We start from the raw sequence: 72,089 nt of genomic DNA, 5'->3' as shown, positions 1-72,089 counted from the left end.
TTATGACATTTTTTTCATTTTTAGTAATTTTCGATATCGAAAAAGTGGGCGTGTCATAGTCTGATTTCGGCCATTTTTTACACCAATATAAAGTGAGTTCAGATAAGTACGTGAACTGAGTTTAGTAAAGATATATCGATTTTTGCTCAAGTTATCGTGTTAACGGCCGAGCGGAAGGCCAGACGGTCGACTGTGTATAAAAACTGGGCGTGGCTTCAACCGATTTCGCCCTTTTTCACAGAAAACAGTTATCGTCCTAAAATCTAAGCCTCTACCAAATTTCACAAGGATTGGTAATGTTTTGTTCGACATATGGCATTAAAAGTATCCTAGACAAATTGAATGAAAACGGGCGGAGCCACGCCCATTTTGAAAATTTCTTTTATTTTTGTATTTTGTTGCACCATATCATTACTGGGGTTAAATCTTGACATAATTTACTTATATATTGTAAAGATATTACATTTTTTGTTAAAATTTGACTTGAAAATAAAAAAAAAAAATTTTAAAGTGGGCGTGGTCGTGGTCGTTCTTTGATTTTGCTAATTTTTATTAAGCATATATATAGTAATAAGAGTAACGTTCCTGTCAAATTTCATCATGTTATCTCCAACGACTGCGAAATTACAGCTTGCAAAACTTTTAAATTACCTTCTTTTAAAAGTGATCGGTGCCACGCCCATTGTCCAAAATTTTACTAATTTTCTATTCTGCATTACAACTTCAACTCACCTGCCAAGTTTCATAGCTTTATCCGTCTTTGGTAATGAATTATCGCGCTTTTTCGGTTTTTCGAAATTTTCGATATCGAAAAAGTGGGCGTGGTTATAGTCTGATATCGTCTATTTTAAATAGCAATCTGAGATGAGTGCTCAGGAACCTACATACCAAATTTCAACAAGATACCTCAAAATTTACTCAAGTTATCGTGTTAAGGGACGGACGGACATGGCTCAATCAAATTTTTGTCGATCCTGATGTTTTTGATATATGGAAGTCTATATCTATCTCGATTCCTTTATACCAGTACAACCAACCGTTATCCAATCAAAGTTAATATACTCTGTGAGCTCTGCTCAACTGAGTATAAAAATTGCAGTTCAAATTCAGTATACCCAATTTATGTTCAGAAATTCCAATTTAAATTCAGAGAATTAATTACAATTGTAGTTCTAAATTTTCTGATTTATGATCAGAAAACTCTAACTCAAGTTCAGAAAATGAAAATGCTTTTTATAACTTGCAAAACTTCAGTTGTAATTTTTCGGAAATAAATTCTAATTATTTCTACTTGGATTTTAATTTTCTGAATTTAAGTTGAAATTTCTGTACTGAAATTGGAAGGTTTGAACTTGAATTTCATATTTCTGAATATGAATTTTAAAGTTCTGATCTTAAACTAGAACGATCGAGTCAGAGGTATTAAAGAGCGTACAGTATTATTGAAGCTCTGAACACACAGTTATGAAGTGAACGACTTTCCAGCTTTAAAGTATTTAAGGGTTTCTGTTTCTAAATTTTTTTAATTTATTTGGTTCTTTTCTAAAACAGTTTTTTTTTTTTTCAGATCAGTTTAAAATTTTAGATTTTAAAATTTAGATTTTTTGGTTTAGCCAAATAAAAAAAAAAAACACAGTAGTATATTGAGAAGTTTCCAATTCGGGGAATGCTCGACAAACTTAGTCAATATTGCTATAATTTGTATTAATCAGTGGTGCAGTTCACAAAATTTTAATGATGTAATTTTTTGAGATTTATACTAACGATTTTTTGTTTACTACATCGATTGGGCTATTAGCTAGCTCAGTTTTAATATGGTAAATGAGGTGGACATTAATTTTAACCCTGGTGACTTTCGTCCCATATGTATTTTACCCAAACGGTCTAACGTTTTTGACATGCTGATGTCAAAGCAAACTTATTCGCATATTGGGCGAAACACAGCTGCCATGATTAAAACTCCAGACGATATACGGACCCATTTTGATAATTTCCATTCAACATTGTTTTGTCTATTAGAATTTTCAAAGGCTTTTGATTCAATCAATCATGTACTTCTTTGCTCGAAACAAAAAACCATTTTGGCTTTGGTGATTTTTCTGTAAGGCTTATGAACAGTTATCTGACTGGCTGGTGTAACGAGTTAATGTTGAGTGTGAGTCATCTGGACATAAACCTCTGCTTGCTGGCCCACCACAAGGTTCGATATTTGGGCCGTTGCTTTTCAGTATTTTCATAATTGATATATTTATCTCTTGTGGGTCTGCTATAATACAAGTCTATGGTTTTTTTTCTTGTTTTTTATTTTGTTTTTTATTTCATTGATACCTATCTTTGACATTTCTGTTATACGCCTATGGTGGTGACATACAACTCTATATGTTTAGCCCACTTGAGGGTGTTTATGAGTTGCGTTCTGGCATGAATCTTCTCTTAGAGTTGCAAAATGGTATATTTCTGAACTGTGATGAGTCCTTTGTTCTGCCTAGTCTCATAGGAAATCAGTTAATACAAAAGCTCTTCAATGGAGCTGGTATTCTGTGTATGAATATATTCAAATATTTGAAAGCTAGAAACTGTTTATTGGTTTTTCGCATCTTGCTCAACAATGTGCTAAGCTATGTATCTATACGTGCAGATTATTTTTCCAAGATCAGCTAGGGTGACGGATTTAATTGTTCCCAGGTATAATTACTTTAGCTTGACGCGGCTCTTTTTCGTAAATGCTGTTCGCTTGTGGAATTCGATTCCTAAACTTATACGCTGTAGTTTAAACAGAAGAAACTTTAAGAGGATTTTGTACTCTTACTTCCAGTCAAACGATGTTCGTTTAAGTGTTGGGTTCCGCTGTATGTGCTTAAATTAAGTTATGTAGGCGCCTGGGTTAAAGGCCCGGGAAAAGCAACATCATCTTAAGAAAAAAAGTTTTCTCAATAAGAACAAATTGTTCTCGGGGTCGTCCCTTTGGGAGTGGTTTGGTAAGAGGTATATCGCACTTTGTATTTATTTTTTGTTTTATAAATGGGCTATCCTTTTTTGTTGATTTGTTATAGACGCGCCAAAGGCCTATTTCGTTTGCTATCTGTTTGGTTTACAAGAGTTATCAGCTTCTTATTCTTTTTTTTATCTGCTTGTAACCGGTTCTAGATCGACTTGATATTTGTATTTTATCGATGCGTTATCTGCTCGGTATTTGTTTGACGTTGCCAGAATAGTTCTTTGTTATCATCATGCTATCGATTTGTTGTCAGCTTGTCTGTTAACGACGATTAATCGGCTAGTTATAGATTACCAACAAGCTATAGATATGCCAAAAGTTAACGCACTGACTTCTCTTTCAATTTGCGTCGTGCTCTTTTTCCTGTAAATGTGAAATACATGTTTTTTGTCGACAACAAACGGCATCAATAAAGCAGATGAATTTTCACTGAGAAATTTTTCATGGCAGAAATATATTTCATATCTTTACTAAGTCAAATGGTACAACCTTACTGACTAGATTACAGGTTAACTTAGTACATACTAGTTTAACAGTTTTAAAATGAGGTTTACTGAGACAAGTAATAAGACTCAATGCGTGCCTTAAACAGAAGCCTTGGCATGGCAAAGTCCAGATCAAGGCTCCTGGATAGGCGATTAAATTCTACAATATCTGTTAGAAGAGATGCGAAACTGAAGTAATAGGGTCGCAGCTTTTCTACGTGGAATGTACTGTGGAACCGGAGAGCTCTGTTAAGGACATTGAAAGTCAACTGCCCAAATAGTTCTGAATAGTCAATGACACCGGATATATTGTCAAAAATAAACGTTAGGTTTTGAACAAAATGCCTAGTTTCAAGTGGCAAGATATTGGTAAGCATGTATCTAGTATTGTAGGATGACAGCGGATTATCAAAGTGTAGAGGTTGAAGAGCAAATCGTATGAACTTGCGCTGAATTATTTCAATATTTAAAGAGTGTGAAGAGTATATCAGATGCAAGATGACTGAAGCATACTCTAGCTTTGAACGTACTAAAGCATTGTATAGAATTTTCCTGGTATATGGGTCCTTGAAATCCTTAGCAAATCGTCGCAGGAAAGCCAAGTTCGTATAAGCCTTTGGTATGAGAAAGTTTACATGATTACTTACTTACTTAATTGGCGCTTAACCGTCTAAACGGTTATGGCCGTCCAACAACGCGCCAGTCGCTCCTTCGCTCCGCCAACCGGCGCCAATTGGTCACACCAAGGGAGTTTAAATCGTTTTTCACCTGGTCCTTCCAACGGAGTGGGGGCCGCCCTCTTATTCTGCTTCCATAGGCGGGTTCCGATAGAAACACTTTCTTGGCCGAAGCATCATCTTTCATTTGCATAACATGGCCAAGCCAGCGCAGCCGCTGCGTTTTAATTCGCTGGACTATGTTGATGTCTGCGTATAGCTCGTACAGCTCATCATTAAATCTTCTTCGGTACTCGCCATCGCCAACGCGTAGAGGTCCATAAATCTTTCGAAGAACTTTTCTCTCGAACACTCCCAAAGCCGCTTCATCTGCTGTTGTCATGGTCTATGCTTCTGCCCCATATAGCAGGACGGGTACATTGTATAAGTGACTTGTAGAGTATGATTTTCGTTCGCCGAGAAAGGACTTTACTTTTCAATTGCCTACCTAGTCCAAAGTAGCAGTTATTGGCAAGATTGATTCTTCGCTGGATTTCAGTGCTGATGTTGTTGCTAGTGTTGATGCTGGTTCCCAAATAAACGAAGTCTTTTACTATTTCGAAATTATGGCTGCCAACAGTAGCGTGGCTGCCAAGGCGCATATGCGCTGACTCTTTGCTCGATGACAGCAGATACTTCGTTTTGTCCTCATTCACCATCAAACCCCCCTCACTAGGGTAGGCACCTTGTCGTTGGTGTGAGGGCTTAGCCGAACTCCATAGCGCCCGACTATGAGGCGGAGCTGTTTAGGACTGACATCTACGCCGTTTCGCCTCATACGAGGGCGGCGGGATGTCGGTGACCAAGAACTGCCTACCCCCTAATCCAGGGTGTTATGCGGACCGTGCCTATTGGACGATTTGCAGTCAGGGGATAAATTCGGCTGTATTCGAACGGAGCCTTCCCGATACCGGGCCACCTCGGGAAGTATTAATGGCCTTACCACAGTAAGGGGCGCTGCTGTGGCGGACGGTTCTTTCCCCGTATATAATACTGGACCGCTGAGCCCGCCTTGTCGGGCAGGTGGTCGTACGACCAAGATGAACGACTCATTACCTGACTGTAATAAGGACGATGTAAAGAGGAGGACTGAGTCGCAATCCAAGGACGACAAATACGAATTAAGCGATGCGTCGGACTCGGGGAGCGAGAGTAGTGCTGATTCAATGAACTCCGTGTTGGAGAAGCACACAAATGAAAACGGAGTAGAAGAGTGGAGAAGGGTACGGAGCAGAGGAAGTAAAAGAGCTCTCTCGCAGTACCGTGCAGCACTAAGAATTGTACAACGCTTGGGAGCAGTGGTCGACCCAACAGAAGTGGAGATCGAGCGCTTGGAATGGGCCCATGAAGCGGTAGAAGTAGGTCGAAAGCAGTTCAAAAGGTGTGCTGCGAGAAACCCTCGGTTCTGCAACCGGTACGAGGAGGAAGAAGCGTCGAATGGCAGAAAGAAGAGACAAAGTTCGGCGGAAGGCGACAAGCCTGCTTTCAAGAGGCAGAAAGGACCCAGTCCTAGAGATGCGAGGCAGGACAGTCGCATAGACAAGACAAGTAGGCCCAAAGCTTTAAGACAGATGGGCTCCAATATCGAGGTGGCAACTACTTCGAAAGCTGCGAGTCAGAGGGAAGTTCCAATTAAGGAAGTAGGAGATAAGCCAAAGGGAGATAACGCTAAGACTCCGGCTTTCTCGGAGGTGCCAAAGGGAGATAACACTAAGACTCCTGCTTTTCCCGAGAAGATGAGTGATGTGGCAAAGCAGTCACTGACTGTGGCGCTGGTTGATCGTAGTAGTCCTTTCGGACAAATGACTACTGAAAGGTGGAGATCTGTAGAAAGGGAGCTGATTAGCTTAATGCTTAAGATGATGCGGGAACAACCAAGTAAGCCCCTTCCAACCTTTGATTCGGGGGGATGGTATAATGGTGTGAAGATGATAGCGTGCGACAACATCGCGAGCTTGCGGTGGCTGGAGGAAGTGGTTCCAAACCTCCAAAGGCAAGGCACGAACGCGCGCTTTGAGGTGGTGGATAAAGCGCAAATCCCCACGGTACCCAAGGTTAAGGTATGGATACCATGCGTGATGAAGTCGGAGGATACACTGCGACTTCTGCAGAATCAGAATCCGAACATACCGACACAGGATTGGAAGGTACTTACTGTATCTCGGCCTACCGAGGATGGTCAGTTCTACATCTTCCAAATAAACAAGCAGGCGGAGGATATTTTGTACTCGCAGCTTGGTAAAATGTCCTTTGGCACTGGCAGAATTTACATGCGACTCAGGAAAAGAAGTCCCGAGGATAAAAACCCTAACACGCTAGAGGTGGGCGAAGTCGAAAAGGACCTCAAAAGCCTAAGGGAAAAAAGACAGGTGGAGGTCCCCGACGTCACCACGAACGTGCTAGAAGAGGACCAACCGCTAAATGGTGCTGTGACTCGCACAGATGAACACCCTGCACAACAGTCACGAGAGGCTGAAGGGGACTCGAATACTCTAAACCAAAAGGGCAAGGGGAGGACGACGAAGGTGCTGGAGGGAGACAAACAGCCCAATGGTGCTGCGAGTCCTACAGATAAATCTCCAACACAGTAAAGTGGCGTCGAGCGAACTCCTCCTAACCCTTGAGGAGGGTTCGTTTGACGTGGCGCTGATCCAGGAGCCGTGGCTCTCATCGGGAGGAAAGGTTTCTGGACTTAGCGCGCGCGGGTTTGGCGTTTACTACGCGCAAACGGAAGGACGGGTGCGAGCTGAAATAATGGTAAGGAAACACCTGCATTCATATATGCTGCCTAATTACACCACTGAGGATCTCGTAGCGGTGGCCGTTGAGCAAAAGAATAAGCAGGCATTTATCCTGGCGTCCTGCTACATGGCCCATGCTGCGGAGGTCCCACCGATGGAGTGCAAAAGGCTAGTACAGGAGGAAGGGCGCAAAGGGCGGCTGGTCATAGGCGCAGATGCAAATGCGCACCACAATGCGTGGGGAAGAGCAGATACGAACGAGAGGGGCGAATCTCTGTTTTGTTACATCCTGCAAACCAATTTGCAGATAGCCAACAGGGGAAATGTCCCTACATACATTGGTCCAACATCCAGCAATGTTCTGGATATTACATTGAGCTCCGAGCGTGATATATCAAGGTATGATTGGATGGTTCTTGATAGACCATCCTTCTCCGACCATGCGTATATCAGCTTCAACATCCCCCTAAAGAGGGTAGAGAAGGGAAGAACCTTTAGAAACCCTAGGTCAACGAACTGAACTAAATTCCAGAAACATGTGGAAACAAAACTGGGACAACCCAAAGAGGTTGCTAATGTAGAGGAACTGGAGGAGTCGAACGAATTCCTAACAAGGACGCTTATGACTGCGTATAACAAAGCTTGCCCTCTAAGAAGATTCAGAAGAAAAGCAAAGCCGCCATGGTGGAGCAATGAGCTGAGTCTTCTAAGAAGACATTTAAAAGAAATGTTTAAGCTCGCAAAGACCGCGGAAAGCGAAGCATGTCGGGACGAGTACAGGGATCTACTGAGGATCTACAAGCGTGAAATTACCAGGGCGAAGAGAAACTTATGGAAAACTTTCTGTACGGACATAGAGTGCTCCAGCGAAACAGCACGGTTGAAAAAAGTCCTAGCAAAGGGAAACATAGTATAGGGACTAATAAAGAAAGTGAACGGGAATGGTCACGTAATAGTGAGGAATCCCTTGAGGTGCTTCTCGACACACATTTCCCATCGGGAGACGGTTTAGAAGAGCCAGCAGACATCACTCACACTTCGATCACGGAGCTAGGAGTGCCGGGCTTGGTGACCGATATCAAGATCGAGTGGGCAGTGAAGACGTTTTCTAAGTTTAAATCGCCGGTCCCAGATGGTGTATTCCCGGCCATGCTACAAGTCTCAAGTAGGGCGGTCGTGTAATGGCCTAAAATAATATTCTATGGGTGCATAGGACTGAATCATGTACCGTGCTCTTGGAGAACAGCTCATGTAGCTTTTCTACCAAGGGCGGAGAAGATCGGTCACGTGTATCCCAAAGACTATAGACCCATTAGCTTAACATCATTTCTGCTCAAAACCTTTGAGAGGCTGATAGATGTGTACATAAAGTCCAACGTGGATGAAAAGCTGCTCTCCACAACACAGCATGCGTACACCAAAGGCAAGTCGGTAGACACCGCATTGCATAGGGTGGTAATAAGCATAGAGAAATCCCTGGAATATAAGGAGTATGCTCTAGGAGTCTTCTTGGACATTGCCGGGGCTTTCAATAATGTTGCAAAATGGGCGATTATGGACGGTCTTAATTACATTAGAGTACATCCTGCCTTAATCAGATGGATCGGCTGCATGTTAAATTGCAGAAAGATTACATCACAATGGGGATTGTACGAGGCCACGAAATCAGTGGACGGGGGCACGCCGCAGGGAGGGGTGATATCACCTCTGCTGTGGACGCTGGTCATCAACCAACTGCTCAGGCAATTCGATGAGGGACCCGTAAAACTTACGGCTTACGCAGATGACGTTGCAAATGTCATAAGTGGAAAGTGCCTTCCAACGATTAGTTCTTTGATGGATCGGGCGCTTCGCAATATTCATACCTGGGCATCTAATTTCGGATTGAAAGTCAATGCGGAGAAGACGGATATGGTCTTGTTTACAAAGAGGTACAAGGTCCCACATTGGATCAGGCCTAAGTTAGGAGGGGTGACCTTACAGGAGAAACCTTGCACAAAATATTTAGGAATCATCCTAGGCAGTAAGCTGTCATGGAAGCTCAACGTGGAGGAGAGGGTCAAGAAGGCCTCAACGGCACTCTATGCATGTAAAGGAATGCTGGGGTGTACGTGGGGCCTATCGCCCTCTCTTTCTCATTGGGTTTTTACAGCGATTGTAAGCCCTATTCTATACTATGGAGTTCATGTTTGGTGGAAAGCCACACAAAAAAACAACATACCTCAAAAAATTAGAGGGGGTATGCAGACTATCGATGCTTAGCATTACGGGAGCCCTGAAAACAACCCCGACGGCTGCACTGTATGCCGTTTTGCACATCCCACCTGTAGACCTGGTAGCAAAGAACAAAGCGTTAACGACCGCAACCAGGCTCGGTGCTTCGGGGCAGCTTGAGCGCCGACCATATGGCCATAGTAGTATAGCGTCATCAATCACAAGACGAACCGACTACATGATTCCCTATCTGCGCTTCGAGGGAGATCTTAAGGCCACAATAGAGGTGGACGGTTGGCGCAAGGGTACGCAAATGGCGGACGAGGCGATACATGTGTACACCGATGGTTCCAAAGTAGTGGAAGGAGTAGGGTCTGCGCTATACTGCACTGATCCGGAAATAAGCAGATCCTACAGGCTGCCGGATTACTGTAGTGTTTTCCAAGCGGAAATATTAGCCGTGACCAAAGCAGTAGAAACCCTGGAAGAGAATAGCTTAAGCTGCAACCGTGTTAACTTTTATATTGACAGTCAAGCAGCAATTAAGGCAATAATCTCGCATAGCACAGCATCTAAATGCGTGTTAGAGTGTAAGCAGTCTCTGGAGAGAATCGGGACCGGAAGAAGCATACATCTATATTGGGTCCCAGGGCATATGGGAATAGATGGGAATGAAAAAGCGGACGAAATAGCTAAAAAGGGCGCATCCCTTGAAGCTTGCTCCGTAGATGTCCCAATTAGATTGGGCGAGATTAAGCGAAGTCGAGAGGTGCACATGATCGACCAAGCGGGAAAGGCGTGGGTTCAAGCGCGGGGCTGTAAAGTGTCGAAGATTATGTGTAGGTCTTACAACCTTAGACTAACACAGTTGCTCCTATCATTAAAAAGAGAGGACTGCAGACTCATGACGGGTATTCTAACTGGACACTGCCTGCTGGCGTCACATGCCTTTAAATTAGGCTTGGTCAGTGATAGCAGATGTAGGAAGTGCGGGTTGGAGGAGGAAACGATCGAGCACGTTCTGTGCTCGTGCCCTGCACTTGCCAGGCTAAGACTCCAGCTATTAGGAGTGATACAGATATCAGATCTAGAAGCAGCAAGTGGCTTAAGTCCTAGGAAGCTTCTAGTATTTGCCAAGAGGACGGAGTTATTTTATAACTTATGTCCTGGTTTTTGATAGGGTTTTTCAGTTTGGTCGTTAAAACAAACTTCTGGTAACACTACGGACTCAATCAGTCTATGTGAGGTCCTCATGGACCGGCCAGTTCAACCTACCTACCTACCATCAAACCCATCGTTACCGCTTCTTTTTCCTGTTTGGAGTAAGCAGAGCTAACAGCGCGGGTTTATAGGCCGATGATATCAATGTCATCAGCATATGCCAGTAATTGCACGCTTTTGTAGTATATTGTTCCAGTGCGGTTAAGTTCTGCAGCTAGTATAATTTTCTCCAACATCAAATTAAAGAAATCGCACGATAGGGGGTCACCCTGTCTGAAACCTCGTTTAGTTTCGAATGGCTCGTAGAGGTCCTTCCCAATTCTGACTGAGCTGATGGTGTTGCTCAACGTCATTTTGCACAGCCGTATAAATTTTGCGGGGAAACCAAATTCAGACATAGCGGCATATAGGCAGCTCCTTTTCGTGCTGTTGAGGGCGGCTTTAAAGTGGAAGAAGAGGTGATGTGTGTCGATTCTTTTTTCACGGGTTTTTCCAATATTTGGCGCATTGTGAAAATCTGGTCGATGGTAGATTTACCAGGTCTGAAGCCGCACTGATAAGGTCCAATCAGCCGGTTCACGGTGGGCTTCAATCTTTCGCACAATACACTTGAAAGGACCTTATATGCGATATTGAGAAGGCTGATTCCACGATAGTTGGTGCATTTAGCAGTATCCCCCTTCTTGTGGACTGGGTAAAGAACACTTAGATTCCAACCGTCGGGCATGCACTCTTCCGCCCATATTTTGCTAAGAAGCTGCTGCATGCGCCGTACCAACTCCTCGCCGCCGCACTTGAATAGCTCCGTAGGCAATCCATCAGCGCCCACGGCCTAGTTGTTTTTCAATCTGGTTATTGCTATTCTTACTTCGTCGTAATCGGGCGTGGGGACATATGTTCCATCATCATCGATTGCGAGATCGGGTTCTTCATCTCTGCGCGCTGTATTGCTGCCTCCATTTAGGAGAACAGAGAAGTGTTCCCTCCATAATCTAAGCACTCTCTGGACATCAGTTACAAGGTCGCCGTTTTCGTTCCTACAGGAGTTTGCCCCGGTGTTAAAACCTTCCTTCTGTCGCCGTATTTTTTGGAAAAATTTTTTTACATGATTACAAAAAGTAAAAGTTGAGTCAAAAATTACGCCAAGATCGCGAAACTCATTAACTGACGCAAGAGTTATATTTGAAATCGAATACACGAAAGAAAACACATTCATAGACTTAGTATACGTTATGTTACAGCATTTACTAATATTGATTCTTAGATTATTTTGAATGGCACAATTGTTAATAGCATTTAGATATTCTTGCAACACGCAATGCATCAGAGGTACAGGAGATAATAAATAATTCGAATTGTTTATGCATGAGCCAACATCATTAATAAACATAGATACACTCAAAGTGATTGCAGGATCACTACCGTGGAATGGAAACAACTTTTTTTAAATTTTTTTATGTTGCTTTGCCCGGGACTTGCTGCCAGGACCTTCGGTGTGGTAGGCGGAGGACGCTACCATCACACACGGCTTTCTATTTCCTTAGATATAGGTGTTAATATGGAGGCAGGTGTAAGAGCTTGTCCACACGATACATAATTGGGATTAGATATAGGGGAATAGTTCCTTTTTCACCTCTTCACAAGTCACATCTTAATTCATACGTAATTCGTTTGGCAGCAGGAAATCATAACATGCTTCTTTCAGAGCTGCACTAGTTTTGCTAACAAAACTTCAGTTTCTTTGTACCTTTCTTTGCTTTACTTTTTTGTGAATCGAGAAGATGATCTTTGGTCCAAGAAATTATTGTGTTTTCGAAAAGTCAGGAACATTCAGAATCTGTCTGCAATATTTTTACTAAAAGTCGTCACTCACAGTAGTACAAAATATTTGCGACTAATGCTGACTGTTAGGGATCGGAACTAAATATTTAGCAACATGTTGCAGCAACACATAGCGATTTGATGATGCTTTCGTCAATGTGCACAATAATCAAAAGAAATTGAAAGATGATGGATAAAAAATTAATTAAGGTAACTTAAAGCTTAGTTTGCATCTGGCTCACCAGTCATTAGCTTCTTATTGGTTTCTCAGCCGCTTTTTGTCGACGTTTCACGAATATATCATCGACTTTTTATTGATGTTTTATCGGTTTTTGTTGTAAAATCTTTCAGAAGCATTGGCTGTTAAATATAGAAAGGACGAAGAAAACACCAAGTCTCCTATCATAGGAGCAGTTGCGTTAGCAAGTCCAGTGCGACTGGGAAGGATCAAAAGCAGCATTCCCACACCCCCAAATACGCTACCTAGGAGATACACTCCTGAAGAGTCTTTGGCGCTGTTTATAGATCTCGGGTTATCGAAGGATAAATATAATATATTGCGTGAGTTATTATTGCAACATAATACCGATCTTTTCCCTGAATACAAACAAACCGCTCAAGCTAAGAAAGAAGCAGTTCCTCCAAGAGCTATAATAACCGAAGTATCAGCTGAACTTGAGCTCCAAATCTTAATGCATCATACGTCTGTGCGACTCTTGAAACGTTTTTCTGAAGAAAAGTTGAAATCACTGCCAAAAAGGCTTACATTGATAAATAAATGGGGCTGTGATGGAACATCAAGACAAAGCGCATATAAACAAAGAATAAATGTAGACTATGGATATTATTTAAATATGAGAAGGAGTCTTCGGAACTCATAAAAGCTACGGTGAGTGATATAAAAAATCAAATCGCAAAATTAGAACCAACAATAATTGAAATCGAAGACGGGAATGTTATTACCACAAAGCATGATTTTCTTCTAATAATGGTCGATGGAAAAGTTTTAAACTCACAAACAAACACATCATCTACATTGAAATGTCCAATCTGTAAGAAGAGTCAAAAAGACTTTGAAAATCTGGATGATTCAATTATTGACGAACTAAATTATGAGTATAGAATATCTCCTTTGCATGCGAGGATAAGGTGCATGGAATTCGTTTTGAAACTGGCTTATACACTACCACAACAAGGAGAAGTTTTCGACGGCAATGCAACATCTAAGGAAAAACCAAACATTAGAAAAAAAAATAATTCTAGATGCATTCTATAAAGAGCTTGGCCTGAGGGTTGACTGCCCAAAGTATGGATACAGTAACACAAATGATGGAAACTCCTCAAGGAGATTTTATGAACACAATGAAATGACTGCTCGCCTTACTGGAGTCGATAGAGATATTGTCAAACGATTGAGAGTAATTATAAATATTTGAAATTGGACCAAAATTTGGAGAAAATACATCGAAGACTGCAGAGCTACTGCCTAAAAAGTATCCTGAGAGCTCACACCAACAACGGTACATAAAATTTTGGCCCATGGAAAAGATTTAATAGAATACCAGTGTTTAACATTAGGAGAATTGTCTGAAGAAGCTCAAGAATCTAAAAAAAGGGCTACAAAATATATAGAAGTACTAACGCTTGCAAAATCTCACGAGTTAGACAAAACGAGGACCTTTTCAACATGTTGGCCATCTCTTCTGATCCAGGCATATCATCCATGAGGCATGTAAGATCACAAAAAGATCTTACAGACACATGTAGCTCAAAAATGGTTTCCTTGTTAGATATATTTTCAAGTGACGAAGACTACGTTAAGATTAAATAAATGATGCACCTTTTTCTATCACAACAAAAAATTATTTAGTACTTAGTTTTGTTATTTTATTAAAAAAAAAAAAAAGAAATCAATAAATTGAGATTCAGAAGATTAATAAATTTTTACAAAAATCAATAAAATTAGTAAAGCGATTATTAAGATAAAACTGTTTATCATAAGTGGGCAGTTCTTAAAAATTTATTAGTTTTTCATCTTTGGCTCAAATACAATAATATTCAACAACTTTTAATAATTTTTCTTAGTTAAGTATTAATAAAATATTTGGTTTTTGAATTTTTCAAAAATATGTAAGTAAATTTATACCAGGAATTTTCACTCAATGTTTATATACTTATCACCTAGCGTACATATTTCACTTTTATAAGAGTATAACATCTTAAATGAAGTAACGCGTCAAACAAGTTTGGTGGAGATTGATGACCTTGCTACTAAGACAAAACTTTTAATCATAAGTGGGTAGAGCCACACTCCTTCATACAAATCGTAAGTTTATCTGATTTCATGTTCAAATACATCCTCATAAAAAAATTTCAAAGCTTGTCCTTCATTTTTAACAAAACTTTTTTTTTTTGCATTTTTCTACAATTTTTCAATTTGGACGAATGATTGTGCAGCACCCTTTTACTCTGCCACCCTGTATTTTAAATTGTCCAAATTTTAAATAGTTAGCTTTCAGGTACAGTATAAATCTTTAAGATATCCTCAAAAGTTATGATTTTTACAAAGAAAAAAACTCAAAAGGCGCCATAGTGCGATGGTCGGACTAGTAGGAGATCTATACACGGCAAAGGACTATCAACATCGATATCGGGGAGTGTCGTTATCGTTAATACAATAACAACAACAATTTTATAACACGCTGTCCGGTTTCGGCTTTAACTTACTTCTAATCTTTCCCTTCTCTTCATTATTTTTCTTTCTTTCTTTATTTTCTTTTATTATCCTTTTTCTTTATTTTTTGCTCCTTTTCTTTTCTTTTGAAAAAAAAAAAAACTTAAAAATTAGCCATTGTTTTAAATTAAAAGCATTTAATTAGAAATAAAAATTAATCAAAAAACTAAATTTAATCATTTTAAATTAATTACTTGATTATTTAAATTAATCAGAAATAATCATTTATTTGTAATAATTTTATATTCGAAATAATCAGAATTAATTGCCATTAATGAAATAAAACAAGAATACGCGGTTTTGGATCTAGGCAACTAAAAGTGGTTTTTAAGACAATTTATGACGATGAATCCGATTCGTCATTCCGTTTTTTAAGATTGATTCTAGTTTTTAATACAGTCAATAAATTCATTTTTAAAGATCTTTGTCAAATAATATTTTTTTGTTAACTTAAACGTAACAAATCAGAAATGAAGATTGGTGGAACTTTGTCTTTTGTATTGTTTAGTATCTGTTTCGGGTATTAGAGTCCAACAGTAGTTGCTCATCATGCCTTCATCCCAAAATCCTTGGTATCGTCTTTCAAAGTTGCCTATTGCGCTCTCCTTGTTCGTCGCTCGTATCAACCAAGTTTTCGGGAAAAAAAATCGAGATGGGAATGCAGAAAATGCATCTTTAGAAACATTCTAGCTCCAATCTTTCGATATGTTTCCAACATATCGCCAATAATTTCCTTAAAATTAGGGGAGGATTTGTGATTACCAAGAAAATGGTGAACGATATTTTTAAAAGATGCCCATGCGGCTGCTTCATCGGGCGTTAAACATTTTGTAAATTTTTTATCAGCCATTAATTTTCTAATATAAAGTCCGACAAATATTCCTTCTTTTATTTTTGCATATGACAATTTAGGAAACAACTTGACTAAGTACTGAAGAGCCGGTCATTCACGGTTTAATGCTTTGACGAAGTTCTTTATAAGGCCAAGTTTAATGTGAAGAGGTGACAGGAAAATATCTTGTGGATTCACAAGTTGTTCAGCGGAGGCGTTTTGCTGTCCAGGCTCATATTGAGTACTACTTTTCCATTCTTTTCTCACATAATGATGTTCAGTTTCGCGGCTATACCACAAGCATAAAAAACAACAAAATTTGTTGCGTCCAGATTGCATCGCAGTTAAGATACCAATTACCTATTGAAATAGTACAGATACGCATCTTTGAGCGCATTTGTTATTATTTTGACACTTTTTTTAATCATATAACAACCACAAACGTAACAAAAACACTTTGAGTCAACTTTGCGACACTGCCTCTGCATTTTTATTTGCTCTAATCACTTATATTATTTTACAGTTACAGCTGAAATGACTTATAAAGCAGTGCCACCATTTAAAAGCTTCTATAACAGCACAATGGTGCTATCATGCGAGAACTCGGAAACTATAATCAATAAAATAATTTAAAAAAATTCTTTAAGTTAAACGGTTTTATTGAAAACAATACTTACATTAAGTAGTAATAATACTAAAAGATAGAAAATAATTAGGTAGGTCCTAGGTACAAGTCATCACACTCCTCATCAATCTAGAGCGTTGATCAGACAATTAAATAAAAGCGTTGGACGCGTCAAATTTCTATTGATAGTCATATATAAGACCAACTAAACCTTAATCAGGTTATGCTACGCCTCACATTTTCAGAAATTTCACGCGCCCAACGCTTTTATTTAATTGTCTGATTAACGCTCTAGATTGATGAGGAGTGTGATGACCAGTACCTAGGACCTACCTAATTATTTTCTATCTTTTAGTATTATTACTACTTAATGTAAGTATTGTTTTCAATAAAACCGTTTAACTTAAAATTTTTTTTATTTATTTTATTATACTGAAATTTCACTATAAAAATTTGAATTTATGTGCTCCAAAGTATTCTGACGTCACCTCTACCGGGAAATGAATTTTTGTAATGAAATTTCATTAACAAAATTTGAACTTATGTGCTCCAAAGTTTTTTGACGTCTCTTCTAACGGGACTAGATTTTTTATACTGAAATTTCACTAGCAAAATTTGAACTTATGTGCTCCAAAATATTTTGTCGTCACTTCAACCGGGAAATGAATTTTTTACAGAAATTTCACTAACAAAATTTGAACTTATGTGCTCCAAAGTATTTTGATGTAACTTCTACCGGACTGTATATAATATTTGTTCAAAGAGCCAAATCAGACAGACAAGTATGAGTTTTTTTGAATATCTCAATTTTTGCGACACCTAGCGGGTTTTTTTTTTACTAAAGCGGTTTCTATTTGTCTATGTCAAATATGATTTCCAAATATGAGCCAAATCGGACCACAAATACGATTTTTTGAATATATCGATACTTGCGCCACCTAGCGGCGATTTTTTTCTTATTATTGCATTGTCATCGGGTTCTGAACTATATTCCAAGTTTCAAGTTTGTAGCTTATCGGAAAGTTACTTAAATTTTAATTACAAAATTCGCCCTGGCCGGCCGGCCGTGCAGCCTGTCAAGTCAACCTAAGTAAAACCGTTTAAAAAACTGAATGCAGATTCGAATTCAGCATATCAAATATAGTTAAGAATCATATGTATTTAATTAGCAAGCTTTGCTCATATTGCTTTATACAATGTTTTTTGTAATTGATATTAGAGAAAAATTGTAAGTTTACAAACCGCGATGGTTACTAGAACATGTTTCTGAATTTCACTTCTTCATCAGCTAGCTTTTCGGGAGCTGAGCGTTGAACTCGAATCTCCAACATTCATATCAGTGCAAGCCTTTTAGCTGCTAAGCCATATGAATGTCCCGTTGTTCGCTGTACAATTGGTCTCTAAGAGTTGCCTTTTTGTTTATATTCCTTTTGATCACCATGTAGGCACATACACTCTGTATGTAGTTTATTCCTAATGGTGTGGATATGATTTTTAAGCGCGCTTTTGAAAGCTTAGTAACATTTGTTCGGATTTTTACAGTATTTGTTTTTAATACTTTCGCTGTTACTATTATATCAATATGATCATATGTATTTAATTAGCGAGCTTTGCTCATAGTTAAGAATCGTTCTTATCTGCTCAGATCCAAAAGTTGACCTGAATTTGTAAACTTGTGTAATTATGTTATTTGGAAATTAAAAACAAGTAAGGAAGGCTAAGTTCGGGTGTAACCGAACATTACATACTCAGTTGAGAGCTATGGAGACAAAACAAGGGAAAATCACCATGTAGGAAAATGAACCTCGGGTAACCCTGGAATGTGTTTGTATGACATGCGTGTCAAATGCCAGGTATTAAAGAGTATTTTAAGAAGGAGTGGGCCATAGTTCTATAGGTGGACACCTTTTCGAGATATCGCCATAAAGGTGGATCAGGGCTGACTCTAGAATTTGTTTGTACGATATGGGTATCAAATGAAAGGTGTTAATGAGTATTTTAAAACGGAGTGGGCCTTAGTTCTATAGGTGGACGCCTTTTCGGTATATCGTTATAAAGGTGGACCAGGGGTGACTCTAGAATACGTTTGTACAATAAGGGTATCAAACGAAAGGTGTTAATGAGTGTTTTAAAAGGGAGTGGGCCTTAGTTCTATGGGTTGGCGCCTTTTCGAGATATTGCCATAAAGGTGGACCAGGGGTGACTCTAGAATTTGTTTGTACGATATGGGTATCAAATGAAAGGTGTTAAAGAGTATTTTAAAAGGGAGTAGGCCTTAGTTCTATAGGTGGACGCCTTTTCGGGATATCGTTATAAAGGTGGACCAGGGGTGACTCTAGAATGCGTTTGTACAATATGGGTATCAAACGAAAGGTGTTAATGAGCATTTTAAAAGGGAGTGGGCCTTAGTTCTATAGGTGGACGCCTTTTCGAGATATCGCCATAAAGGTGGACCAGGGGTGACTCTAGAATTAATTTGTACGATATGGGTATCAAATGAAAGTTGTTAATGAGTATTTTAAAAGTGGGTGGCCCTTAGTTTTATGGGTGGACGCCTTTTCGAGATATCGCCATAAAGGTGGACCAGGGATGACTCTAGAATTTGTTTGTACGATATGGGTATCAAATGAAAGGTGTTAATGAGTATTTTAAAAGGGAGTGGGCCTTAGTTCTATAGGTGGACGCCTTTTCGAGATATCGCCATAAAGGTGGACCAGGGGTGACTTTAGAATTTTTTACGATATGGGTATCAAATGAAAGGTGTTAACGATTATTTTAAAAGGAAGTGGGCCTTAATTCTATAAGTGGACGCCTCTTCGGGATATCGTTATAAAGGTGGACCAGGGATGACTCTAGAATTTGTTTGTACGATATGGGTATCAAACGAAAGGTGTTAATGAGTATTTTAAAATGGTGTGGGTCTTAGTTCTATAGGTGGACGCCTTTTCGAGATATCGCCATAAAGGTGGACCAAGGGTGACTTTAGAATTTTTTACGATATGGGTATCAAATGAAAGGTGTTAACAAGTATTTTAAAAGGGAGTGGGCCTTAGTTCTATAGGTGGACACCTTTTCGCCATAAAGGTGGACCAGGGATGACTCTAGAATGCGTTTGTACAATATGGGTATCAAACGAAAGGTGTTAATGAGTATTTTAAAAGGGTGTGGGCCTTAGTTCTATAGGTGGACGCCTTTTCGAGATATCGCCATAAAGGTGGACCAGGGATGACTCTAGAATGCGTTTGTACAATATGGATATCAAACGAAAGGTGTTAATGAGTATTTTAAAAGGGAGTGGGCCTTAGTTCTATAGGTGGACGCCTTTTCGAGATATCGCCATAAAGGTGGACCAGGGATGACTCTAGAATGCGTTTGTACAATATGGGTATCAAACGAAAGGTGTTAATGAGTATTTTAAAAGGGTGTGGGCCTTAATTCTATAGGTGGACGCCTTTTCGAGATATCGCCATAAAGGTGGACCAAGGGTGACTTTAGAATTTTTTACGATATGGGTATCAAATGAAAGGTGTTAACGAGTATTTTAAAAGGGAGTGGGCCTTAGTTCTATAGGTGGACACCTTTTCGCCATAAAGGTGGACCAGGGATGACTCTAGAATGCGTTTGTACAATATGGGTATCAAACGAAAGGTGTTAATGAGTATTTTAAAAGGGAGTGGGCCTTAGTTCTATGGGTGGACGCCTTTTCGAGATATCGCCATAAAGGTGGACCAGGGATGACTCTAGAATTTGTTTGTACGATATGGGTATCAAATGAAAGGTGTTAATGAGTATTTTAAAAGGGAGTGGGCCTTAGTTCTATAGGTGGACGCCTTTTCGAGATATCGCCATAAAGGTGGACCAGGGATGACTCTAGAATGCGTTTGTACAATATGGGTATCAAACGAAAGGTGTTAATGAGTATTTTAAAAGGGTGTGGGCCTTAATTCTATAGGTGGACGCCATTTCGAGATATCGCCATAAAGGTGGACCAGGGGTGACTCTAGAATTAATTTGTACGTTATGGGTATCAAATTAAAGGTGTTAATGAGTATTTTAAAATTGGGTGGGCCTTAGTTCTATGGGTGGACGCCTTTTCGAGATATCGCCATAAAGGTGGACCAGGGATGACTCTAGAATTTGTTTGTACGATATGGGTATCAAATGAAAGGTGTTAATGAGTATTTTAAAAGGAAGTGGGCCTTAATTCTATAGGTGGACGCCTTTTCGATATATCGCCATAAAGGTGGACCAGGGGTGACTCTATAATGTGTTTGTACAATATGGATGTCAAATTAAAGGTATTAATAAGAATTTTAAAAGGGAGTAATCCTTAGTTCCATAGGTGGACGCCGTTTCTAGATATCGCCATAAAGGTGGACCAGAGGTGACGCTAGAATTTGTTTGTACGATATGGGTATCAAATGAAAGGTGTTAATGAGTATTTTTAAAAGGGAGTGGGCCTTCGTTTTATAGGTGTTCTCCTTTTCGAGATATCGCCATAAAGTTGGACCAGGGATGACTCTAGAATTTGTTTGTACGATATGGGTATCAAATGAAAGGTGTTAATGAGTATTTTAAAAGGGAGTGGGCCTTAGTTCTATAGGTGGACGCCTTTTCGAGATATCGCCATAAAGGTGGACCAGGGATGATGACTCTAGAATGCGTTTGTACGATATGGGTATCAAATGAAAGGTGTTAATAAGTATTTTAAAAAGGAGTGGGCCTTCGTTTTATAGGTGTTCGCCTTTTCGAGATATCGCCATAAAGGTGGACCAGGGATGACTCTAGAATTTGTTTGTACGATATGGGTATCAAATGAAAGGTGTTGTTAATAAGTATTTTAAAAGGGAGTGGGCCTTAGTTCTATAGGTGGACGCCTTTTCGAGATATCGCCATAAAGGTGGACCAGGGATGACTCTAGAATTTGTTTGTACGATATGGGTATCAAATGAAAGGTGTTAATGAGTATTTTAAAAGGGTGTGGGCCTTAATTCTATAGGTGGACGCCTTTTCGAGATATCGCCATAAAGGTGGACCAGGGGTGACTCTAGAATTAATTTGTACGATATGGGTATCAAATTAAAGGTGTTAATGAGTATTTTAAAAGTGGGTGGGCCTTAGTTCTATGGGTGGACGCCTTTTCGAGATATCGCCATAAAGGTGGACCAGGGATGACTCTAGAATTTGTTTGTACGATATGGGTATCAAATGAAAGGTGTTAATGAGTATTTTAAAAGGAAGTGGGCCTTAATTCTATAGGTGGACGCCTTTTCGAGATATCGCCATAAAGGTGGACCAGGGATGACTCTAGAATTTGTTTGTACGATATGGGTATCAAATGAAAGGTGTTAATGAGTATTTTAAAAGGGAGTTGGCCTTAGTTCTATAGGTGGACGCCTTTTCGAGATATCGCCATAAAGGTGGACCAGGGATGACTCTAGAATGCGTTTGTACAATATGGGTATCAAACGAAAGGTGTTAATAAGTATTTTAAAAGGGTGTGGGCCTTAATTCTATAGGTGGACGCCTTTTCGAGATATCGCCATAAAGGTGGACCAGGGGTGAGTCTAGAATTAATTTGTACGATATGGGTATCAAATTAAAGGTGTTAATGAGTATTTTAAAAGTGGGTGGGCCTTAGTTCTATGGGTGGACGCCTTTTCGAGATATCGCCATAAAGGTGGACCAGGGATGACTCTAGAATTTGTTTGTACGATATGGGTATCAAATGAAAGGTGTTAATGAGTATTTTAAAAGGAAGTGGGCCTTAATTCTATAGGTGGACGACTTTTCGAGATATCGCCATAAAGGTGGACCAGGGATGACTCTAGAATTTGTTTGTACGATATGGGTATCAAATGAAAGGTGTTAATGAGCATTTTAAAAGGGAGTAATCCTTAGTTCCATAGGTGGACGCCGTTTCGAGATATCGCCATAAAGGTGGACCAGGGGTGACGCTAGAATTTGTTTGTGCAATATGGGTATCAAACGAAAGGAGTTAATGAGTATTTTAAGAGGGAGTGGGCCTAAGTTCTATAGATGGACGCCTTTTCGAGATATCGCCATAAAGATGGACCAGGGGTAACTCTAGAATGCGTTTGTACGATATGGGTATCAAATGAAAGGTGTTAATGAGCATTTTAAAAGGGAATAATCCTTAGTTCCATAGGTGGATGCCGTTTCAAGATATCGCCATAAAGGTGGACCAGGGGTGACTCTAGACTTTGTTTGTACGATATGGGTATCAAATGAAAGGTGTTAATGAGTATTTTTAAAAGGGAGTGGGCCTTCGTTTTATAGGTGTTCGCCTTTTCGAGATGTCGCCATAAACGTGCACCAGGGGTGACTTTAGAATTTGTTTGTATGATATGGGTATCAAATGAAAGGTGTTAATGATTATTTTAAAAGGGCGTGGGGCTTAGTTCTATAGGTGGACCCCTTTTCGAGATATCTCCATAAAGGTGGACCAGGGGTGGCTCTAGAATTCGTTTGTGCAATATGGGTATCAAACGAAAGGAGTTAATGAGTATTTTAAGAGGGAGTGGGCCTTAGTTCTATAGGTGGACGCCGTTTCGAGATATCGCCATAAAGGTGGGCCAGGGGTGACTCTAGAATTCGTTTGTGCAATATGGGTATCAAACGAAAGGAGTTAATGAGTATTTTAAGAGGGAGTGGGCCTTTCTGGACCAGGGGTGACTCTAGACTTTGTTTGTACGATATGGGTATCAAATGAAAGGTGTTAATGAGTATTTTTAAAAGGGAGTGGGCCTTCGTTCTATAGGTGTTCGCCTTTTCGAAATATCGCCATAAAGGTGGACCAGGGGTGACTCTAGAATGAGTTTGTACGATATGGGTATCAAATGAAAGGTGTTAATGAGTATTTTAAAAGGAAGTGGGCCTTAATTCTATAGGTGGACGACTTTTCGAGATATCGCCATAAAGGTGGACCAGGGATGACTCTAGAATTTGTTTGTACGATATGGGTATCAAATGAAAGGTGTTAATGAGCATTTTAAAAGGGAATAATCCTTAGTTCCATAGGTGGATGCCGTTTCAAGATATCGCCATAAAGGTGGACCAGGGGTGACTCTAGACTTTGTTTGTACGATATGGGTATCAAATGAAAGGTGTTAATGAGTATTTTTAAAAGGGAGTGGGCCTTCGTTCTATAGGTGTTCGCCTTTTCGAAATATCGCCATAAAGGTGGACCAGGGGTGACTCTAGAATGAGTTTGTACGATATGGGTATCAAATGAAAGGTGCTAATGAGTATTTTGAAAGGGAGTGGGCCTTAATTCTATAGGTGGACGACTTTTCGAGATATCGCCATAAAGGTGGACCAGGGATGACTCTAGAATTTGTTTGTACGATATGGGTATCAAATGAAAGGTGTTAATGAGTATTTTAAAAGGAAGTGGGCCTTAATTCTATAGGTGGACGACTTTTCGAGATATCGCCATAAAGGTGGACCAGGGATGACTCTAGAATTTGTTTGTACGATATGGGTATCAAATGAAAGGTGTTAATGAGCATTTTAAAAGGGAATAATCCTTAGTTCCATAGGTGGATGCCGTTTCAAGATATCGCCATAAAGGTGGACCAGGGGTGACTCTAGACTTTGTTTGTACGATATGGGTATCAAATGAAAGGTGTTAATGAGTATTTTTAAAAGGGAGTGGGCCTTCGTTTTATAGGTGTTCGCCTTTTCGAGATGTCGCCATAAACGTGCACCAGGGGTGACTTTAGAATTTGTTTGTATGATATGGGTATCAAATGAAAGGTGTTAATGATTATTTTAAAAGGGCGTGGGGCTTAGTTCTATAGGTGGACCCCTTTTCGAGATATCTCCATAAAGGTGGACCAGGGGTGGCTCTAGAATTCGTTTGTGCAATATGGGTATCAAACGAAAGGAGTTAATGAGTATTTTAAGAGGGAGTGGGCCTTAGTTCTATAGGTGGACGCCGTTTCGAGATATCGCCATAAAGGTGGGCCAGGGGTGACTCTAGAATTCGTTTGTGCAATATGGGTATCAAACGAAAGGAGTTAATGAGTATTTTAAGAGGGAGTGGGCCTTTCTGGACCAGGGGTGACTCTAGACTTTGTTTGTACGATATGGGTATCAAATGAAAGGTGTTAATGAGTATTTTTAAAAGGGAGTGGGCCTTCGTTCTATAGGTGTTCGCCTTTTCGAAATATCGCCATAAAGGTGGACCAGGGGTGACTCTAGAATGAGTTTGTACGATATGGGTATCAAATTAAAGGTATTAGTGAGAGTTTTAAAAGGGAGTGGTGGTAGTTTTATATGTGAAGGCGTTTTCCAGATATCGACCAAAATGTTGACCAGGGTGACCCAGAACATCATCTGTTGTATACCGCTAATTTATTTATATATGTAATACCTGCCAAGATTTTAAGGGTTTTTTATTTCGCCCTGCAGAACTTTTTCATTTTCTTCTACTTAATATGGTAGGTGTCACAACCATTTTATAAAGTTTTTTCTAAAGTTATATTTCGCGTCAATAAAACAATCCAATTACCTTACCATATTTCATCCCTTTTTTCGTATTTGGTATAGAATTATGGCATTTTTTTCATTTTTCGTAATTTTCGATATCGAAAAAGTGGGCGTGGTCATATTTCATCCCTTTTTTCGTATTTGGTATAGAATTATGGCATTTTTTTCATTTTTCGTAATTTTCGATATCGAAAAAGTGGGCGTGGTCATAGTCGGATTTCGTTCATTTTTCATACCAAGATAAAGTGAGTTCAGATAAGTACGTGAACTGAGTTTAGTAAAGATATATCGATTTTTGCTCAAGTTATCGTGTTAGCGGCCATGCGGAAGGGCAGACGGACGACCGTGTATAAAAACTGGGCGTGACATCAACCGGTTTCGCCCATTTCACAGAAAACAGTTAACGCCGTAAAATATATGCCCCTACCAAATTTCAAAAGGATTGGTTAATTTTTGTTTGATTTATGGCGTTAAAAGTATCCTAGACAAATTAAATGAAAAAGGGCGGAGCCACGCCCATTTTTAAATTTTCTTTTGTTTTTGTATTTTGTTGCACCATATCATTACTGGAGTTGAATCTTGACATAATTTACATATATACTGTAAAGATATTAAATTTTTTGTTAAAATTTTACTTTAAAAAAAATTTTTTTTTAAAAGTGGGCGTGGTCCTTCTCCGATTTTGCTAATTTTTATTAAGCGTATATATAGTAATAAGAGTAACGTTCGTGCCAAATTTCATCATGATATCTTCAACGACTGCGAAATTACAGCTTGCAAAAGTTTTAAATTACCTTCTTTTAAAAGTGGGCGCTGCCACGCCCGTTGTCCAAAATTTTACTAATTTTCTATTTTGCGTCATAAGTTCAACTCATCTACCAAGTTTCGTCGCTTTATCGGTCTTTTGTAATGAATTATCGCACTTTTTCGGTTTTTCGAAATTTTCGATATCGAAAAAGTGGGCGTGGTTATAGTCCGATATCGTTCATTTTAAATAGCGATCTGAGATGAGTGCTCAGGAACCTACATACCAAATTTCATCAAGATACCTCAAAATTTACTCAAGTTATCGTGTTAACGGACGGACGGACGGACGGACGGACGGACATGGCTCAATCAAATTTTTTTTCGATCCTGATTATTTTGATATATGGAAGTCTATATCTATCTCGACTCCTTTATATATGTACAACCAACCGTTATCCAATCAAACTTAATATACTCTGTGAGCTCTGCTCAACTGAGTATAAAAAGTACGGGAAACAAACTAATGCTTACAGTGTGAGCAAATGAAATATTTACTTTGAGAAAACAGATTGCGAAGAAGAGCGAAACATTTAAGGAAAGTTTTTGGAGAGTAAGGAGAGAAGACGAATGGTGCCTCTCCACAAATTTTATTATGTCATTTGGGTTAAACCATTTTTGAACAATGTAAATTAGAAAAAAGAAACAAAAAAAAAAAAAACACAAATGATCATAATATGCAAATCAGAACTGTTAGTGGAGCTTACTGAATGAATTGTTAAAACGGCTTTATATCTTTCTCCTCTATTGTATATCCGAAAACCGTGTAAATTGGAGTTAATTATTTGCCTTAAATTAACATTAAAAAATTTCATAATCCGGTAATGAATGGGAAATAAACTTACAAACTTACTTTAATGCCGGCGACTTCTTATACTCAGCGTGCTTTGCACAGAGAGCATATGAACTTTGGTAACATAACGGATGGTTGCACAGGTATAAAGGTATCGAGATAGATATAGACTTCCATATATCAAAATCATCAGTATCGAAAAAAATTTTATTGAACCATGTCCGTCCGTCCGCCCGTTAACACGATAACTTGAGTAAATATTGAGATATCTTCACTAAATTCGGTATACGGACTTATCTGGTCCCAGAATAGACTGGTATTGAAAATGTGTGAAATCGGACGACAACTCAGTTTTACGCCCACTTTTTATATAAATAACATTTTGGAAAACACAAATAACCTGATATTTAGTAAATAATACACTTATATTGTTAAAAGTTGATGTGTGTACTGATATTGAGACTCTTGATAAAAATTTTAAAAACTTTTTGAAAATGGGTGTGGCACCGCCCACTTGTGATAAAATCAATTTTACAAATATTATTAATCATAAATCTAAAACCGTTAAACCTTTTATAACGAAATTCAGCAGAGAGCTTGCCTTTGCTTCGAAGATCTAACAAAATCGGTTAAGGACCACGGCCACTTCTATATAAAAGATTTTTGTAGGGGTCGTGGACTAACGAGATAAGCTATACCTTTCCAAAAAGGAGCTTTATATCACCTATATTTATTTTCCCTAGTGGAATTAAAGCAGGAAATATGAAAAAAATTCAAATTTTCGAAAATGGGCGTGACACCCCTCCTTTTATGACTAAGCAATTTTCTATTTTTTGGGAGCCAAAAAATCAAATAAAAATTAACATATCTTAATAAAATTGGGTAAACGTATTTTCATTTTAGCAGGAAATATTTGTAGTAAAAATGGAAAGGATGGATTAAAGACCATGGCTACATTTTTATTAAAGAAATTTAAAAGGGTCGTAGACTAGAATTATAAGATATATCTTAGCGACAAAAAAAAAATTTGTATCAATGATTTTCCACTTACCAAAATTTATTGTAAGAGGAAATTGGGAGACACTTTATTTTTTAAATGGGCGGTGCCACGTGTTATATAGAAAATCCATTTATCTGAAATGAACTGTACAATTGAAGCTCACGCTGAGTATATAATGCAGGGTTATACCCGAATTCAGACATACTTACTTGTTTCTTTTTGTATTGTTACATTTATTAATTCCATTGCCAGACAACTTTATTTAGTTAGTTTAGTCAACGCATTCGAGTGCTTATATGGTTAGATAATCGACTACAAACTAAAACAAGCCAACTAAATAAAAATTAACAGGATGCATTGGAATATGACCTTAATGACACAGTTACGCGATTTACTTTTCACTGTTATGTGATATTAATGTTTTGGTTGTTATTCGGGCGTTAACTGTTTTTTTTTGAACTTATGCGCTAATAACGGTTTTGATGTAACAAAGTTACGATCTTTTCTTAATGCGAATGCAAATCAATTTGTCTATAAAAGCTTTAAAGAGTTCATGGTTAGATGTCAGTTAAACATTGGCGCCAGTCAAAGAAAGTGAAGACGGTTACAGCAAAGTGAATCTTTTTAAAATAGAAAAAAAAAACATGAAATCTCTTAGCAAAGCATTGGTGTGTAGTTAAAAATTTGTTTACAGGATCAGCAATAAAATATTTACTTATACTAATTTCTCTACTACAGCTCTTCACTTCCTTGCTGGTCGTAGCTAGCGCTCAAAGTGGCTACAGATATCAGCAACCACAATCAGGGCCCGCTTTACCACCCGCCAATCATTTGCATCAACATCATCATCACCATCAATTAGGTTCACCGCAAGCTGCTGTACCACAACCGAATTTACCTCTCTTCTCGCCTGTGCAATCGCCGCCATTGCCATCGTTCAATCCACCACAAGGGCATGCAGCTCCGCCATCATTGCCACCCATACAAGAGTTGCCATTGGCACCACCACCAGTGCCACAAGATAATTATTTAGCGCCACCTCCACCACAACAACAGCAACAACAATTTGGGCAACAGCAATCAAATTTCGGTAGCGCACCACAAAATTTCCATTCGCAAGCTCAATTTGGCGGTGCCAATTTGGGCTTACCATCCGGTAGTGGTGGTTTCCAACAAAATGTACAATCTTTCCAATCACGTCCACAAACTGCTATTATAACCAAAGATATATACATTCATTCTGCTCCTGAAGATCAAGAGGAAACTTTATTGGGCAATCAATTGGAGAGTGGTCCCATACGCAAAAATTATCGTATTGTTTTTATTAAAGCACCTTCGCATAATATAAAATTAGCTCCTTCTGCTTTGAGATCTGCTCAAAATTCGAATGAAGATAAGACTGTGATCTATGTGTTATCGAAGAAACCCGATTTGACTGAGGTTCAACAGCAGTTGCAACAAGCTCAAAGTCAACAGAAATCACACAAACCCGAGGTGTATTTCATTAAATACAAGACACAAGAAGAAGCTCAACGTGCTCAGCAGGAAATTCAAGCTCAATATGATGCGTTGGGTGGCTCTACGCATATTTCGGATGAGGGTGTTGCCCCTATTACTTCAGTTTCAAGTGGCGGTGCTTTTAATTTGAGTGGCAGTATTGGCCAGCAGCATTCTCAGCAGAGCTTTCAATCCTTGGGTGGTAGTCACAAAGCGCCTTCTAATCAATACTTGCCTATTAAGAAGAAATAGATAAGTTTGTTTTGAGCTTTAATTAATTTAAATTTTTAGGTAGTGCTTAATACGTTTACATATTCTTTGATTCATTCAGCCAATAACTTTCGAAGCTATTTATGATATTTATGTACAAATTTCTTTCTTTTCTGAATCATCCTAAAGCCATAATCAATACCAGATACATTCATGCATCAATGTTAATTATATAGTTTATATTAATTTATTAAATATAATAAGAAAATATAATACGATAACAAAGCTGAAAAAAAATTTCTTAAAGTATAAGATATATCTTTTCCTGGGACTTAAACCCAGGACCTTCAGTGTGGTGGGTGAGCATGCTGTCACCACATCCTGGCGGATGCCCGTAGTCTGCTGGAGTTTAAATAAGAAATTAGTTTAGGGGACTTTAATCCACATCTCGTAAGTTGCCAATGATGGGATGAGATATTTTATTTTATTAAACAACAAGTAAAGGTGTCTAAGTTCGGGTGTAACCGAACATTACATACTCAGCGTGAGCATCAATTGTACATTTCATTTCAGATATATCACTTTTCTACATAACACGTGGCACCGCCCGTTTAAAAAAAATGTTTCCCCATTTCCTCTTACAATAAAACTTGATAAGTGAAATATCATTGATTCAAAACTGTTATTTTTTAAGTTATAGCTTATTATTCTAATCTACGACCCTTTTGAACTTGTTTTATATCTAAGTTACCGTGGTCTTTAACCGATGCCGTTCATTTTTACTAGAAATATTTTCTGCTATAAGGAAAATATGTGTATCAAATTTTATTACGATCCGTTAATTATTCTTCGAGTAATGGCTCCCGAAACATAGAAATTGCTTAGTCATAAAAGGGGCGGCGTCACGCCCATTTTTTTAAATTTAAAGTTTTTCCTATTTATTGTTATAAATACACTTGAGAAATGAAATACCATTGATATAAAGCTCTTTTTTGCAAAGATGTAGCTTATTTTATTCTTCCACGAACCTTTTAAAAATCTTTTATATAAACCGATCCGTTAATTTTTCTTCAGAGAATTCCTTATAGTAAAGGCAACCGCTCTGCCGTATTTTGTTACGATAGGTTTAACGATTTTTGATTTATGATTAATAATATTTGTAAAATTGATTTTATCACAAGTGGGCGGTGCCACGCCCATTTTAAAAAAAATTTCCAAATTTGTGTCAAGAGTCTCAATATCAGTCTAGATGTCAAATTTCAACATTCTATAGGTATTATTTACTAAATACTCAGGTTTTTTGTGTTTTCCCAAATGTTATACACATAAAAAGTGGGCGTGGTTATCATCCGATTTCGCTCATTTTCAATACCAATCAATTCTGGGTCCAGATAAGCTCGTGTACAAAATTTGGTGAAGATATCTCAATATTTACTCAAGTTATCGTGTTAACTACTCAGCTGAGAGCTATGAAGACAAAATAAGGGAAATCACCATATAGGAAAATGAATCTAGGGTAAAACTGGAATGTGTTTGTATGACATGTATATCAAGTGGAAGGTATTAAAGAGTATTTTAAGAGGGAGTGGGCCATAGTTCTATAGGGGGACGCCTTTTCGAGATATCGCCATAAAGGTGGACCAGGGGAGACTCTATAATGTGTTTGTACGATATGAGTATCAAATTAAAGGTATTAATGGGGGTTTTAAAAGGGAGTGGTGGTAGTTGTATATATGGTGGCGTTTTCGAGATATCGACCAAAATGTAGACCATGGAGACCCAGAACATCATCTGTCGGGTACCGCTAATTTAGTTATGTATGTAATACCACGAACAGTATTCCGGCAAAGATTTTGATTTCGCCCTGCAGAACTTTTTCATTTTCTTCTACTTAATATGGTAGGTGTCACACCCATTTTACAAAGTTTTTTTCTATAGTTATATTTTGTGTCAATAAACCAATCCACTTACCATGTTTCATCCCTTTTTTCGTATTTGGTATAGAATTATGGCATTTTTTTTTCATTTTTCGTATTTTCGATATAGTAGAAGTCGGCGTGGTCATAGTCAGATTTCGGCCAATTTTTATACCAATACAAAGTGAGTTCAGATAAGTACGTGAACTCAGTTTAGTAAAGTTATATCTATTTTTGCTCAATTTATCGTGTTAACGGCCGAGCAGAAGGACAGACGGTCGACTGTGTATAAAAACTGGGCGTGGCTTCAGCCGATTTCGCCTTTTTCACAGAAAAGAGTTATCGTCCTAGAGTCTAAGCCCATACCAAATTTCACAAGCTTTGGTAAATTTTTGTTCGGCTTATGGTATTAAAAGTATCCTAGACAAATTAAATGAAAAAGGGCGGAGCCACGCCCATTTTGAAATTTTCTTTTATTTTTGTATTTTGCTGCACCATATCATTACTGGAGTTGAATGTTGACATAATTTACTTGTATACTGTAAAGATATTAAGTTTTTTGTTAAAATTTACTTTAAATAATTTTTTTTAAGTAGGCGTGGTCGTTCTCCGATTTTGCTAATTTTTATTAAGCATACATATAGTAATAGGAGTAACGTTCCTGCCGAATTTCATCATGATATCTTCAACAACTGCCAAATTACAGCTTGCAGAACTTTTAAATTACTTTCTTTTAAAAGTGGGCGGTGCCACGTCCATTGTTCAAAATTTTACTAATTTTCTATTCTGCGTCATAAGTTCAACTCACCTACCAAGTTTCATCGCTTTATCCGTCTTTGATAAAGAATTATCGCACTTTTTCGTTTTTTCGAAATTTTCGATATCGAAAAAGTGAGCGTGGTTATAGTCCGATATCGTTGATTTTAAATAGCGATCTGAAATGAGTGCCCAGGGACCCACATACCAAATTTCATCAAGATACCTCAAAATTTACTCAAGTTATCGTATTAAAGGACGGACGGACGGACGGACATGGCTCAATGAAATATTTTTTCGATACTGATGATTTTGATATATGGAAGTCTATATCTATCTCGATTCCTTTATACCTGTACATCCAACCGTTATCCAATCAAAGTTAATATACTCTGTGAGCTCTGCTCAACTGAGTATAAAAAACTACTACATATGAAGTAGTGGTCCTATTAAAAGTTATGAGGAATTTACAAAATACTAGAGTACCCGACAGTGTTTGATCTGTGCGAAATTTGGTTTCCTGCATTTTAAAAGCGAGCCTTGACTTCCCTCTTCACTCTCTATCCCATTCACTTATACTTTGTAGTCAATTTTTTTCTTCATATTCTTGTCTATCCCTTATTCAATTTACTTTCCCCCCAGTCCCGAGCTCACTTCCACTCTCACGCTCCCTCCCACTACCACTCCTACGCGCTCCTTCTTCCACAGCCACTCCTAATTTCATTTCCGTTTAATTCCTACTTCCGCTTACAGTCCCACTTTCACTCTAAGTCCCATTCCCACTCTTTCTTCCACTCCATATATCTCTCTGACTACAATTTCCTTATATATGGAATCTGTATACCGAATATGGAAAACTGCATTACCTGACAGCCCCTTTCAATATATTAATTTCTGTAAGATACTCCGAAACTATAGAACATTAACACAGGCACAATATTTCAAATCTCATTCGTCTTTGAGACAAGATATACATAAATAATTAGTAATCCCCAGCCCGTTAGTATTCCTCTTCGTAGTGTTGCTACTTTCTCAGTAAACAGAGGAATTTGTCATACTTTCGATTCCTATTTTTTTAATTCCTGCCTTTTTCTTCCTCCTCTCTCTCTTTAATCCTTCTTTAATCTTCCCTTTTCGCTTTCTCGATTTATCTTTCTTTAACCCATTAACGCCCAATTTTTGTTTTGCCCTTTTATCATCTTTTTCTGTTAGTATGATCAAAAATATAGAGACTAATGCACAAAAAAACATTTTAATACTTCATATATATATTTTATTGCATCTGAAATATTTGTTCCCAAATGGGAACATTGGGTACATAAGACTTAAATCATGTTGTGATAGTCTTCAAAACAATGAACATGTATACCTCGGTCGCATTCAGTACATATTTTACGTGAATTTTTTTTACACAGCCCACATCGTTGTTGTTTTCCATTTGGGATAGCGGCTAAAACATGTTTTGTTATGTCTCGGTTCTGCTTGAGTGTACGAACTGGGCGACCAAGCGTTTTCGGATCTGAGAGGCTAGAATTTATGTGCAAATAGCTTGGCGCTACCATGCGAAAGAAGTCAAGATATGGAATTTTGTCATGACTTAAATTATATATAACGAATGCATTATACATACAAATATCCAGACAGTTTGTGAAAAGCCTAAAGTACCATTTTTTTCCTTTAATTTTTATGGGATAATTGTTGATATGCCAGTCTAACTTATCCACACCTCCCATGTATTTGTTATATTGTGATATTACATGAGGCTGAAGAACTTCAACATATTTTCTATCCTTTTTACTGTGCACAGGCTGCATGGGATTTACACTTTGATGGTTGGTAATAATTTTTACACATCTGTTATCATTCCACGAAACAACTAATATTTCGTTATTTTTATGAAATTTAAAATCAGTAGCGCCGCGAGGCTCTTTTTTCATGGCTTCATCTGTTTTTATCGGACACTTATTTAGACGGTTGAATCTAGCTGTACCAGTAGCACGCAAATTTTTTTATTAAGAATTGAAATTAGGCTGAAGCTTAAAAAAAAATTGTCAAAATAAAGCTCGTGGTCTTCAGGATACTCCAGAAGTTGAACCATTGAAGTAATAACCTTTTCGCCAACACCAGTCAAATCTTTCTCAACCGGGTCCCTTTTCGCCTGATAAAGCTCAATATTGTAACAAAATCCAGTTTCTCCAAGGCCATGATCCACTGCTTAAAGCCAAACCCTATTGGCTTTCCTCTGATAAATTGCTTTAGGAAGTGACCTCAGTAATATCTTACCATCTGTTCATCTATAGACAATTGTTTTGAAAAAACATTAAGCTTTAAAAAAATTTCGTTCAGCTTTTCAATAAGTGGCTTTATTTTGAAGTCCTTTTCAGGAATACCACTTCGAATGTTTTCGTTGTTATTGAAGAGCAAAAATCGTTTGATTTCAAGGTATCTGTTCCTTGGCATGCAGTTTCTTACAATTTCAATGTCAACGTCGTCGTCTGTGCACCAGTACATCCTTTCACTGGGTAAACTGTGGTATGATGTAAAAATCAATATGCCAAGAAACTTACGAAAACATTCTGAAGAAAGCCAGAAGTTATGGAAATTACATTGGTGTACATAGCGCACACTTTCGTCAATTATGTGTTGAACTACCGAATTGTCAAAAAAGAATACAAAAATTTCGAATGCCTCTCTTTGCTGAAAATTCTCTCGAATTTTAATTATATTATCCTGGAAGAGTTCAGGCGATGGACAATTATTACTATAACTTGCATCAGTATTGAAGCCATTGCGATGTGCAGGCTGGATTTTCTTCTTCCAGCTTTTGTCTTTTCGAAGTGGTACTTGGCGTGAAGTCGACATCTTTTTCATTTTCAGGAACATCCTTCAGTTCTGTAACTTCATCAAGATTATCTTCAACAATATCTTCACGATCAGTAAGGGTATCAGCATCTGGAGGCAGTTGCACTGTATCAATAGCACTTTCGTCATCCAGCTCTGCATCCTCGAGGAGTTCTTCTAAAATTCCTTCAATTTCATGAAGTTTAAGATCTCTTTGGCTAAACATGCTTTAGATATAAAAATATCAGCCTAAAACGATAGCGAAAAATATTTACAAAATTGGGAACATTGGAAAAACGTTGAAATTGTGAAATGTAAGCAATTTTCTTGCGACAAAACTAGTTATTTTATTTATTTACGTCACATTCTAGCACTGTAAGAAAATACCACGTAAATTTTTAGGTTAAATCAATAAAAATTTGCAAATCCTTAAATGAGAAAAATATGCCATGTGTCCGAGAATATTTGCTTGCTACTGACCACGTGATCGTGAGAGAGCATCAAGAACAGCTGATTATATGCATAGATATGTGGGAATGTGAATTCCTTATCGATTTTTTTATCAATGGTTCTTATTCGATAATATTTACTGATTTGTGCAAGTTCCAAAATGGGAACATTGGGCGCTAATGGGTTAACCCCACTCAATTACTCGCCTCAATCACCCTTTATTTTTCTACATCTCCTTCCCTTATCTATAGGCCTCTCCTTCCTATCTTCCAATCGCACTTTCTCCAATTTTATCTCTCATTCCTATCCCAACTTTCTTTCCTCTTCCTCATCCTATATCTATTTTTCTTCCTCTCTTCTCTTTCAAACATATCGCACTATCCTGGTCCACTTTCCTGAAGAAAGATCACGAATTAATCGAAGAAGAGCCCCATTATCAAATTTCAAGCAAATATCACCATAAAGAGAATTTTTCACTGATTCGCCTCCAGGAAGTATTAATCGTTTACATAATCTCAAGCCAATTGCATTATAAAGTATATTTTTTGGAAAAGGTCAGTCCCACGTCTCCTTCAGTGACAGAAAATTGGCAAATGTTAGCTTGGCCAAAGAGCTGCTCCTGTACCGAATTTTAAGCTAGCTTCACCATAAATTTGTTTTTTTTGGAATAGATCAGTCCTTGGTTCACTTTCCGGGAAGAAAGTTTCTCAAATAATAAGCTAGTCAAAGAAGTACCCCTGTACTGAGTTTCATAGTTCGGTCACAGGTCTTCTTCCCTGACAAAAACCTCTGCCAAATGTTAACTTGGTCAAAGAGGTGCTCCTGTACCGAATTTTAAGCAAATCGCATCATAAATTATATTTTTTGAAATAGATCGCTCCTTGGTTCATTTTCCGGGAAGTAAAGTTTCTCTAATAATAAACTCGTTAAGTTTCAAAGAAATCGAATCGTAAATTATTTTTTTTTTAGAACAGGTCTGCCCTTGGTTCACTTTCCTGTAAAATAAGGAATTAATCCCACCCAATTTTGAATCTGAAGCATAATGAAATCCCTATGATAGTCTAAATCATCCTCAAATCCCCACACACAAAAATACTCCATTACTCATCGATAAATCTGGAGTTATCTGTTTGCTATATTTAGATTTTTTTCTGACGGCCGCCGTGGTGTGATGATAGCGTGCTCCGCCATTCACACCGAAGATCCTGGGTTCACGCCCCGGGAAAAGCAACATTAAAATTTTAGAAACAAGTTTTTTCAATTAGAAGAAATTTTTTCTATGCGGGGTCGCCCCTCGGAAGTTTTTGGCAAGCACACTCGGAGTGTATTTCTGCCTTGCAGATGCCGTTCGGAGTCGGCATAAAACAAGTAGATCCTATCCCGCCCATTTGTAGGAAAAATTAAAAAGGAACCCGACGCAAATTGGAAGGGAAGCTCGGCCTTAAATATCTACGGAGGTTGTGGCGCCTTACATTTATTTTATTTTTAAACGATATTATTTAGCTTGACTTGACAGGCCGGCCAGCTGGCACGAATTTTGCAATTAAAGTTTAAGTAACTTCCCGATATGCCACAAGCTGAAAACTTGGAATATAGTTCAGAACCTGATGACAATGCAATAATAAGAAAAAAACTCCTATAGGTGGCACATGGATCGAAATATTTCAAAAAACCGTATTTGTGGTCCGATTTGGCTCATATTTTAAACACATAATACATACAAGAACAGAAAGTGACCGAAAAAATTGCCGATTAGGCTCATATTTGGAACAAATAATACATACAGTCCGGTAGAAGTGACATCAAAATACTTTGGAGTTCGAGGACTTAGATTGCACCAAATTGTCAGGAAAGATTTCTTGTAATAATAAGATACTTACTTACTTAATTGGCGCTTAACCGTCTAAAAGTTTATGGCCGTCCAACAAGGCGCGCCAGTCGCTCCTTCGATTCGCCAACCGGCGCCAATTGGTCACACCAAGGGAGTTTAAATCATTTTCCACCTGGTCCTTCCAACGGAGTGGGGGCCGCCCTCTACCTCTGCTTCCATAGGCGGGTTCCGATAGAAACACTTTCTTGGCCGGAGCATCATCTTTCATTCGCATAACATAGCCTAGCCAGCGCAGGCGCTGCGTTTTACTTCGCCGCTGCGTTTAAGTCACTAATTAAACTAAATAGGATGAAAAATAATAAGCAATTAAGACTAAAAACTTGAAAATAAAAAAATTAAAAAAAATGTTCAAGTTAAACGGTTTTGTTGAAAACAATACTTACATTAAGTAATAATAATGATAAAAGCTAGAAAATAATTAGGTAGATCCTAGGTACCAGTCATCAATCTAGAGCGTGGATTAGACAATTAAATAAAAGCGTTCGGCGCGTGGAATTTCTAAAAATGTGAGGCATAGCATAACCTGATTAAGGTTAAGTTGATCATATATATGATTGTCAATAGGAATTTGACGCGTCGAAAGTTTTTTATAATTGTCTGATCAACGCCCTAGATTGATGAGGAGTGTGATGTCTAGTACCTAGGACCTACCTAATTATTTTCTATCTTTTAGTATTATTACTACTTAATGTAAGTATTGTTTTCAATAAAACCATTTAACTTAAAAATTTTGCTTAAATAATTTTTATATATTGACTTTTGAAGGAGAAGAGTCCCACACCCCTTAGTACAATAGAATAGCTGATGCAATTTGGAATCCGAAGAATAGTATGCAAGGAGCGGGTGGCTATATTTTTTAGGGGCTGAAGGCTCTTTCCACCGTGCATTTAGTTAAGGTTTTGATTATTTCTAATGGTAAAAAATTTAAGTATATCGAACTCCCTTATATATAGTCTAACAACTCTGGAAAAGTTGCGGAACTATTTTCTGGGCTATTGCGACGACTTTTCGTGATCAAATTGAAACTACTTCTGCAAAATATCCGATCTATTTCAGGATGTATTTGTGACTATTTCGGGATGCCGGGTGGCTGTTTCGTTTTTTCTCATTTGTTTAGCAAACATTAATAGATAGTTCGGGTATGTTTTCATAATTATTTTCGATTAATTTTAAAATAACATATGAAGTACATCGGGATAATTTAGTGATTGTTTCCGGCTTATTTTGTGTACATTTCTGGATTAGTTTCTCGTAATTTCGGCACTATTTGGGGATTATTTGAGGACTGTTTGGGAGCCCGTCAAAGGAATGTGCTCGGGATTTTTCAAATCTGTTCAGAAATGATTTCGGAATCATTTGCGGAATATTTAGTGCCCAATTGTTATTACGTTATAACGTTTTGCATCAACTTTACTACATTAAGGGCAAATTATGTATAACGCAACCATCCAATCATTTGTTCTAGTGTGACACAAAATCCTATTATATAAGAATGTTCATTCTTTTTAGTTAGTTATAGTTAATCTGAATCGCACTAGTCTTCTTATTATGTCCAACTGAAGTCGTTTCACCTGACAGTTTCATTATTAAGATGTCCTAATACACGACACAATTTACCCTTTCGCAGCCCTTCACAACGCGTTCTTAACTACAAGTTGGTATCGAATTTAAACACATATGGCTCAGTTGGTGCAGGTGTGGTTACCAAATATCCCCTTGTGCAAAAGATTAGCACCAGTTCGGAAGTAATTATTGAACCTATAGTGCCTAACTTTTATTTCGAGTGATTGTCTATCATTATACCAGCTGTACTTTTACACGGGGTATTATAACTCTGATTGGATAACGGTGGGTTGTACAGGTATAAAGGAATCGAGATAGATATAGACTTCCATATATCAAAATCATCAGTATCGAAAAAAAAATTTCATTGAGCCATGTCTGTCCGTCCGTCCGTCTGTCCGTTAACACGATAACTTGAGTAAATATTGAGATATCTTCACCAAGTACGCGAGCTTATCTGGACCCAGAACAGATTGCTATTGGAAATGAGCGAAATCGGATGATAATCACGCTCACTTTTTATATATATAACATTTTGGAAAACAAAAAAAAACCTGATTATTTAGTAAAGAAAGTTAAAATTTGACGTGTGAGCTGATATTGAGGCTCTTAATGAAAATTTAAAAAAAATTTTTAAAATGGGAGTGGTACCGCCCACTTGTAATAAAATCAATTTTACAAATATTATTAATCATAAATCAAGAATCGTTAATCCTATCGTAACAAAATTCGGCAAAGAGGTTGCCTTTACTATAAGGAATGATTTGAAGAAAAATTAACGAAATCGGTTAAGGACCAGGCCCGCTTTTATATAAAAGATTATTAAAAGGGTCGTGGACGAATAAAAGAAACTATATCTATGCAAAAAAGAGCTTTATATCAATGGTATTTCATTTCCCAAGTGGATTTATAACAGTAAATAGGAAAAACTTCAAATTTTAAAAAATGGGCGTGGCACCGCCCCTTTTATGACTAAGCAATTTTCTATGTTTTGGGAGCCATAACTCGAAGGCAAATTAGTTCAGAATAGAACCATATGTATATGTATTATTGCGCAGCCTTGTAACACTATTAAGCACATAAAACAAACAACAACAGCATTTCAAGTATACAGCTGGGTATGTCATGTTCGGTATCACCCGAACTTAGACTTCCTTACTTGGCTTTTCTGTAGGGTGTGTACTGAAGTATTAGTTGCATTCTTTTCTCATATCGACCATGAAGTGGTGGAAGAAACAAAAGCTTTTCAAGTGATATACCCAACATGCCCGATTATTTTATTATCGGCTTATTATCGATGGAATGTTGCCGAGTTCTCGGCTTGTTATAAGCTTGTTATATTCGAGTCATCGGCTTTTGTCGATTTCTTAACGGGTTGTTATCGACGGGCAACGGATATGTCATAGATTTTATATTACAGTTAGTGATTCGTTGCTAGCAAATCGGTAGAATGCCGATAACAAATTGGTAACTCTCCGAAAAGAAAACGATAACTTTTCGATAAGAAATCGATTACTCAATTACGCATATAGTTACATTCTATATTCTCCAATATAGCATACCACCAACGATTACAACTACGCTTACACTTACCTTGCGCTTAAATATTTTAAGCAGAAAATAAATTTTAATTCTATTAGGCAATCCACTATGGACACATTCAGTTTATGTGAGATCTTTATTTACCTGCAAGCTCAACCTAACACAAGCAATCCACAAAGTCTCTTATTCGTCGTAAGTGCTATATTTGAATTTTATATCGGAGATCACGGAAACTACTTAAACCTTCAGACTTTGTAAGGAATTGGCTATTTATTTTATTCCACTGCCGTAAAAAGTCTATTTCTTATTTGAACTGGAATCAACAGTTTTCAAAGACTCGATCATAAAAAAAAAAAGATTAAACAGGAAAACGTATTTGATTTCCTAATGCTTATTTTCGATAGGCTAAGTGAAGTTAAAATTTTTGATTGGATAATCATCCAAGTAAACTGAATTTATTATAAAATCTCCAAGGGTCTTCTGCTTGTAATACAATTATTTTTTAAAAAAGGTCATCCCTAATGCTGTTAAACAAGGCGCTACCTTTCTTCGTATTTCTTACAACACCTCATATGATTTTTTATTGGGAATGTTAAGACATCTTGTATTTTATTATACTTGCTAGTTACAACAAGTTGGTGTTACTTATTGGCAGCTACTCATTCATTTCGTTAACGCTTGTATCGCCTTCTAAATGTTAACTATTCTGATTAGCTACGCTCATAAATTTTTATGAGATCAAGTATTTTTGACTTGCCCTCTGTGCAGAAGCTTTGATATTATCTCATTATAGGTTTTTGGGATAACAATTAAATGGTATAGCAAGGACGGTAAAACTCTTAAGACGTTTTCTTTTCTAAAAATAATGTCGCCCTGTTGGTGTTACTCAGCTCTCTTGTGAGTTCGTGCCTTCCTTTCACAAACTTTTTCCCAGTAAATAAGAAAAGGGGTATCATCACCTACATATATAGTCATTTTGTATGGCTACAGGGGACCCGGTTCATAAGTTAGAATTTAAGAGCGTAACATATTATCCAGAAAATAAAACTCAATTAATTAAACTCTCTATAGCTCATTTGAATTTTTAGTAATGGAGCGTTAATCATTCGTTATAAATAATTCAAAACTGGCCTTAAAAAACATTTTATTGGTCTCGTGCAAGTTTTACTATGTGGTAGTTCTTACGCTGTTTGAAGTTATACTTCACTAGCGGCCCGGTACGTGCTTCGCTACGTATAAATTGAAATATTAAATCAAACTCATTTATTACAAAAAAAAAAAGATATTTTATTATTTGCTAGCTATTTTAAAACTTAATCCAAAACATTTGGATAAACATTGTTTTTTTTTTTTCATTTTGAGCTTAAATAAACAAACGGCTGGGGGTACCGACTCTGGAACAGGCAACATAAATTTGGCCATGTGAAAAGCATGATTCCTCCAAATTCACACCACAAACGATAGCTTTGTTGATGGATATTGTAATCGTTTGAATTCGAATGGCATATCAGTTGGAATCATAGCGATACGCGGTATTAAACAAATTTCTCCTTTTGATTTGCCAGGTAAGATCGCAGTTTCAATCAATTTTGGCAATACGTTTTTCACTGCCAATCTCGTACCATTACACAGTTTTGGTGGATTAATATTTCGCAATAATATAATCAAAGAACCAACTTTCAGATTCAAACAATGCGGTGGTATATCAGCCGGTTCTAATGAATTTAAAAATTCAATTGGATAATTCATTGCCTCATCTTGATTCATAGCACTGTCAATTGATTTATATGTCGTGACTATACCTGGGAGTTTTGCTTGAATTTGAAAATTAATGGCATTGACATGAATGTTCTTCGGTGCTAAACTTGCGCGTTCTCTCAACCAATCATGATTTCTGTAATTCTGAATAATATTTGGAAAAACACATTCAATCAATTCATCTATCGATTTCGTAATTGTACAAAAATTGTTCGGTACAGTGATCAATCCGTTGGTTCTGTCGATTTGTATTTTGCCATCACCAATTTCTAACAATTGTTTTGAAAACTCATGGGCAGCTGGATTATTTTGTAGGTGAATACGCATACTAATGTTCAGTGTCAATTTTTGTACATATTTCCAAAGAACTGATGACTTCAAACAGGCATTTATTTCATCAGAAGGAGTTAATCGAGGAACGACAGGCAATGTTTGTCGAAAATCTCCTGACAGTAATATCAAAGCACCACCAAAAAGCTGTTGATTACCACGTAAATCTTGCATTGTTCGATTAAATGTTTCTAGTAATTTTTTATTCGCCATTGTACACTCATCCCATAAAATAATTGACGCTACTCGCAGAACTTTTGCCAGAGCAGACGCGCCTCTTGTGTCAGTTCAGCGGGATGATGGGTTAATCGTTGGAACTCATTATTATACCCAAATCTGAGAGATATTTTGGGACTTTTTTAGTTTAGTTCGAATTCATCGAATTATTACAAATAATGAAATGTTTTTGTTGTTGCTTTTAAGTCAGACCTATTAAGCAATGATTGACAATTTTTCTTTGTTGATAAAATTATTTGATTAGTTTAATTAATTTTGATTATTTTCAATAACAACATTAAAATAAATATTTGATTATTGTCATAGAATTTTGATAATTTTAAATTAATAAACAACACAATTAAATAAATGTTTTTTATAAATTTAATAATTGTTTTATTTATATTAATTATTTGATTACTTTTAGTTATTTGATTGTTTTTAATCTAAAACAATGGCTATTTCTTCCAACTATTTTTGATTATGTTTAAAATTAGTTAACTATAAATTGCTAGGTCATACCAGCAAAACTCATTAATGATTAAAATTTCAGAAATTAATGATTTTTTATATTAATGGAAATTTAAATTTATAACATGTCTTTGCATATTTCTATTTTAATTTCCTCGATTTAAGTGGCTGTGAGAGTGTTATCGACTGTTTATATATTTATGTTGCAACGATTTTTTGCTTAACAATTTGCGTTTGGATTCAAACTGGTTTCCACATTCCGAAAATCAACAAAATAAACGAATCAACTACAGAATACTTTGGCTACTTTTTAGTTCATGTTCCCACATTTTTCGTTCCAGCTACCGAGTAATATTCATTTTTAGTTTGCGCTAACGAATAAATTTCCTGAAGACATCACAAAAACGAGATAATTAATAAAAGTTTCATATCAAATAAATTTTGATTATCGTAAATGCTTTTAATACTCAATACTGCACTATTTGGGTCAAATTTGGATTAGATTGAGTGTTGACTATACGAATTTAGGTTGTGCTGTGTATGAATGCTTCAAGTGAATCCCCCAAGCGGAAGCTAGTATGAAGCTTTCAAATGGATGAATGTAATTTTGAGTAACAAAAATCACTTTCACTTTCGTAACTTTAATTTAAAGTACTTGTGATTTCCGTTTAAGCAAAAAATCAATCAAAGTAAAATTTAATTACATGCATTGAAATTCACTGTGAAATTGGTATTGCGGCTAAATATCTTGGATAACCCAACAAAACTGATTCATCAATGATCACTACCTCATTTAATAGGAAGATAAGTTTAAGTACCTACGCATTTATGAATATCAAGCTATGACATAAGATAGGTCAGTTACTGGCTGGAATAAGACGCCGGCACAAACAAAAACCAACCTTTTGTGGTCATCACAATTTTGTTATGAATTGATGTTTATTTTCTTTGTTGACTGTTGATTTCTTTGATTTTGGTTTAGATATAAAAAAAAATTTTAATATTTCAACATTCAAGCAATAAAAATTTTATATGTTTGTGTATGTGCGTTCAGTATTTCTCAGTCAAGTTTGCTTATCTTAGCATCAAATTTCTCAATGGTGACCTTTTGGAGCGTTAACGATGTATCAAAATTTGTGAAAAAAATTGAACAGGAAAACTTGTTTTATTTTATTTGCTAACAATTTTTATATTTATGCATAATGACGCTTTGCAACGCTGATTACTTTTGTATATACATATTAAGGTTTACAGTGATATGCTATGAAATAGAGCCAAGCACTTCAAAAATTATTCCAATGAAAAAATGTCAGCAACCGATGCATTTATAGATTGAATATTAATACGTTAATTCGATATAAAACTTAAACTATTATGCCGATATTTCAAAATTCATTGAATTATCCCATTTAAATGGATTAATTATAATAAATTTTAGCGCACTATATGTAAATCAGAATAAAGACTCATATATCTTCTATAGTATAGTTGAGCGTTTCAAGTCCTTTACGATTGTGAAAAAGAATTAAACTAAATCTGATTTATATACCTTTTGTCAAAAAGTATATTTTTTCATTTACAACCTTCTTCTGAGATCAGACTTTACTGATTAATTCGTGGAGATATGGCTTCATTAACAAAACTTTTAAATTTCGACCTTTCTATAAGGAAAGGTCGATATTTGGGCAAATCCCAAAAACTTTTACTTTTTTGGATACTCGGGTTTTCACACGGGCAAAAAACTTAAGGCCAGAAATAAGTACAAGGACATTAAGTTTGACCTTTTGACTATCCGATCTGATGATTTTAAAAGTCAAGGAAGTTGATAGTAAGTTTTTGCAGAACTTCGAAACGTAATAAACTTCGATTTTTATACTTTTTCAAGCGATACCCTTGATTTTTTTTTTTTTTTTTTGATTTTTTTCAATAAAATTTAGAGGCATCGCTGAAACCCTATGGAATTTAATCTGAATATTGTTTTTTAGACGAAGATTCTAAAAGTATGAGCAAAATTAATGTGCCCCTCCAATACTCAAAACTTCATCAATGAAAATAGCAATACTTTTTTTTGTCATTTTCAATATTGACAGTTTTTTGCTTATATATTTTTAAGGCAACTGTGTATTGAAATTTGGATTATGCACGATAATAGCCTATCAGGGACTAAAAATACCTGGGGCTTCAAATTTGATGTGCCCCTTTCAGTTTTGAAGGTAGAGGCAGAAAAGTGGAAGCACTTGGTTGCGTAAATTTTTTTCAGGAGCATGTTTTTTTGTTGGCACAGCTACAATTTTACCTTTCTCACTTCATACCCGTTTGTTAATTTTTTCTCTACACCACAGTAGTATACCATCAATTGCCTCACTTTGGAATATTCACGCAAGGAAAGTTATTGATGTTTGTATATGGGGCAAATATACGAAATTTCCGACAAAAATTGGCAATCGTCAAAAAGTGTAGAATTTTTTTTTTTTTAAACCAGGTTTTATTTAAACGTAAATGAAAAGAAACACAAATTTGGTACAAAAACTTAAACAAAAAACAAATTTTTTTTCTACACTTTTTGACGATTGCCAATTTTTGGCGAAAATTTCGTATATTTGCCCCATGTTCACACATCAATAACTTTCCTTGCGTAAATATTCCAAGATGAGGCAATTGATGGAATACTACTGTCGTGTAGAGAAAAAATTAACAAACGGGTATGAAATATTTGACGGTTACCCGGTTCATATTTTTGCCGATATCTCTAAAACCGGGTTTCGGGTATCAACAAAATTTTACCTAAATATACCCCACACAGATATGTACATCCTGATAAAATTTCAACACAATCGGTTAAGAAGTGTTTAAATAAGTAAAAAAAATTAAGTTTTTCCGGGTTTATATTTTTATCAATATCTCCAGAACCGGATCTCGGGTATTAAAACTTTTTTACCTAAACATACTTCGTTCACATATCTCTATGTTTTCAAAGTTTCAAAAGAATCGGAAAAAGGTGTTAAAATAAATGTGTTGCAAAATTTGCATTAAAAAATATTTGGCGGTTTTTCGGTTTTATATTTTTACCGATATCTACAAAACCGGGTCCGGTGTATCAAAAAAATTGTACATAGCTAACAGTTGCATATATCTCCATATTTTGTTAAAATTTCGATATAATCGGTACAGAAGTGTTGAAATAAATGTATATTTGACACTGCGACCTCTATTTATATATATTTTGCTCGACCTTTTGACTATATCTTTTTGAGGCATTATGTAAGACGAGTAACGGCGATGCACTATAGCTCCAATTTACTCCTCAATTTTCCTAACAAAAAGATATTTGCGTGATACCATGTTTCAAAAAAAATTTTTTTCTCCAAAAACCCAAAGTTTGGCGGATTTCCCCATATGTGAGAGAGTAATCATTATTTGATGAGACGAAATCAAAACAAAGATGCTTCAACACCCAACTTTTTCTTTAGAACACTTTTAAAATAGCAAAATCTAGCTATAAAATCATAATGGTTTGAACATGATTCGCACAAACTACGTAATTTGTGTTAAACGTATATGCTCTATAATACAGCAGGATTTCAAGTGAAGCCACGTTATGATATTCAGTGTATAGCATTGCATTTCTATTAATGTTTCATCAGGATATCGAGTGAATAATCATGAGTCAACGAGTCAAAAAAGGACAAACGACCCGAAACAAAGAACGTTTGTGCTGACGTTAGAGTAATAATAAGTTGACGGGAAATTGTGAGCAATAAAAGGGATCCTTAGGGTCGTACCAATAAGAGGATTATGGTGGTAGTCATATTTCGGCAGTGAGTAATAATAATGGGCACTCTTCCAAAAATTGCGCTCAAAGTCAGTGTCTTACATCAATTTGTATTGACAGCTTATTGGATTTTCAACCAGTCACAAAATTTGACACGACTTAAGATAATAAATTTATCATTGCTCTCTTTTAATATTTTCATAATTGAAACAAAACACTGCAACAAATCAAAAACTATTGAGACAATGGTTTATAATTTATGAATTGAATTGATGTATCACTGTGAAGCCTCCAAATATACATTTTTTATCTTTAACCAAAACAACTTTAAATCCATAGTGTAACGAATATTAGCAGCTTCGACCCGTCACTATGCTGCAAGTAATAAATGTTGCACAACAACAACATCAGAGCAAGCAGATGAAATAGAAAACAACTAAAATATACATGGACACAGCAATAAAGAGCGCATATACACATAGAAGGAAATAGTCATTGAAAAAAAAAACTCAAGATGCTGGGTTATGAGAGAAATAAATAAACCACTAATCGATAATGCTATTCGCGAAAAGTATAGACCCTAGGAGAAATGAGCAAACGAGGCAACTGAGAGCATAAAAACAGCGCAAGAGAAGAAATAGGGAATTAGTTCGATTTTAACAGGCTTAAGTGGAATACGCGAATACCTTAAATTGTGAAAATCTACTACCATAGTGGTGCTGTCAATTAACAGCATTTTGTATGCGCTTACTTATTTGGCAATTTACTGATTCGAACGATCAGAAGGGCAAAGGTTATTAGCCTTCTTGAAATTCATTATAATAGGTTGCTTAGTTTTTTTCTTTAGCCAATTTTGATAGTGCGCGGCTCTATTTAATGGATAATCACTGTATGTTCAGATAAAGGTATGATATATATATTTACAAAAGCTTTGAAAAAGAGAAAAAGCGTAAATTTCTTAATTTAAATAAAAACCTATAAATATGTTTGTGCTTATTTGTTTATGTAATAATATTAATTAATTTAAATTTACGCTTGTGAGAGCTACCAACTAGAAATAGCAGACGAACAGACTAAAATAGCAGGTTGCTGATAAATTTAATTTGGTATGTAATAGTTTTTTGAATAAATTTTTTTGATAACAATCGAAATAACATAAATAAATGAATAAATGAATATGTCATTAATCTTTTGGAATAACAAAAGGAGACAACAAAAAAAAGCAAATCTAAATTATCACTTACGTATCTAATAAGAAATATATGTATGCATGATCATATGTATGTATGTATGGAGTTTTAAAAGTCATTAACAACGCAAACATAAATTTATTTGCTATAAAAAAAATGGTTTTAGTTACATAATCAAACTCTCACGAGTGCAACATTAAAAAACAATTGAATTTAATTAAATGTTAATATGTTTGTGTAAGTGCGTATGTTATTGCCTTTCTCACTTGAGTTCAACTTTAAAATGGCATTCAGTCGTTTAATTAAATTTCAATAAAATTTTCAATTTATTTTATTCAAAGTCGTATGGGTGGCAGATATTGAGAGTTAACACCACTGGCACCACTGTTATAGCTGCCACTACTGCTACTACTACTTGCACCGTTGCTAGATATACCTCCATTGCTGTGGCCTATGTTAGCACCTGCGCTGCCATTTTGCTGATCCAATGATCCGATCACAGAAGTTACAGGCGCAACTCCCTCATCACTCACCTGTGTGGTGCCGCCTAATTGATCGTATTGCGCTGAAAAAGAAATACATAAATACATTGGAATTCTAATATGAGTAGTTTTGAAGCGTACAAACTAAGTCCCTCTATCCAACTAATTCTCTTGATATATATCTGTAGTCCGTAGTGCTCACACTATCTTATTAACCTAGTTAGATATATGTACAGCAGCGTACAGAAAAATGGCAGTAGCGATTTTTATCAAATTTCGTTAGATAAATTTTTCTTTTTTAATTTTTGATATTTTATAAAATAACTCTCCTGAATTGAATTTTGGAAGAATGCAAACAAATCTCAAAAAAGTTTTCGAAAAAATTCGAGGGTTCGAAACAATATTACGAAAATTTCGGAACTCTTATTTTTTAAGAGCTTTTATTTAGTTTCACTTTGCTGTTGTCTGTAATCAAATCTTGCGAGTTAAATTTGATACACTTCCCGGTGTCCGATTGAGCTGAAATTTTGCACGCATGTATAACTCCGATGACAATGCAATATTACTTTGCGAGAATTCGGCAAATTAATCGATAACAGAGTTATCGGTAAAGATTTGTGCTAGCTACAGCGGTACCTATCCGTGGAGTCTGAGACTTAGGCGATTGTTGCTTGTAACCATAGATATTTGTATTGCTTATTAACTAACTGCGAGAACCACGGATACGAACCGCTGTAGCAATTCCATGACATTACTGCTCGGGTATGGGATTCACCATGCCATTTTATATGAGAAAATTTTCTTACCACGTGGTGAATCCCACGCTTAATTCCATGTTCTTTGTTTAGAGGGATGGTGAATAACCTACAGCGGCTAAAGAACGCAGGTAACTTCGCTTTGTTTGTGTATACAACGATCGTAGAAGTTAGGCTGTTATCGCTAAATATTACATACTTTTCTGCGCACTTGGTTTTGTAAAACAGATTTTACGCACAGAGCAGAGATCTGCAATGAGTAGTTGTAAACTGATCGCGGCATAGGCAAAGTCGAAATAAAATATGATTTTAAGTTAGTTAACACTGTTTGACACAATTTTATAAGTGCTCTCTGTCAAAAATGCTTCAGGTGACTTAGTCACATTTTATTTCGATATATATATCGAATATATCCGGATCATGAGATAAAAAATTGTGTACTCATACTCAGTCAGTCTTATTTAAACGTAGCGATTCGTATCAGCAATTTGGTTGACAGTTTTTTTTCATCCTGACACCGCTTTAGGGTTGAACGCGAAAGATCTGACAACCGAAGATGCTGATATCCGAAGTGAAGCCACTTTTGGCAAACACATACGATATGTTTTCTCGAAAATCTGTATATCCATATGTATGTACGTATGTATTTAACATTTTATTTTTGCAAGAACACATGAACATGTGTATGCGCATACAGTTAGGTTAGGTTAGGATGAACTGGCCGGTCCATGAGGACGTCACATAGACTGAATACGTCCGTAGTGTTACCAGAAGTTTTTTTTAACTACCAAACTGAAAAACCCTATCAAAAAACAGGACTTATGTTATAAAATAACTCCGTTCTCTTGGCAAATACTAGAAGTTCCCTAGGGCTTTAGCCACTTTCTGCTTCTAGATCTGACAGCTGTATCACTCCTAATAGCTGGAGCCTGAGCCTGGCAAGCGCAGGGCAAGAGTACAGAATGTGCTCGATCGTTTCCTCCTCCAGCCCGCACTTCCTACATCTGCTATCACTGACCAAGCCTAATTTAAAGGCATGTGACGCCAGAAGGCAGTGCCCATTCAGAATACCCGTCATGAGTCTACAGTCCTCTCTTTTTAATGATAGAAGCAACTTTGTTAGTCTAAGTTCGTAAGACCTGCACATAATCTTCGACACTTTATAGCCCCGTGCTTGAACCCACGCCTTTCCTGCTTGATCGATCATGTGCACCTCTCGCCTTCGCTTAATTTCGTCCAGTCTAATTGGGACGTCTACGGAGCAAACTTCAAGGGATGCGACCTTTTTAGCTAGTTCATCCACTTTTTCACTCCCATCTATTCTCATATGCCCTGGGACCCAATACAGATGTATGCTTCTCCCTGTCCCGATTCTCTCCAGGGACTGCTTACACTCTAACACGTATTTAGATGTTGTACTATGCGAGATTATTGCCTTAATTGCTGCTTGACTGTCAATATAAAAGTTAACACGATTGCAGATTGGGCTATTTTTTTCCAGGGTTTCTACTGATTTGGTTACGGCTACTATTTCCGCTTGGAAAACGCTACAGTAATCCGGCAGCCTGTAGGATCTGTTTATTTCCGGATCAGCGCAGTATACCGCAGACCCTACTCCTTTTACTATTTTGGAACCATCTGTGTACACATGTATCGCCTCGTCCCCATTTGAGCACCATTGCGCCAACCGTACACCTCTATTTTGGCCTTGAGATCGCCCACGAAGCGCAGATAGGGAATCAGGTAGTCTGTTCGTCTTGTGATTGATGACGCTATACTACTATGGCTGTATGGCGGGCGCTCAAGCTGCCCCGAGGCACCGAGCCTGGTTGCAGTTATTAACGCTATGTTCTTTGCTACCAGGTCTACAGATGGAATGTGCAGAATGGCATACAGTGCAGCTGTCGTGGTTGTTTTTGGGGCTCCCGTAATGCTAAGCATTGATAGTCTGCATACCCCCTCTAATTTTTTGAGGTAGGTTGATTTTTGTGTGGCTTTCCACCAAACAAGAACTCCATAGTACAGGATAGGGCTTACAATCGCTGTAAAAACACAATGAGAAAGAGAGGACGATAAGCCCCACGTACACCCCAGCATTCTTTTACATGCTTAAAGTGCCGTTAAGTCTTCTTCACCCTCTCCTCCACGTACAGCTTTCATGACAGCTTACTGTCTAGATACTTTGTGCAAGGTTTCTCCTGTAGGGTCAACCCTCCTAACTTAGGCCTGATCCAGTTTGGGACTTTGTACCTCTTTGTAAACAAGACCATATCAGTCTTATCCGCGTTGACTTTCAACCCGACATTTGATGCCCAGGTATGAATATCCCAATGCGCCCGATCCATCAAAGAGCTAATCGTTGCACATACAGTTACTAACAGTACACTTGGTTTATGCTGAAAAAAACTCAAATGCAGTGGCTCACAGCTTAATTGATAATTTTCATCTAAAACATCGCGAATTCCCTAACAGAAACCACATTCGAAAAAATGTCAAAGGTTCTTCAAAGGTAAGGAGAATTAATCAATATTTCGAAAATTACCTTCAAAATTTTAAAATTTTGCTTCAGAGTTTCTAGAAAATTTTTGAGTACGCAGTTTTGTAGCCCAATAAATTTTAGTATAATAATGAGCAAGTTAGAAATAGCTCAAAATTTTTCCTTAATTTTCAGAATTTTTTCGGCGAGGGTGTTGAGCAATTTCCCACATACAAAATGCATTTTTGTTCATGCGATGTATGGAAGAAATTGCCCAACACCCTCGCCGAAAAAAATTCTGAAAATCAATTAAAATTTCATACGAAAGCAGACCAAATACGAAAATAGTTCGTGAGAGACCGTTGTCGCTTGTATCCATATGCATCATGGCTTATACTTACACATCAATTTTTGTATGTAAACGAATAGATCAGGCTAGTTATATGAGAGTATCAAAAAAGTCACCTGATACCGATCTCTGCCACAGAGAAAATTTGTTGGTTACGAATGTGGATTTTTCTGATTTATTATTAGTATTTATGACCCAAAGCCAAGGTGAGCACGTGCCCAGGGCTGAATGATATGAGGGTGTATAAAAATTTCATATCGCTAACGTTGCGCCTCAGGGTACCAGGGCAAACCCTGTTGTACTGAAGCCCTTATCCCTCTACAATGGATCTCTGGGGGGATGGACCGTCTTTGTCCTATACTCGTGGGAACAAAATGAACAAAAATAAAATTAAAAAAAAAATTTTTTAAATAAGCTTTTATTATTGGTTAATAAAATTAACTAAAAAGTAAAAAATAAAATTTAAGAAAAAAAACTTTTTTAAAATAAGCTTTTATTATTGGTTAATAAAATTAAGTAAAAATTAAATAGAATAAAAGAAATAAAATTTAAGAAAAAAACTTTTTAAAAATAAGCTTTTATTATTGATTAATAAACATAACTAAAAAGTAAATAAAATTTAAGAAAAAAAACTTTTTTAAAAATAAGCTTTTATCATTTGTTAATAAAATTAACTAAAAAGTAAATTAAAGAAAAAAAAAACTTTTTTAAAAATAAGCTTTTATTATTGGTTAATACAATTACTAAAAAGTAAAAAATAAATTGACTGCAAAGAAATATAACACTTTATAAGTTCATTGTAACCTTAAACGATAATTAGGCTTCTTCGTCTGCGACAAAAAATTCCATATTGTACATAATTATATATTTTTAACATTAAAACTTTACACCTAAATTATTAAATCTTACAGTTTATATATATCACCGCCTTAATTGTTCTAATAAAAGCGTGCTAAATTTGGATCGTATAATTAAGAACATTTGGACTTTCTTTTCTTGCTATCACAATTTAACACGCTTTCATTAGAACAATTAATACTGTGATATAAACTGTAAGATTTAATAATTTAGGTGTAAAGTTTTAATGTTAAAAATATATAATTATGTACAATATGGAATTTTTCTGTCGCAGACGAAGAAGCCTAATTATCGTTAAAGGTTACACTGAACTTATAAAGTGTTATATTTCTTCACAGTCAATTTATTTTTACTTTTTATTTAATTTTGTTTAACAAATAATAAAAATTATTTGTAAAAAAGTTTGTTTTTCTTTAATTTTATTTATTTTTTAGTTAATTTTGTTTAACCAATAATAAAAGCTTATATTTAAAAAAGTTTTTTTTTTTGTTTCAGAGATCTAAAACTTGAACTAGATTAGGTAGGTGGGTGGGTAAATATAATGGCTGCGACCCAGGTCGCCCATGCAGGCACAACCAGACAGAGTTGTTAATAAAATTAAAATGTTTAGAGTCTCTATTTGCGATAATGTACCTAGAATTTCAATAAATGGATTTCCGAAGGATCTTAAACGTGCTCTAGCTAGAACTGGACATTTACCCAGAAAACGCTCAGCAGTCTCTTTCGCAGTTACATCTTTACAATTTCAGCAGTCGTCATTATGTGGAATATCCATCTTATTCGCATTCGTGCCTAAGCCCTGTGACCGGTCAGTAAACTCCTTGTTATCCTTTCATTCAGCTTTTTCACAGTAAAAGTTCCGAATTTCCCCTTGAATAGCCCCAGGGTTACGCGTACCAGCTCATAAGTCACCCCATTTCCTTCGTTTTCTTATGTACCGGAACCCAGATAATAAATCATTCTAGAGTATCGGTTAAAGCAACTATAAAATGCTACATGCCCCTATAAGGTTTGAGCAAAGATTATCGAAAAGTAAGATGTTGCAGGGACGAAAAATCGTGTGAAGCAAGCTTCACAAAACTTCTAGTAGGTCACATTCACCACTTACCACAGCAGAATTTGTTAGCTACCACTGTCTGTATTTGTTATTTAACAATTATTTGTACACTTTTTATTCAGCTAATGTGTTCAGAATTTTAACTTTTATTTTCTAAAACTCCAATCAGTGTATTTCTGTGCTTAAATTATTTTAAAAATTGTGTTAAAGTTTTTGGTGTGGTGAAAGTGACCTACTAGAATTTTGTTACGCCCGCTGCTTTCCACCGAAGTTTGCGCCTGCAACATCTTTATTTTCGATAGTCTTTGGTTTGAGCTAGTGTATGCTGCAGCAAGCGCTTTTATTGCTGCTTGGCTGCCAGAAAATATGGATACTTTGCCAGTTATGCTCCAGATCTCGAGTGATTTCTGCATGAAATATACTACAGTCTGACGGCAGTTTGGATGACGTAGAAATCTTTATGGAATGGGAATAGATTCCAACCTCCCCACCAGAGTCCATTTTCGACTCAAGTCTAGATTAGTATGCCTTTATTAGCTCAAAATCGAACTGCAGCTTGCGGGAATAATAATAAGTTAATTAAGCATATTACTTTGCCCTCTCTAAGTATCCATCGACCACCCAAGTTCCCTGAGTCCCAGTACAGTTTGTGTCGACGTACATAATATGTGCATATTTATCGAAAGCCGGTTTATGATGGGGTCTAAAGCAGCCATAGGGCAGGTGCGGCAGGCTTCAAAAGTACCAAAGCACATAGTTTTCTGTGGACTGGTGGGATCATAGCACTTACTAAGAGCTCCCCATCACACAATATAGCCATAATTCCGCACTGGCCGCACCACTTCCTTAAGCATCCATGACACCATCTTTGGCCTGTGTCTATGCAGGTCTTCCGTACCGTACGCTTTCCAATTGAGTAAAAAATCGATTGTTGGTCTAAGATACTACTTGATAGCGTCAACTGCTGGCCATTGACCGTAATGAGTAGAAGATCCATCTCCTCAGGTTTTAGCCTAAGGTCATATCCCTGTACTTTTTAAGGACCGTTTTCTGTTGTTTACTTTAAAATGTGACTGCCCTATAAACACATTCCAATAAGAACCTTTTTCTTAAGTAAACTTTAAGGTTTTATAGTACCGTAAAAATATTTTTTGTAAACAAAATTTGTGTTTATAGGGCGGAACAATTTTAAGGTTCAAGATTGATTGAGATGCAGAACTGCATACTCAAAAAATTTCAGATAACTCCAAAAAAGGTAGACCTTTTTTTCGAAAGCGTTTTTGAGATTGGTTTGCATAGCTTTGGTTACAAACTTCATAGAGGTTTTTTCTTAAAATATCGAAAAAAAAAATTTGATGAAAAAATTGTCCTGCTTTTTTTGTCCGCTGCTGTACCTTATACAAGGCCCAAAATAAAAGTCTGGTCATATTCTTGTTAGTATCCTTTGCAGTCGAACGACCAGTTGGAAAACCATTTAAATTCCTTTGGTGTTGCCAATTGGCGCCAGTTAGCACAGCGAAGAAGCGACTTGCTGGACGGCCAAAACCGTTTAAGCGGTTAAGCGCCAGTAGGGTACATATGTGTGATCTGTTGATTTCTTAGCTAAAAGTAATTGCTAAGTAATCGAAATCGAATCGACTTATTACCGAACAGTTAGCGATTACTTATCGAAAAGTTATCGATATGTAATCAAAAAGTCATCGCAAAGATAGCGACAAGTTATTTGATTGTTTTTAAAAATGTTATCGCTTTATTAATGCAAATTGATCGATTTATCCTCGAAAAATTATTGGTTTTTTATCTGAGCGTCACTGATTTGTTATCGTCATAGTAAAATATTTGGGAAATATCATTAATACAGACAACAAAATCAGCAAAGAATTACTCTTGCCAATAAATGCTACTTTGTACCAGGAAGCCAATTGAAAAGTAATGTCCTCTCTCGGCAAACGAGAATCATGCTATACTAGTCACTTATTGTGCCCGCCCTGCTATATGACGCAGAAGCATGGACCTTGACAACATCAGATGAAGCGGATATGGGAGTGTTCGAGAGAAAAGTTCTTAAAAAATTTACGGACTTTTACGCGGTGGCGACGGCGAGTGCCGAAGAAGATTTAATGATGGGCTGTACGAGCTTTATGCAGACATAAACATAGTCCAGCGACTTGAAACGCAGTGCCTACGCTGGCTAGGCCATATTAAGTGGATGAAAGCTGATGCTCCGGCTAGAAAAGTGTTTTTATGGGAACCCGCCCATATAAATAGAGAGCCCCACTACGCTTAAAGGACATGGTGGAAAACGATTTAAATTCCGTTGGTTTAATCAATTGGTGCCAGTTAACCCAGCAAAGAAGCGACTGGCGCGGCTGAAGCGCAAGTTAATTATGTAAGTAAGTTACCAATTTGTAATCGACGACTCATTGGATTATTATGAAAGAAATACCGATAAAATTTCACTATAAAGTCAATGAGACATATGTAACTAGGCTATAAAAAGCCGATAAAAAAGCAATAAGAAGCCGATAAGTCTGCTATAACAAGCCAATAATAAATCGATAAATCGAAGACAAAAATCTCTGTCAATTAAAAATTGATATTAACCGGATAATAAAGACAAAAACTTATCGGTATCGGTTGCTACAGGTAAGAAGTCGCCGCTTTCTCAAAAATGCCGAATTTATTTGTTTCTTGCAAAGTTTCTTTTGTTTTTTCCACCGACACAAATTGTGAATTAATGATTTCATTTTTTAATGCGTATCATGACCTGGTCGGAAGTTATAGGAATTGAGTTGCAACATCACATTTTTCCATTAATCGAAAAAAGTGATTCATAAGAAAATTGATAGATTAAATGAGCGGAAAAAAATTGCACAGTAATCAAAGTTTTGGTGATTGTGACCTAAATATGAACATACCTTGAATAGTTTGTTGTGCATGTTGCGCCTCCTCTTGCGTACGATATTTAATAAAGTAGACTTCCGGTTTACTGGGCTGCTTAGGAGCGGCGGCCTCTTGATAGGCTGCTTCAAAATCAATCGGATCTGGTTTACGTGTAAGCACATAAATTATTGTCTTTTCCTCTGTAGCAACTTGATTGACATGTACCGCTGCCTTATTGATTTTTTGTGTTGGTGCCTTAATGAAGACAATACGATAATGTTTACGTGGTGGTGGCGGTGGTAATACTGGACGTTGATATTGTTGTTCCTCATGCTCTTCTGGAGCAACATGTACATATATATCTTTGGTGACTAAAGCTGCTGATTGTGCATAGCCACCTTGTTGCTGATATTGTTGCTGTTGTGGTGCATAAGAATTGTGGACGTGTGGCTGCAATGGTTCAAGGCTCGGTTGGAAACCTTGCTGATGTTGAGATTTGTGTGGGAAAGATGCACCCGCTGGCGGTGGAATGTAATTTGTTGTTGGTGCTCCGATAAGCGATTGCGAAACTTTGGGATTTTTTAATGCTTCTTGTAGGAAACTCGGTGCAACTGATGCAATCGAGTTGCTATGATATTGTTGGCCACTGGATATGCTGTTTGCTTGATAGCTGTTCTGTTGGTTCTTGTAACTACTTTGTTGATTCTGATAGCTATAACCTTGCGGTTTTGAGTACGCTGTGGCGAGGATACAGAGAGTCTGAAAAATATATATTATCTTACTCAATTTTTCAAAAAATCTTAAAAACTGATGTAAAATGCTAACGTGAATGGAGCCTACTTCGTAAACGACTGATAGTTACAGTACAAAAATCAGTAAAACCTTCCCTGGTTATTACTGTCCAAAAATAACAATAATTGACTTGAACAAGGCTGAATACCAGTGCTTTGAAATATTTTCCAAGTTATCTGCATTCCGGCAGGAGTTCTCACGTATAACCTTACGGTCTCATATATAGTGATCTATACATAGTGACATTACAGCATGTCTATTATAAAGGCAGGCCAATAGAAACAATTTTAAAGTAAATAGACAACTTTTGAGCAACACGACTGTCGGTGGGGAGCGGGGTAGGCCACAAAAGAAGGATTTTCCCGAGCACGCCACAGACATTGTCTATATCTCGTACTCTGGGTTTGAATGGTAAACAAGTTTTGAATGCAGCTAGAAGACGGAGACTGCAGTAGGAGATTTGACAATGCGCCAGGTTTTGTACGGCCATTGTGCATGGTCACTATACGTAGCCATATTGACTGGCTTTTAACTGTGAGAAAACGAATCAAGTTCTTTTTAATGGGATATTCAAGATCCCCATCTCCGGACACTCTTTATCGCGGGCGATACTTCGCGGTACCTTCTGATATGGACAAGAGGCACAATGTTGAAGATTGGAAGACCTCGGTTGCGAGGAATTGCTGCATGGGGTCCAGGAGCTACGGACTCTCGACAGTGGCACTACGCTGGCCTTATGAGCTCAACTTTAAGCCAATTCTGCTTCCTTGAGTTCGGGTCTGGTTCTGGAATTTATCTCAAGCAAGACAGACTATTCTGTTTCGACAGCTGCCTTCAGCTCAGTAAATCCGTCAGAAGAGGATTACCCTCGTGATTTTTTAAACTGGTTCACAGATCCAACCAAGTTGTATTAAATGCTAATGGGGAAATATCAAATGACCTGATATCTGCAAAGTCTTCGACTCAGATATTGAAACAATTAAGGATGCGGCTGACGTGATGCCATTCATTGCTACTACTGTTAGAAGATCTAACATCCGTTTGGAAACCGAGGGCCCATTTAAGCCCTGAGCTCAGCTGTGGTGGAATAAAAGTTCTTCGAGAGTGCCAGACCTTGCATGCGATGGCGTTTTTAAGGTTGAAATTATCTAGGCCACGGGTCAAAGCATCATTCCGAACAAAAGTCTCGCGAATCATTTAGTATGCATGAGAATAATTGTACCAGATGTAGATAGCTGTAGGGAATTTTGAGTTCGGCCAACGACCTGCATTCTGTTCCCCTATAGAAGGGCCTCGAGCTAGATTAGTAAATGCTGGGCGGCAACCACCTCCTTCAGATTGGTGATTCCGTCGTAACAGAAGTGAATATCAGGATATGTTAATAAGAATTTGTGTTTACATGAGCATTGGATTTATCAATAATATGGAACGAGTTCCTTTTTAATTGGGGTCCAAATAGTATAACAATTTCGATATATTAATATTTAAGTGTCAAAAAAAGTATTTATTATCCTCCTTGCAGTCCTACCCTACAGTTTTTGCAACTTAAAGGATCAACGGAGACCATAATATTACAAAAGTTACATTAATCGCAACAACGTCATCACATCACAGCAAGGGCCTCACATCATCACTTGATAAGATCAGTATTAACAAGTATTTGTAAAAACAATTTTCATTATCTCACGTATAGTCTCTACCAAACCTTGCTGGAACTTAATTGATAGACGGTGGTCATAACTTTACAAGTAGTTCATTAATAATGTCGTATACAGCATTATAACGAAAACAACACATCACGGCAAAGTCAGCACATAACGAAAATGTTAACACATCATAAGGTCAGTGATTTGAGTCCGTCACAGTGCCCTTTTTTTTGCCTTCCGAGTAGTTACCGTCTCGTTAGTCAACAAGAAAATTACAAAATAAGGCAATATTTTATATAAGTTTGAAAGTATTTTTTTAAAAATCATCTAAATAAACCTTCCTCCAAATCCTTTGCCCTGTAGTTCTTGGCTCCATAGCTATCAGAAGTCGAAGAAGATGAAAAAATTAGGCCAAACAGGGAATAATGAGGCCGCCTAGAGTGCGCGAGGTGTTCCTTGTTCTATTTTCAAAGAGCCTGTTCTCCACTATCACTGTTTTTTTGAATAATATTCTCCTTTTTGAATTAGAAAAGTATTTATTGTCGTGTTCATCTCATCAGAATGAATTGAAATTTAATTGAAAAGTCATTTGAAGTTTTCACTTGAGTTAATTAAGTCCCTATTTTTTTTTACTTTTTCCATTAAGTTTAGATACTCATATGCGCCCTCTTTAATAACTTACGATAAAAGCACGCATCTTTTTTTTTTAGCGTTTGAGTTACGTCCGGTTTACGGCAAACACTTCAAGAAAACACAAATCGTACGCGGCACACCGGCTTCACCACCGTTTGGGTATATTGACAAACACAAATCAACTAAATGCTAATCAGTTGAACAGCAAACTTTTATATCACAAACAAATTGTAAATAAGCTACATAGATGATAGATGATTATCAGCCAATCAATTGTAAGCCACACACATACAAATTATTAAGTTGGCCAAAAATTATCAACCTTTGTGGTTCAGTTGTCCATTGCAGATGATGGCAGTTAATTTTGGCAATATCGCCGAAAACGGATGCAGTGAGAAAATCAGCTGTACATTTAGCTCAGCAGAAATACAGAGTGTGACAATGATGGAGCTGAGAGCAACAGCGCTCTAGCGCAAATAAGATGTAAACTGGCTGAGCCAAATGAGATGTTAACTTAAATATGAAATTTAATAACATTTTTTCTTTTCTGAAAATTATAATTGAATAATTTTCACAACATAAGGCCTAGTTTAACTCTTTCCGCATGTGTAGACATGAGCAGTAAAATGTAATGTTATCGATCAAACTCGCAATGTTAAAGTCTAATTAACTTTTATGTGAAGTTTAAATTCGCACTGCAAACCCGGCCCTAAATCTTTGTTACAAGTACCAAATAATTCTGCAAGTTCTTTGTTATACCCTTAAATACTACAAATCGGTTGTTATTATACTCAGTGGAGCAGAGCTCACAGAGTATATTAACTTTGATTGGATAACGGTTGGTTGTACAGGTATAAAGGAATCGAGATAGATATAGACTTCCATATATCAAAATCATCAGTATCGAAAAAATATTTCATTGAGCCATGTCCGTCCGTCCGTCCGTCCTTTAACACGATAACTTGATTAAATTTTGAGGTATCTTGATGAAATTTGGTATGTGCGTTCCTGGGCACTCATCTCAGAACGCTATTTAAAATGAACGATATCGGACTATAACCACGCCCACTTTTTCGATATCGAAAATTTCGAAAAATCGAAAAAGTGCGATAATTCATTACCAAAGACGGATAAAGCGATGAAACTTGGTAGGTGGGTTGAACATATGACGCAGAATAGAAAATAAGTAAAATTTGGGACAACACCGCCCACTTTTAAAAGAAGGTAATTTAGAAGTTTTGCAAGCTGTAATTTGGCATACGTTAAAGATATCATGATGAAATTTGGCAGGAACGTTACTTGTATGACTATATGTATGCCTAATAAAAATTAGCAAAATAGGAGAAAGACCACGCCCACTTTAAACAAAAAATTTTTTAAAGAAAAATTTTTACAAAAAATGTAATATCTTTACAGTATATAAGTAAATTATATCAACATTCAACTCCAGTAATGATATGGTGCAACAAAATACAAAAACAAAAGAAATTTTCAAAATGGGCGTGGCTCCGCCCTTTTTCATTTAATTTGTCTAGGATACATTTAATGCCATAAGTCGAACAAATATTTACCAATCCTTGTGAAATTTGGTAGGCGCTTAGATTCTAGGACGATAACTGTTTTCTGTAAAAAAGGGCGAAATCGGTTGAAGCCACGCCCAGTTTTTATACACAGTAGATCGTCTGTCCTTCCGCTCGGCCGTTAACACGATAACTTGAGCAAAAATCGATATATCTTTACTAAACTCAGTTCACATAATTATCTGAACAGACTTTGTATTCGTATAAAAAATGGCCGAAACCCGACTATGACCACGCCCACTTTTTCGATATCGAAAATTACGAAAGATGAAAAAAATGCCATAATTCTATACCAAATACGAAAAAAGGAATGAAACATGGTAATTGCATTGGTTTATTTACGCAAAATATAACTTTAGAAAAAAACTTTGTAAAATGGGTGTGGCACCTACCACATTAAGGAGAAGAAAATGAAAAAGTTTTGCAGGGCGAAATCAAAAGCCCTTGGAATCTTGGAGGGATAACTGTTCGTGGTATTACATATATAAATAAATTGGCGGTACCCGACAGATGATGTTCTGGGTCACCCTGGTCCACATTTTGGTCGAAATCTCGAAAACGCCTTCACATATACATACAACTACCACAACTCCCTTTTAAAATTCTTATTAGTACCTTTAATTTGACACCCATATTGTACAAACAAATTCTAGAGTCGCCCCTGGTCCACCTTTATGGCGATATATCGAAAAGGCGTCCACCTATAGAACTAAGGCCCACTCCCTTTCAAAATACTCATTATCACCTTTCATTTGATACCCATATCGTACAAACAAATTCTAGAGTCATCCCTGGTCCACCTTTATGGCAATATCTCGAAAAGGCGTCCACCCATAGAACTAAGGCCCACTCCCTTTTAAAACACTCATTAACATCTTTCGTTTGACACCCATATTGTACAAACGCATTCTAGAGTCAACCCTGGTCCACCTTTATAACGATATCCCGAAAAGGCGTCCACCTATAGAGCTAGGGCCTACTCCCTTTTAAAACACTCATTAACACCTTTCGTTTGACACCCATATTGTACAAACGCATTCTAGAGTCACCTCTGGTCAACCTTTATAACGATATCCCGAAAAGGCCTCCACCTATAGAGCTAGGGCCCACTCCCTTTTAAAATACTCATTAACACCTTTCATTTGATACCCATGTCGTACAAACAAATTCTAGAGTCACCCCTGGTCCACCTTTATGGCGATATCTCGAAAATGCATTCACCTATAGAACTAAGGCCCACTCCCTTTCAAAATACTCATTAGCACCTTTCATTTGATACCCATATCGTACAAACAAATTCTAGAGTCACCCCTGGTCCACCTTTATGGCGATATCTCGAAAAGCCGTCCGCCTATAGAACTAAGACCCACTCCCTTTTAAAATACTCATTAACACCTTTCATTTGATACCCATATTGTACAAACAAATTCTAGTGTGACCCGTGGTCCACCTTTATGGCGATATCTCGAAAAGGCGTCCACCTATGGAACTAAGGCCCACTCCCTTTCAAAATACTCATTAGCACCTTTCATTTGATACCCATATCGTACAAACAAATTCTAGAGTCACCCCTGGTCCACCTTCATGGCGATATCTCGAAAAGCCGTCCGCCTATAGAACTAAGGCCCACTCCCTTTTAAAATACTCTTTAGCAGCTTTCATTTGATACCCATATCGTACAAACAACACATTCCAGGGTTACCCTAGGTTCATTTTCCTACATGGCGATTTTCCCTTATTTTGTCTCCGTAGCTCTCAACTGAGTTTGTAATGTTCGGTTACACCCGAACTTAGCCTTCCTTACTTGTTACCTATAGTTCTGAACATAAAAGCCATTCACCTACATCGAAAGAAATAAAGCAAGTAAAATCAAAAAATCTGATTTGAACTGATTTCTTGGGTAATTTCAACGGCGAACGGCTGTCAATATTAAGCAAATAAAAGAGATAAAGGGCGTCATACACCTGCAATTTGCGTCGTGTTCCTTTAAATTTTTCGTAGCAGATATACACTCTGTGTGCTTGCCAAATCACTGCCGCGGGGCGACGCTTGGAATAACTTTTTTCTCGATTCGATGTAGCTTTGCCCGGAACTTGCACCTAGAATCTTCGGTGGGGTTGGCGGCGCACGTTACCCAAATGCATAAGCTAATTTTAAAGAGAAACCTACGCTCACGGCGCCCACTACTTTTCTCTTATGACTATCGTGCCACAGAAATCTCTGTAATACTAACAGCTATCGAATCGTAGCAAACGATCACGGATCGACAACTATTTTCACTCAAGCGATAAAAATTAGGCTATCCAACTATTTAAAAAAAATTTATTATTATAGATCTTGTGAGCAGGCGTTGTTCCAAGTTCACATATTTCATTAATCCGACACAAAATTTCGGTGCTATTGTGATTTAAAAAACGGCATTGTGTCACGATTCGGCATTGGACCACGAAGGGTATGTTATGATTTGGCCCGGCTTTTCATTAGTATTTTAAGGCTAACATTAAAAATTGTTAGTGAACACACTAAAGCTAGGCGGCCGCCTTGTTATGATGCTGGCGTGCTACGCCTACCGTACCGAAAATCCTGGCAGAAAGGCCTGGAAGAATAAAGAGTTTTTATTTAAAATTTTTTAACATTTGATGAACTTTTGTTTTTGATGATTTGACTGTTAAAACAGTCAATTCAAAATTCAGAAGAAAAAATTGTGGATCTGTGCGGAGCTGATTTGCGGTGGAAAAAATTGATATAGGTTGAATTAACCATTTTTTTTTCTTTCAGTGTAAACATTGCCGTATTTATAACTTTTGTAACTTGTATCTAATATCAATAACAAAAGGGTAGATTTTATAAAGCAAAATGAGGCTGTCTCGAAAATCAAATATATAGAAACAAATTATTTCGGAACATACAAAAATCTGTTGATAATTTGAGTCACCCAGTATTATGACCATCAAATCTGCAGCGATTTGCACAGGTATTAGTTTCTATATGTACTTGCGTGTGTATGTGTGGCTTTCGATGCTTTGATCTTTATTCAACTGACGAAGTGACAGCAATGCAACACACTGACAACGGAAGTCCCATTTTCACACAACTGTATTATTTTATACCCAGTGGCATGATTTTATTATATACTGCATGGCGGAGCCATACAAGGTGGCAGCGTGGTGACATTCATACAAACATTAATGAATATTCCATGTATTTTGTTTTTGTAAAAGGACGGACTTATGTCAAAATCGTTCTGCGCCGGAAGTTGAAAAATCACATGAAAAAAGTATCAATCAGATCATTTCCGACGTTCGCCTTTTCCTGGTTCCATCATGATACAACTGATGATGCAACTGTCAGCATGTCGTGTATGTTTGCGCTAGTGCAATAATACCAAATTTAAAATAATATATATATAAATTGAAAATGTTGATGGAAACATCTATTAAAGCCTGTTTTCGATGTTTTCATCACAATGTTAAGGGTTTATTTTTTCGGAAGACTCCATTCTGGATACCATGGCAAGCCTCAGGTCACACTCAAAGTTGTGAGTCACTTCCCTATCAGAAGTTGGGAGAGTTTAATCATTACTGTATGCGCAAAATGTTTGCGGTATAGACTTACCGCATCGAAGGTCGTGCTTGCGATGTTCTATCAAGTGCAAACTGTTTCTACTTAAGCACAAGACATTACAAACAGTTTGAGAGGTTTGCGTTAGGCAATTGTTGCGCGAGTGAAATGATTGCATGTGATTACTTGCATTTTGTCTGTGCATTCTAATTTGCTTGCTGATCGCTCTTACAGTGGGGCAGTGAGTATGTAGCAGAGGTTTACGCCGATCACCTTATCGGCGGCGGCGCGCCGGCCTACGCCGGTGTTCTTACTTTAAAAAGCTTGATTTTTCTATTTAAAAAAATAATATTTAGGAACGGTTTTGTTTGTATGTATTTAAGGAAATCAACGTGTTGGTCATTTCGGAAAGATCCGGGATTTTTGCCTCAAGATCTCGCAGACCGTTCAAAAATTTTCAGGAGCAGATCCTTGCTGAGGGATTATCCCTCGTTCGCTTACTCCAGAGAGGCTTCGGTCTTTGGAATTGGTACTGCTGCGTCTGCTGAAAAGAAATATAGATACATAAAATAGTCACACTTTTGTCTGTATATCTCGTGCAAAGCGTAGTTTCGCCTAGGGTTAACTCCTAATAATCGTCGCGAACACAATTCCTTTAAATCATTTGTGGCTCCTTGGCGGCCACGTACAAAGGCCACTTACGGTTGCTACTAATGGTCTTTTAATACTCAAGAATCTCGTGGTACAGGACGCCTCCAATTTTTTCGGCTGTTTTTAAGAGCTATTCTCGATGTGCTAACAGTAGCAATTCCGACCACCAGTCTCTACCACGCCTCCTGACATTCACACCATATACCAGCACAGAAGCTATATCACTGCGACTTCGAACTCATACCTTCGTTGACGTCACTTTTCTAGAAGCTCTAGGTGTAGCTCCAAAGACTTTCCAACGGATGCTTTTGACGCGCTATGCTGCCGAGCTACACCAGAGAAATACCTTGAAACGTTAGGGAGTGACTATTCGGCCAAAGATGCCGCCCTCGAAAACATAAGCAGTCTAAGTGGATATCATTGCGTAATGGGTGAAAATATTACAATCCTCGGCCCATCTACATAACTAAAATTTTACAAGGAGCCTGGATACAATTTTTAAAATGTAGACCAAAGATTGCAGACGTTTGTCTTCACAACATTGATTTCAATAGTCTTCGTAAATCAAATTTAGAATGAAAGTCGACCGATTTTTTTGAAAGATGTTAACTTCTGTTTTCCGGCTTTATGATATAAGAGCTCATTATGGATGACCGCGTAGCTTCAGTTTTCAGACTAGTTCGACTGTCCACTACGTTAGGGTAGTAGAACACACAGTCCTTAGTTCGACTGTTATATTTAAACTTGGTTGGTAGGCTATAAACAATGTGATTCACTCCAAGGGACTAGTTTTGGATAGGGCCGCCAACTTTAGGAAATGTTAAACCGGGAGACTTGGGTTTTGAAGGATGAAGTGTGAAAATCAAAATTAACATTTCAGACCCTATTGTATAGTTTCGCAAATAGACAACAGATGTTTGAATGTAAGCCCAAGTGATTTTTCAAACCCTTCTCATGCGTACATATATCCTCAACTTAAGTATGAGGTAAGAATCATTTCAAAGGAGTGTGTATGCCCCTAGAACCTACTAAAGGATTTTGCATCACTGTTTTCGCTTATTCTTTCAGCCAATCGCAATATAAATTTTTTTTAAATCGGCACGTTTTTTGGTTAATTTGCTTTTTTTAACAACTTTATGACAATTTGAAAACATGTTCGCCTTGGGTCATTTTATTTGAACTCATTGTTAATTATTAATTTTTTGAAAAAAATATGCAAAGTGAGCATATAAATTTATTGGATATATAACTTTTCTATTAGTGTTTTGTTTTAATAACTTGGTGAATTAGGTGATGCAAAGTCCGTGTTAAGCTGACATAGAAAGCGCTTGTTTTTTTTAAATAACTTTTTAACAGTTAGAAAGAGTTAAATTTCGCAATTAGTTTCTTATAACTGGCAGTGATGCGCATCCGTTGACACAACTTTCGACCATATCCGACTAATTTTCGACATGAACAATAAATGGCCTAAACAGTTATAAACGAGTAGAAAATATAGCAACGCGCCGGACGCCGCCGCCGCCGTCGCCGCGCCGATATTTTTGACATTCGGCGGCGGCGGCGGCGTTTATCGGCGGCGTATATCTCTAGTATGTAGGGGTAAAAATGTGAATATGGAGCACCATCCCACTCCTACTAAATACTTGTGATGCTACTTTAAGCGACATTGCAAACTTTAATATCATTTCTAACTATTTTTATAACTCAGCATAAGCTTCTTTTGAGGGCTTAGATTCATACATTTTGACAAATTATTACATTAACTCTGATTTCAAAAGGTAACCTACGTTCTGCTAAAACTGGGTATAGAAATCAAAAATGCTTGATTAGTTTAATATAAATGCAATATTTTTCTAGGTTTATTTTTCCGTTGTCAAAATGTGTTATGCAAGTGAGTCATCAATCATTTTACGCTTGTCATTAATGCACCTTTATGTTACATTCAATTTATTTAGAGTTACATTGACCGTGATTTTTATTTCGTGGACCCAATCGGCGGCTTTAGCTGTTGGTGAAACAGACAAACAATTTGGCTGCATTTTATCAATGCGCATGCGCAGCAACAAAGCTAAAAACACTTTCATGCATAGGAAATGTGAAGAGCTCGATATGAGCACAACCACTATGATTGAAAATAATGTCAAACGCAGATACATAAATTTGTTTTGGTTACGAGAGTATCCGCCTCTTTCCTTTCCAGATGCTCATGTTTATTATTTGAATGTACAAATGTACGAAGGCAGTTTGGTGTTTTTTTTTTTTTGTTGTATGAAAGTAATTAAAATTACAAATTAAGTGCATTAACAGTTTGTAAAATTTCTTGTGACATAATCAGCTGAAAGGAAAAAGCAATAGAGATGCAAATAGATGTATCGCTTTAGAAGAAATCAGCGTTTGAGAGGTGTGTTACATTTTACTTTCCCATCCTCACGTTCGCACCTTAAAAAAAAATTATAATAGCTATCATCCGGTGGCAAAATCCTGAGCCAGATAAATAATTTGGATGTAAATGCAACAACAACGATTTGAGCCAGATAAATCCAGAGAGAAGTCTGGTTCAATTTGTGAGCCAGATACTTTGTTAATTACTTCTTTTAGGTTGGCAACGCGGCCTTTAATATACCTACTTTTTCAAAAATAGATGTCGATGCTTAGCCTTTCGCCGTATGAGTTAAATGAAAAACAGCGGCGACATCTGCATATCACATTTCACGTTTGCGAAAATTTCACGACATCTGCTTCTCAAGTCTCTCAATGAGCATTCCCGTGAGAATTGAGCGTGAGCCGGAGCTGTAAAACTCACTGAAAGGCGGCAAATATAAGTAAGTGTTTTAGGTTTTTAACCCAACAAAATTGAATCTAGATGTATTTGATGGCAGGAATTGGTCGCGCGAAAAGTCGTTGTAAAAATAATATTAAAATAATAAAAATTTGGCGCAATAAACAAACATACCTTCGAAAGTGGAAAGGTCGAGCTTCTTATCCGACATGTAGTGCGATCTTTTACCTTTTGCTTCAAATAGTGGAAGCTAATGATTTTAAGTAAACTAGTTAGGGCTTTATAGGAAAAGTTTCGTAGGCTTCTTATCTGTAACAACCGATACAGACAAGTTATTTTATCCTATTATCGGCTTATTTTCACCAGCGAAGTTTTATATTGTTAATCGGCTTGTTATTGGTTTGTTATCGGCTTCTTATATTCGAATATGTCATCGCTATTGGCATGCAATTTTTCAATAACTATTCATAACGTACCGATAATTCGTCAATGACAAATTGTTAACACTTCGTTTAAAATATCGATAACTTTTCGATAACGAATCTATAACAAATTAATAATACCCCGATAAGTTTTCATAAAAAAATCGGTAACAGATTGCAAGGTGGATTTCGTTGATGGCTGGGGGCAACTCAGTTAATCCAGAGTTGAAAAGGCGCCTATATCCTTTCTAAATGAATACACGTTACTTTGTTTGTGGTATTTGGTTCAGACATACACACATGCACACACACCATGGCGGAGAATTTTATCTAGTTGTAATATTGGAGTGGAACTGTAACCAACCCCTGAAAAATAGAAGGGGTGACAGGTGTAGGATCGATGGTACCGGCTGACGGTCACCTTAAGAATTCTGATGTAGTCGGTGTATCGGTTGACAGAACCATTACTGTTGCTGGTGTTACCGATGAACGGTGACCGAGTTTCGGCGAACAGTGTATCGGTTGACAGTGACGCGGCTTGCTGCGGATTAGTGTGTTATTAATTAGTAGAAAGAGATAACGCGGGTTGGACATCCGGTTGGTGGCGGCGATGGCGTTGCGGTGAATTTGCGATACGCAGATGTGGTTGATCAATCCCCAAGCAACCGGTGTTTGGTGAAACTGATGTCCGGCGAGTCGAAGCTGACAAACTGTTGGATGTATACCCAGGTTATTTATAAGGTGGCTTGGTGCCATAGGTACGGGGTGTGGGACATACCTGCTTCTGGGAGAAGGATGGGGTATGAACTAGGTCCTTCATACCCAATCTCCGGACACACCAAACGTAGTAGGCGACCGAGGTCACCTACTCATCAAAATTGGTGAGCCTATGCAAGAGGAATTTTATCTGTTCACGCAAGTGTTTGAGGTACAGACTTCCCTCATCGTAGATCGCATCTTCGATCATTTATCAAAGCAAACTGCTTCTACGTAAGTGAAAATCGATACAAAAAGTTTGCGCAGTCGTGGTTAAGCGACTGTCGCGCGAATGAAATGCTTGCAATTGATTACTTGCATTTTTTCCGTATCTTCACGTTCGCTTGCTGATCGCTGTTATAGTGGGTGTATTTAAAAGTAGCATCACAACATTTATTACTTATCGTAACTTTCTGTAATAAACCGATAACTTTCTGATATCGTACCGATAACTTTCTGATATCATACCGATAACTTTCTGATATCGTACCGATAACTTTTTGATAAGAAATCAATATTTTTTTGTAATATACCGTATACCTATATAACTTTACAATAGATAATCGATACATTTTCGAAATAACCGTCATTGGTAACCTTTGTTATCGGTAGTTAATTTATGGCCATTCGATAACAAATTGATAATTCGTCTATATCTCGTCGATAGCGCGCCTACGAAAAAAAGATAACTCATCGGTAACAAAACGTTAGTTCTTTTATAACAAACATGCCGTCCGTTTATGGCTGCGGATTTGACTTCTTATATCCATAAGCTTCGTTTTTATCATCAACATCAACATTTTTATTATATGCGCTTTTTCTTCTTTCTTTCTGTTTTATCGTCTTTATATTTATTTTTATTTCTCTGTCGTTCCACTTTCCCTTTTAAACAAGCATATATCATCGATTTGTTTTTCTGTATTCGTTTATTTGTATTAATGAATTTGCTGTCTGATTTCGGTCAAATCAATCTAACATGCACATTGTTTCTCCACATAACGCTTCAGTATAGTGATTACCCTACGCTTACATTCTGTATTCACCAATAAAGCATACCAATCTCACACTTTATTCCTACACGATACACTACCCATACACAAAAGACTATGCCTACATTACAGACTACGCTTACATGCTCCCATATAACATACCACTTCTAAAGACTTGACTAACACTTACACTACTCTTACGATTACATCCTGCATGTTCACATAACGTGAGCAAATAAGTTTAAATACCCATATTCTACGCGTCTCCAATATGGTCGCCAAGCCTAAAAGCAACTCATTGGAGGAACTGTCAAAGGGATGTCTTCTTATGTCTCCAGAACATTATCTACACAGTGACGCACGATCATTCCACAAACAGGAGAGATACGAAATGCTGAACAAACAGTTTCTGCTGAATATCCAGAAACCTGGGCATACCAACAGACACATGATTGAAGAGACTCCGCCTACCAGGAACTTAAGAAGTCATCTCCCTAAGGACTATAAAGAAATTCGGTAGATAAAGGAGCATGAAAAGGTCCTCGGCGACATCCACAAAGAGACAACTATGCCAGAGGTTGCCGCATGAACACCCGTTCATAAATACAAATACTCAGAACATGCAGTTTACGACAGCAACCTACTCAAAAAGACGCCGAACTTCGATCTAGATACTGTAAAGGTTTAAACCAAAAATGACTTGATACGAATCATTTGTTTACGCTCTCATTTTATTCGCTCTCACCACAGATAAATCCCTCGCGTCAGCTGAAGCGGGTGCCAGACAGAACAAAAAACGTGATAACTAAAACAAAAAACGGGCCAAACATTCAGTAAACTTTAGTTTGACTGCAGAAGGCGTTGAAAAATAATGAGTGAAAATATAAAAATGTGTGTTTTAGTGTAAAAAAATTTAGTCCGAAGGCGGAGGGTAAATATTATTTCCCATTCAAAAGTTATCTCTAAAAAAAGTTTTTGTAAATATGATGTTTCGTTGAAACAAGTCGATTCTGATTACAGTACCTGGAACGTCAGAAATGTAAGACAAGTCCTATCCACTAAATAGTCTTTGCTATTGTGACGAATATTAGCAACACTAAGGGATACTATCATCTCTAAGCCGATACTAAGCAGTCACTTGTATCTACATAAACAAATCAATCATTATGTCCACACATATGTACATAGAAGCAGAGGAGAGATACGCAGAAACAAATGCATATAACTGAGATACTCACAAAAGTATGCAATCATGCGAGAGGCTATAAATTACAGATACACACGCGACGCGTATAGCTGGTAACCAAGTAGAAAATTGTAGCAGAAGAAACGCCTAGAAGTATGCGAACGAGACAGCAGAGAGTATAAAAGGACCGAAAGCTGAGTAGGCAGTACCCAGTTTGATTTAAGCATGCTATCAGTTGCGAAGTATTAGTGTTATTGTGAAGTATTTTCAAAGCAGTCTAATAAAGACCATTTTGCACTATTGAATATTGGAGTTATTTATTCAACAATTTAG

The 72,089-nt window shown here is 37.1% G+C and overlaps 2 protein-coding genes across 2 annotated transcripts; one reads left to right on the top strand and one right to left on the bottom strand.

Moving 5' to 3' along the window:
• The first annotated feature begins 28,035 nt into the window (after positions 1 to 28,035).
• LOC137243108 (uncharacterized) lies at positions 28,036 to 29,744 on the top strand. Its single transcript, XM_067770347.1, has 2 exons — positions 28,036 to 28,166; positions 28,237 to 29,744. The coding sequence occupies exons 1-2, from the start codon at positions 28,143 to 28,145 to the stop codon at positions 29,245 to 29,247; spliced, it is 1,035 nt and encodes a 344-aa protein (XP_067626448.1). The 5' UTR covers positions 28,036 to 28,142; the 3' UTR covers positions 29,248 to 29,744.
• A 12,993-nt stretch (positions 29,745 to 42,737) lies between these two features.
• Positions 42,738 to 60,079, bottom strand: TwdlG (TweedleG). The gene is made up of 3 exons (XM_067760780.1): positions 59,882 to 60,079; positions 56,797 to 57,520; positions 42,738 to 48,466 (listed from the first exon to the last, which is right to left on the bottom strand). Exons 1-3 carry the CDS (start codon positions 59,894 to 59,896, stop codon positions 48,237 to 48,239), a joined length of 969 nt encoding a protein of 322 aa, XP_067616881.1. The 5' UTR covers positions 59,897 to 60,079; the 3' UTR covers positions 42,738 to 48,236.
• Positions 60,080 to 72,089: the final 12,010 nt, after the last annotated feature.

The sequence above is a fragment of the Eurosta solidaginis genome, chromosome 1 (genome assembly GCF_040869045.1).
Source record: "Eurosta solidaginis isolate ZX-2024a chromosome 1, ASM4086904v1, whole genome shotgun sequence".
NCBI classification, from domain to species: domain Eukaryota; kingdom Metazoa; phylum Arthropoda; class Insecta; order Diptera; family Tephritidae; genus Eurosta; species Eurosta solidaginis.
Note: the sequence above shows the minus strand (reverse complement) of the source record. Positions and strands in the feature narration are given on the sequence as shown.

Bases quoted from the DNA above. Each gene is read 5' to 3' on its own strand.
- LOC137243108 (XM_067770347.1), top strand. From the start codon at position 28,143: ATGAAATCTCTTAGCAAAGCATTG. The intron at 28,167-28,236 runs GTGTGTAGTTAA...TCTCTACTACAG, and splicing joins AATCTCTTAGCAAAGCATTG to CTCTTCACTTCCTTGCTGGT.
- TwdlG (XM_067760780.1), bottom strand. The intron at 48,467-56,796 runs GTATGTTCATAT...TTTCTTTTTCAG, and splicing joins TGCACAACAAACTATTCAAG to CGCAATACGATCAATTAGGC.